Source organism: Drosophila ananassae, unplaced genomic scaffold, assembly GCF_017639315.1.
Source record: "Drosophila ananassae strain 14024-0371.13 unplaced genomic scaffold, ASM1763931v2 tig00000015, whole genome shotgun sequence".
Taxonomy (NCBI): domain Eukaryota; kingdom Metazoa; phylum Arthropoda; class Insecta; order Diptera; family Drosophilidae; genus Drosophila; species Drosophila ananassae.
Window position 1 is genome coordinate 394,123 of NW_025319112.1, and position 72,089 is coordinate 466,211.

Consider the following 72,089-nt stretch of genomic DNA (forward strand, 5'->3'; position numbering starts at 1 on the left):
ATTAATAAATGCAAACAATAGGCAGGTCAATATCAATAACAAAATACAAATGCAAATTAATAAAATTTCCGCTACCGTCAATCAACTTCTGGGGTCGGCTAAAAAGTCCCAAATTGATACAGGGCACCTATTCGAGATGCTTTTAACTCGAAATAGGATGATAACAATGGAGCTGCAGGGTTTAATACTGGCAGTAGCTCTTGCCAAAGTTAACGTCGTTAGCCCTAGCATCTTAGATCATGCAGACCTGGAAGGTGTGTGGATGGAAGAGCCCACCGAGACCGCGATTAGGGATGAGGTCCGTATCGTCCGTTAAGATATTACAATCCAATAACATCTTACACTTTATTATTAAGTTTCCAAAGATCAAGTCGGCCTGCAACAAGATCACCGTTTTCCCGGTGTCACATCACGACACCATACTCAGGCTGGAGGACAATATTATTGCTGAATGCGACGGCAACATCCACACTGTAGAAAACTGCTCTTTGACAGCAGGGGCTACATTTTGTCGGTTGGCGCGAAGAAGATCATGCGCTCAAGAGCTCCACGCTGGAGGCACGGCACATTGCGAGATCCAGCAAAGCGATTTACACCCCATCACCTATGTTGATGAGGGGATCGTAATCATAAACGATAGCCCGGCTCGAGTGTGTGTGGATAATGGCACCTGTGCCCAATTAAGGGGTACGTACCTTGTCACCTTTGAAGAAGGTGCCACCATTAACGAAACCCGATTGGTCAACCATAACACAGCCCAGAAGAGGGCTCCAGGAGTGGCCAGCTCACCTTCCCTGAACGTCACCATGGAACGCCACGTTCTCAGTCTTCCTTACCTTCACCGGCTGAGTGAACGTAATTTGGAACACATCAGGGAGTTCGGGGAGAAGATCAACCACCATCAAGTATATCAGATGGTGTTCATAGCGGGAGCAATATGCTGCGCTTTGATTTGCATCGGCTTGGCCTATCGGCGGGTCACTCAGGCCCGAAGAACCGCGGCCCAACTAAAAGAGATGATCGCCCAAATAGGGTCGGCCGAGGGCGGCCTCATTCTTGAAGGGGGAGTAGTTAACTGAAGTTAACCGCGCGACGGCAATGTCCGGTTGCTTAAGAACTCGCTCTGGCCAAACTGCTGACACAGCGTCTGGCCGGATGCTCGTGCATAGCCGGCGAACACTGCATATTTGCGTGGCCGCTATGAAATACTTTTTGTTAGCTTTAAGTTTCAGTTTGTCTCTCAGAATAAAGAACTCTTTCACTTAACTCCGGCACAAGCCGTAATATTCAATTCATTTGCTCTTGCTTGGTTACTCAGCCTCAAGGCAGTAATAACGGAGTTAGTAACTCCCAACGTAAACCCTCGTCAGAAGGAAGAACCCTCGGCAACCGCCAGGAATACCAAACCATTCTACACTGGAAATATCCTCATCACTGAAGACACCCTCTACAGCGGAGAATAAATAATCATCACTGAAGACACCCTCTACAGCGGAGAATAAATAACCATCACCTCCTTAATTTAATTAATTTGTACTTTAAGATGTTGGGCGCCAATTAATAAGATGTGGTTAGGTGATGAACCGCCGTCGACAATTTCCACTCCAATTAACAAGATATGGAAAGGTGATGATTGAGACAACAGGCCCTTTGATGACTTCTAGCCGGCTGGCCGTAGAATATCAATTAGGAAGATTATGTTGGAGGGATGACTGTCCCTCGTTATCTGCTGGCCTAGAGACTCAGTCAGATTTATAATGATAAGTGTTTTACGACGGATCGTCGGAGTTTCAATGTAGGAGCGATGGCTCTTTATTTCATAAATGCAAAAGCAGAACTGAACTTTAGAACTAACAAAAGTGAGACTCAAAGCGGCCACTCCAATGGGCAATGCTTGCCGGCTATGCACAAGCTTCCGGCCAGACGCTGGGTCAGCAATTTGGCCGGAGGATCGGTCGTTGCCGTCGCCCGGTTGACTTAGTTAACTTATGTGTCGGCGCATTGAAACTGCGTGGTTGCGAATGTATGTGTGTGTGTGTGCGAATACACATTTTCGGGTATTTCACCAGTGTGATAATATTGCATCAGCCTCTTGCGCTGTGAGTGTGTGGTTGCCAGGCAACCGTTGGCAGGCGACCGTTGCTTGGATGTTGTCGCTTTAAAAAGTATCGTTTTTGCGAAAAAGTATCGTTTTTGCGAGGCGTCAGCGTTGTGTCGCTGTCGCCGATCGAGGTTCGGTAGTAATTTGCCAAACGTAAGAGCGCAAGCTGCAAAGAATGTATTAGCCAGTGCAGCTTATGATAAAGAACGATTTGATAGAAATAATGCACAAAATTGGAGATTTCGTATTACTTAAGAGCGAAGAAAGACACCAAAATTTAGGGGGCCTTTTAAAATAGTACAAGTTTTAGAAGGTGAGAGGTACATTTTAAAGTCTTAAACTAATAAAAGAAATTATAAATATGCACATGAGGATTTAAGAAAATTACCAGAGGGGCAAGTGCCCGAAGAGCTAAATGTGTACGGTGATTATAATAATTTAGATGAAAGAAACGTCACCGCTACAGAAAAGTGTGAAAATGAAAATATTGAGAGTATTGAAGAAAAGATTGAAAATGAAAATACTGAGAGTATTGAAGAAAAGAGTGAAAATGAAAATATTGAGAGTATTGAAGAAAAGAGTGAAAATGAAAATACTGAGAGAATTGAAGAAGAAAATGAAATACACCAATAAGGGTGACAAAGTTGTACTGCTGGCCAATGAAAATGGCAGAGTACTGAGTCCATAAAATATAATGCAAGCACAAGTGCAAAACATATTGTTGGTTTTGATCATGGCGTGTGGGGTATTTGATTATGCGACTATAAGAGTGAATAATAAAGAAGAATGGATTATATAAAAGAAGAAGAAAAACAAAGAAATGAAAAGAAAGAAAAAAAAATTGAATTGAATTGATGAAAAAAAAAATATAGTTATGGAACGGAATACTGTTTTGTGAAACTGTGAATATGATAATTTGTTATGAGCTAAGATTAGAAAATTGGATTTTGTTATGAAACTATTTAATGTTAAGTCTAATAATTAAGATAAAGTAAGAAAATTCGAATGCTGCTATTTTCTACACGAGGTCGTGTTAGGGTCAGGATGGCCGTGTCAGCGCATTGAAACTTCGTGGTTGCGAATGTATTTTTTTTTTTTTTTTTTTTTTTTTTTATATTCGTGTTTTATTTATTTACTCTTATATTAAGTTAATCCTACCAGTACATTATTTACATTATTTTAAGTTTATTTTTGGGGCTAGGAGAACTTGGTGCTGCTGTGTTGGGCGGTACGGCCGTGAAGCAATGCTCCCCCCCCGTGATGCACCTTCTCCAGGGCTCTCAGCTCCTTCAAGACTTTAGCCACAAACTTGGCTGTGGCTTCCCATTTGTGCCCTGACTCCAGCATTAGTGGCACCATGCTCTCCGGTGAGAAAGTCTCCTCTAGGCTCTCCTCGAGGTCGATGCGCTCCTCGTCGAAGCGCCGACAGTCAAAGAGGACATGTGGCCCCTGCCACATGAGGGGCAGCCATCTTCGCATTCGTGACCGAATCGCTTCAGATAGCTCCTAAAACACCCGTGTCCACTAAGGGCCTGAGTCAGGTAGAAGTCCACCTCGACGTGCTTTCTTCCGGTCCATACGCCCACATCCGGAATGAGCCTGTGCGTCCAAGTCCCTTTGTTGAGTTTCCCCATAAGTTCTGCCAGTTGGCCAGGCTTCTGGCTCTCGCCGCTGTCTTCCTAGCCGACGCCGGCGCGGTTTCATCCTGGGCCGTCTCGGCCAGCTCTGCCCTCTCCCGGACTAGTTCCCCTAGTGGAATGAGTCCGGCGATCACCAGAGCCGCGTCAGACACCGTTCTGAAGGCGCATGACGTGCGTAACGCACAAAGCCGATAATCCGCCTCAATGCCCTGCGCATAAGACCGCACGGTCATTGCATCAGCTCACACCGGGGCGGCATAGAGGATCTGCGAGCTTACCACGCTGGTGATGAGCTTTCGCCTTTCCTGCCTCGGGCCTCTGATATTAAGCAGCATGCGTGAGAGTGCCCTTGTCGTCTCGCTTGCCCTCTTGTGCGCATACTCCAGGTGCTCCCGGAATGAGAGCCGCGTGTCCAGCATCACTCCGAGGTATTTAATGGCCCTCTTTGAGATGATGGCCACTCCTCCCACGCGGACCGTCGCCATCTCCGTCGCCATCTTTTTTCCGGCTTGAGATTAGCACTTCCTCCGTCTTGTGCGGTGCCAATTGTAGTCCGGCGGTGGACAGCCAAGCCTCCACTTTTCTATCGCGCGGTTCGTGGTTGCTTCCACCTCCCCTATTGTCTTCGCCACGACCACCACTGCAACATCATCGGCGAATCCAATCACAGAAGTTCCCTCGGCCATTGGGATGCGAAGAACACCGTCATACATCGCATTCCAGAGCAGTGGCCCGAGCACTGAGCCTTGGGGCACTCCAGCGGTGACCTCGCGCTCTTTGCATCCCTCGTTCGTGTCGAATAAGAGTGTTCTGTTGCTCAGGTAGCTGTCTACCATCCTTAGGAGGTATCGGGGTATATTCATCTTCCTCAGCGCCTCTAACGTCCGCGACCAGTTCGCTGTGTTAAAGGCGTTCTTGATATCAAGGGTTGCTACCAGGCAGTACTTTTTGGTGCCCCCTTCCCACCGGGTGCCTTGAATGGCGCGTGCTGCCAGGTCCTTTACCCGTCTGATGGCGTCCACCATATTGCTCCGCTGCCAGGCCGCCGACCCTACTTATGGCCGCCTGTAGTCTCGTTGCAATTATTTTTTCTAGCACCTTACCTCTCGGAGTCTAACATGCAGATCGGTCTGTACGATGCTGCTTGCCCGGGTGTCTTGCCAGGCTTTGGCAGGAGGAGTAGCCTCTGCATCTTCCAAATTGTCGGAAAGGTGCCCTCCAGTAGACACTGATTGAAAATGACGGCCATCTTCTTCGGTATCAACGCCAGGATGATCTTCAGCGCCGTATTTGGCACCGCATCCGGGCCGGGAGCTTTACTGGGGGCTAGTTTGTTGGCCGCCTTACGCACCTCCTCCGCCGTGACCAGCTCCGCCGACTCCACTTCGTCGTTAACCGACTCCGCTTCGTCGTTCTCCTTCAGGTTCGGCCGCGATCCCTCGTTCTGCTCGTTTGGGAAGAGGACATCGATAATGCCCCTCAGTTCCTCGGGGTCAGAAGGCGCCTGGTTGCCTGCCCTTACCTTCTTGGTGACAATCCTGACGGCCTGGACCCACGGGTCATGTTCAGCCTCGTCGCACAGCTTTAGGAAGACCTCGCTTTTGCTTTCCCGTATGGCTTTTTTTAGGGCTTTCCTCGCCGCTTTAAATTCCAATCGTCTCTGTTCCTGCGCGTCCGTACCGCGCTCGCATCGCATCGCTCTCCTGGCCTTTAGGCACTCCTTACGGAGTAAAGAGATTTCGTTGTTCCACCACGGCGTCGGTTTGTGGTGACGCGAGTAGGTCGTTCGAGGCTTCATACTTGCCCTGCAGACCTCGTCCAGTACCTCAGCAAGTGCTCAGCAAGCGCCGTTTCGCGACAACAGTCGCGCTCTGCGCTCGGTTTATTACGGTTTGGACGTCGAGGGTGTCCTGGCGGTACACCTTCCCACTGTAGGGTGGGTTCGGGTCAGCCCGGCCCGCTACCAGTGTGCACAATATGGCTTCATGGTCGCTAGCCGTGAAGGTGTTGGAAATTCTCCACTTGGAGCCGCGGCCCAAGCTTCCACTCGCAAAGGTCAGGTCGATTATAGATCCTGCGCCTGCTCTGTTGAAGGTATCCTAGTTGCCCTCGTTGAGTAGCGCCAGGTCCAGGGGAGCCAGAATCTCCAGCAGGGCTCTACCTCTGGCGTTTGTGGTGCTACACCCCCACTCTTGGGCCCATGCGTTGAAGTCCCCTGCTATGAGCACTGGGTGCTTGCCGCTGGCATCGATCACTAATTCTTCCAAGACCTTGCAGAAGGCATCGTGGGGCAGACTGGGTGCTAGGTAACAGCTATATACACAGGTGCCTTTCCATTGAGCACTTACGAATCCTTCGCCCCTCTTGACTCGACTTGGCGCTTCCATTGTCCCGTTGCAGAACCAGATTGCCGCCTTTCCAGAGGTATCCGTCGCCCACTCCTCTCCCAGTCCGACGCTGTACGGCTCGCTTAGGATGGCCAAGTCTGCCCTCGCTTCGACCACCGAATGCCGCAGGAGGTCTTGCGCCGCTCTACAGTGATTCAGATTGAGCTGAATCACTTCCATCCTGCTCTATCTTGTACCGCCACCTTGGAGTGCGGACACCGCCGGCTACTGGTTTGGTTTTTGGTGTCCCGCTCACCCCTCTCTGCGCACACAAAGCATAAGCTATCATTGAGGCATCTGGCTATTTTATGCCCTTTCTCTCCGCAGCGGATGCAACACCCGCTCCTATCAGTGGTGCTTCTGCACTTACCAGCAATATGGCCGACTTCCAGGCATCTGTAGCACCTCGGTTGGTTGTCCCTTTCGCGGATGCGGCACACTGTCCAACCAATCCTTAGTCTTCCTTTGCTCGCAACCTCCGCCGCTTTCTTGCTTGGGAGTCCAATGATGGCCGTTTGGGTGTCCCTTGAGCTCCCTCGCAGGCTCCTGATCAGGACTGAGTCTCCGGCCAAGCTGAACTGCTCGACCATTGCCTCGCGTATGTCCCCTTCCTTAACCAAGGGATCGAGGTCCCTTAGCTCCATGAACCGGAGTTTGCTGTCCTCGGACAATGCAGCTCCCTGGAGCACCTTCTCGAGATTCTCCCTCATGACGTCCGTGCTGGCCGTGCGATTCTTGTTAAGCTCCAGCAGAAGTTTCCCGCTTGCAGTTCGGCGCACCTTGCGCACACCTTGGCTAAATTCGATCAGTTGCCCGTCCTGTCGTCTGGTGACCATCGCCAGGACCTCACTATATTTAAGCCCCTTGGCTTCCACTACCAGCGCGTCGAGGTGAGTGGACGTCCTGGGCTTCTTCCGCTTCGCCGTTTCCCATCGCAGACCTGCTGCAGCGGCGTTAGCTGGAGTGCTCAGTCCCGCGCCCTCGGCGCTTCCGTTGCTGGGACGGTTGACTGTCCTTTGGAAGGGACCTAGCCTAGCGGATTTCCTCAGAGCCTGAGCTGGTGCTCGTTGCTCATCCTGCAGATGGGTCTTCGTGCTGTCCTGACTTAGCCGTCGCCATGGCTCAGTCTGTACAGATACTTCTTTTCTCCGTATTGGCAAGGTCTGCGCCTGTTTGTCGGCCATCGGGACGTCTTGCTGGCCACATCTCGAGCAGATAGCCTCAGATATCGCCCCGGTTGGCTCTCGTCGATTTGGCAAATGAGAGCACCACTGAGTCCTTCCTGCAGCTCCTTCATCCTGCAGAACATCCTCTTCATTTTCAGGTTTATGCTCCTCACCTGCTTCTCGTGAGTTTGGAGGATGATGTCCTCCAGAATCTCCTCCAGTTCAGTCAGCATACCGGCGCAGGACCGCTCACTTGACGCTCTGGTTTTCTTCGCCGGTGTCGCTCTTTGAGGTTCCGAGGGGCTTGAGCGATCCCTCGCCCACTTGGGGGTTTCTTTCTCTGCATTCGGCTCTTTTCTCGCGGCGGTCCGTGCCGCCTGCAAAATGGGTGAACGCAGTATCTTCGAGCTGCTCATGTATGCTGAAGATTGCTCCACGTTTTGGCTTGACGCAGGATCTGCCGGGGCGGCCAAGCTAACCACTGCCACGTCAGTTGGCTTTGGGATGTGTTTTGGGGCCTCCAGAATCTGTGCCCCGGCCGTGGGTTTCCCCACGGGTGGATTTCCACTTGAGTGGTTGCCACCTGGAGTAATGTCGTTAGTGTACATCATCCTTCGGGTTTGCTTTTTATACCTACTGTCAAGTTTGCATTTAATACCTACTGCCAGGTGGGTGGGTACTGCCGGATGCGAATGTATGTGTGTGTGTGTGCGAATACACATTTTCGGGTATTTCACCAGAGTGATAATATTGCATTGCTCTTGCGCTGTGGTTGCCAGGCAAACGTTGGCAGGCGACCGTTGCTTGGATGTTGTCGCTTTAAAAAGTATCGTTGTAGCGAGGCGACAGCGTTGTGTCGCTGTCGCCGATCGAGGTTAGGTAGTATGCACAGTAGGTAGAGAATTAGACGCAGGCAGTTGCGTACCAGAACTTGAAGTGTGTAAGTTAACACTTCTGAGGGGTAACAAACAGTCGGTAGAAATCTTGGGTGATTCTTGGATCACCCTAGTCTTTATAATGTCGACTCAGCATACCCGCCTTTGGGGGCCGTGCCTGGATCCCACTGGTTTCCGGTATCTTGTGATCGTCAGCATTTCCCACTGTCACGCGGTCGGCCTGCCGACTAAGCACCCTACTGCTAAGTTCCTCAGTTCTGTTTTATAATCATTGGAATAAAGAGCACTTAGCTCCATAAACTTAACTCCGGCCATCGCCGTTTTATTATTTGCATTCGCCCACTGAGCTTAAGGCCAGGGGTATAGGGGGGCAGTCACCCTCTCAACATAAACTTTATTTTACACTTCATCAACCACCATATCGGTGGCACCCCATCAGTGGCCACCTGGGACCAGCAGCCCTGCCGCCAATTCTTGCCAACCGCTACTACTCATCAAGCACCCTACTGGTGCCACCTCATCACCGGCGGATCTGGAGCAGCCTTACCATCGAGAAACGTTCAACTAGATAACTGGCGCCTAACGAGCAAAAAACTAGCGACCCAAAAATTTTCAAACATGTAAGTGGGCTAATTAATTAATACGGCTTCAAAAAACATATACCATATACAATAAAAGTACACCTTATAATTGGCAAAAACAAATATAACTTGCACACGTAAAAAAAAAAAAAAAAAAAAAAAAAACAATTATTATACATATATAATAATAAAGCTGCATTTGTGACCTGCAGCTCATATAAGATTTTTTATTTCTTTTTGGTGAAAATATATTTTAATAAATTAAATATATTAAAAATATATATATATATAATAAAACAATTATTATACGTATATAATAATAAAGCTGCATTTGTGACCTGCAGCTCATATAAGATTTTTTATTTCTTTTTGGTGAAAATATATTTTAATAAATTGAATAAATATAAAATATATTAAAGTCTTATGCCAGCCGGACAGAATATTCGGCCATATGTATTGAACCTCGTATAAATAAGGTGGCATAAGTTCAAGTTTTTAATGAACTTTCCAGGTCCGTATAGAGAAATTAAAAAAGAAGTCGTGAGTGATAGTGAAGAAGAAGAGATCCGGGGTTTTAGACCGGGGCAGGCTCAAATCGTAGAGAAAGAAAAAATAATGAACGCGAACGAATTGCAAAGTATTATCCAGGGCGCCTTAGCGCAACAGGAAGCTAGGCTCCGAGCTGAATTTGAAGCTCAAATCAATTCCGTTAACGTGCAGTTACAAAACATGCGCGTGGAGACCCCACAGGTGGAGGCCTACCAAAGAGTGTCAGTACAGCCAGGAGCGCCCCCATGCGACATACCGCTCCACATAATTAAGTCAGTTCCAGATTTTAACGGTGAACAAGACGGGTACGTAGCGTGGAGGCAGTCCGCCACGGACGCATACGAACTCTTTAAACCTTACCAGGGCAGCTGTGCCCATTATCAAGCCGTTACCATAATCAGGAATAAAATTAGGGGCCCAGCGCGAGCGTTGTTGGTATCACACAACACTGTGCTTAATTTCGATGCCATTCTGGCAAGATTAGACTGCTCCTACGCAGACAAAACTTCGTTGAGGCTGTTACGACAACAGCTTGAGGCAGTTCGCCAAAGTGACCAAAGCCTCATGCAATACTATGACGAGGTTGAGCGTAAGCTAACCCTCGTCACGAACAAAATTGTCATGTCCCACGACATTGAAAGAGCCACACTGCTCAACAATGAGGTAAGGGCGGACGCACTACATGTGTTTATCTCAGGCCTAAAAAAAAACCTGAGAGCAGTCGTTTTCCCGGCACAGCCAAAAGACCTTCCTTCGGCATTGGCATTAGCTAGGGAGGCTGAAGCCAGCATCGAAAGAAGCCAGTTTGCGGCAACGTATGCTAGGGCAATGGAACAGAAGTCACAGAATTGTGATTTTCGTAGGACTCATTTCCGCACTCCTGATAAACAAGGAAACGAAAAGAACCCTCATTATTTTAAAAGACCAGATAAAAACCAACAAAATGGTTCTGGGCGTAAGCCAGAGGACTGGGCCGACCGTGGAGATCCACGTCAGGCAGCAGAGCCCATGGACTGGAACCCATCGTCTTCTAAGTCCAAGCAACAGCATTTTAAACAAAACCAATATGTATCACAACCGCAAAATATGCAGGCAAAAAATTCAAAAAGACCCAACTCCTCTGATAGGATAACGGATCAAAGGCGTCAGCGGCTTAACAACATCGAGCAGACCGCTAGTGCCAACGATCAAGAGTATGAGAATGCTGCGGTAGCTGCGATGAGCGCAATCGAAGACGACAGCGACTCGATCGACTCCCATGACCTCCTCAATTTTTTAGAGAGCGGTCCCGGCTGCCGTTCATCGAACGACAGTTGGCTGGGAGGACTTTAAAAATTCTTATTGATACAGGGGCAGCGAAAAGTTATATAAAGCCCGTAAAGGAGCTTAAAAACATAACGCCAGTAGCCTCACCGTTTCGCGTGAATACAATTCACGGATCCAATAGCATAAATAAAAAGTGCCAAATAAACGTCTTGGGAACAACTTCCCCATTCTTCATATTAGATTCCCTAACAACATTTGACGGGATCATAGGCTTCGACTTACTAACGCAAGTGGGAGCCACCCTCAATATGCAAACTACAAAAATATTGTATGGTTCCGTGTCTGAGGACCTGCAGTTTCTTGATTGCAACGATGTAAACTTTACCAACATAAAGGACATAGTCGTTCCAGAATCAGTAAAAAAGGAGTTTATCGATATGATGAAAAAAAGATCTAAGGTCTTCTCCGACGCAAATCAAACGTTGCCGTACAACACAAATGTTGTGGCTACTATTCGCACTGAGGATAACAACCCAGTGTACTCTAAAGCGTACCCGCACCCAATGGGTGTCGCAGAATTCGTTAATAAAGAAATAAAAGACCTACTGAAGTCTAATATTATAACCCCGTCGAGATCACCGTATAATAATCCAACTTGGGTGGTCGATAAAAAAGGGTCAGATGAGACAGGTGGTAGGAAAAAGCGTTTGGTAATCGACTTCAGGAAACTGAACGAAAAAACCATTCCTGATAAATACCCCTTGCCAAGTATCGAGTTAATACTTGCAAACCTTGGCAAAGCCAAATATTTTACAACTCTAGACTTAAAATCTGGTTATCACCAAATTTTCCTCGCGGAACAAGATCGCGAAAAAACCTCATTTTCAGTCAACGGAGGCAAATATGAATTCTGCCGTTTGCCTTTTGGATTAAAAAATGCTGGTAGCATTTTTCAGAGGGCAATCGATGACGTATTGAGAGAGCAGATAGGGAAGTCGTGCTACGTCTATGTTGACGATGTCATAATCTTTTCGGAAAACGAAAAAGAGCATGTCAGTCACATTGACTGGGTCCTGAAAAAATTAGGCCAAGCCAATATGACCATCTCGAAAGAGAAAACCCATTTTTTTAAAGAAAGTGTCCAATACCTCGGCTTCGTGGTAACCCGAAATGGGGCTACAACTGACCCAGAAAAGGTAACAGCCATTAAGGAATACACAGAACCGACAAGCTTATTCTCACTAAGATCATTCTTAGGACTAGCCAGCTATTATAGGTGTTTTATAAAAGATTTCGCTACAATAGCCAGGCCACTAACCGACCTCCTTAAGGGAGAAAACGGTTCCGTAAGTAAACACATGTCTAGGAAAATACCCATTAAATTTAACGATCAGCAAAGAGACGCGTTCGATAGACTTCGAAACATTTTGGCATCAGAAGATGTCACCCTTAAATACCCAGATTTTAAGAAACCGTTCGATCTGACAACCGATGCGTCAGCTTACGGCATCGGGGCAGTACTGTCGCAGGACAAAAAACCCATAACAATGATATCCAGAACCCTTAAAGACTGCGAGACCCGTTACGCAACTAACGAAAGAGAGTTACTCGCTATAGTCTGGGCTCTAGGAAAATTAAGGCAGTATCTGTATGGCACTCGTGACATAAGAGTCTACACAGATCATAAGCCGCTAACGTTCGCTGTCTCCGACAAGAACCCAAATGACAAATTAAAACGTTGGAAATCATTTATAGATGACTACGGCGCAAAAGTCATATACACTCCAGGCAAAGAAAATTTTGTTGCCGACGCACTTTCGCGACAAAACATCAACGCCCTTCAAAACGAACCCGAATCTGATTGTGCAACAGTTCACAGTGAAGAATCTAGCACTTATACGATAGAAACAACGGAAAAACCTCTAAATTGTTTCAAAAATCAGATAGTCCTAGAAGAGGCAAAGTATTCCTTAAAGCGATACTTTATATTTTTCGGAAATAAATGCCGGCACATTATACATTTCACGGAAAAATCAACCCTGTTCGAAACATTAAGACCAATCATTAACCCAAAAGTTGTCAACGCTATTCATTGTAACTTGCCAACATTGGCAAGTATCCAACATGCATTAGTATCAAATTTTCCAGCTACGAAATTTTGGCACTGCAAGAACTTTGTGTCAGATATTTCTAATAAAAGTGAGCAGATTGAAATAATCACCGCAGAGCACAATCGTGCACACAGAGCTGCCCAGGAAAATATCAAACAAGTCCTCCGCGACTATTATTTTCCAAAAATGTCAAAGTTAGCTACTGAAATAGTGACAAATTGCAAAATTTGCACTACAGCAAAGTATGACAGACACCCCAAGAAACAAGAACTTGGGGTAACTCCAATTCCGTCAAACGTCGGCGAAATGCTACATATTGATATTTTTTCCACCGATAAAAAACTATTTTTAACGGCCATCGACAAGTTCTCCAAATTTGCGGTAGTACAACCAATAGTGTCTAGGGCAATAGTATACGTGAAAATCCCTATCCTCCAATTAATAAACTTGTTCCCAAATATAAAGACAATATACTGTGATAACGAAGCGTCTTTCAGCTCTGAAACGATCACATCGTTACTCAAAAATCAGTATGGCATAGATGTTGTAAATTCACCCCCCCTGCACAGTAGTTCAAACGGGCAAATCGAACGCCTCCACAGCACCCTAACAGAAATAGCAAGGTGCATCAAAATGGATAAGCAAATTAATGATACAGTGGAGCTAGTTATGCGGGCGACCGTTGAATATAATAAAACATTACATTCGGTCATTAACCAAAAACCCATTGATGTAATCCACTCTGCTTCCGAAAAAGTTAAGGAAGCAATAAAAATTAATATTGAAAAAGCGCAGAGAGATAATCTTGACAGGTGTAACCCATCAAGACAAAATAGAATATTTGAGGTAGGAGAAAGACTCTACTTAAAGAACAATAAAAGACTTGGCAATAAGTTAACTCCGTTATACACGGAAAAACACGTAGAAGCGGACCTGGGGACAGCGGTCCTCATTGGAGGGAGGGTGGTCCACAAGGACAACCTTAAGTAACCCTTTTCTCCAATTAACACACCCAACACAAACACAAACTTAGAAATTAGCCAATAGATTTAACTTGTCATTTTCTTACAGGATCGCGGGAATCATATTAACAATATTAGCAGTAGTTAACGCTAGAGTGACAGACTACACTCACGCCCGGTACATCCCCATAACCGACGGAACTGCTTTGGTGTGGGAACATAGGAATTACTTTAGGCATTCAAGCAATTTGACGGAGTTTTCAATTATGATAGACGAAACAGCTAAATTGTCCGCTTTCTTCCCACAATCGCACATGCGAAAATTGTTAGATGTTGATACTGATCATATTAGAAATATATTATCCGTACTAAAGGTACACCACCGCATTGCTAGAAGCCTAGACTTTTTAGGCACAGCGTTAAAAGTGGTAGCGGGCACACCTGATGCCGCTGACCTCGAAATGTTAAAAATGTCCGAGTCCCGGTTAATCGAATCAAACAATAGACAAGTAGTTATTAACACCGAAACGCAAAAGCAGATTAACAAGCTAACCGATGCTGTCAACGAAATCATTAAGGCCAAAAAGAATAACCTGGTTGACACACCCCATTTATACGAAGTTCTTTTGGCCAGAAATAGAATGCTAATTACAGAGATACAGAATCTGATGCTCACGGTCACACTTGCAAAATCAAATATCATAAACCCTGCCATTTTTAACCATGAAGATTTGAAGTCCGTTTTAGTTGATCATCCCACAGAGGTCCCCGTTATCAGCCTAATAGAGGCATCTAATATTAAAGTCCTTCAGTCCGACAATATTATTCACGTGCTCATTGCATACCCTAAGATTAAATTTAATTGTAAAAAGGTTACCGTCTTCCCCGTTTCTCACCAACACACCGTTCTCCAATTACGGGACAACGTGGTAGCTGAGTGCAACCAAGGAGTCTTAGCGATCACTGATTGCGTGTCGACGATGTACGGAGCATTCTGCAAATTGGCAACCCAGGACACTTGCGCCCGAGGTCTACACGCAGGGGTCACGGCGCATTGCGAAACGCAGGCCAGCCACCTAAGCCCCATAACGCTGGTAGACGATGGTATAATGATAGTCAATGAGTGTCCGGCAGTAGTCAGCACGGATGACGGCCCCAATATAGAAACAAATGGCACGCATCTAATAACATTTGAGCGACTAGCCTTTATAAACGGCACAAAATACCTGAACCGGCGCGAAAGCATAAGAAAGACTGCGGGCGTGGCGGCCTCCCCCCTGCTAAACATTATCGGGCATAATCACGCCCTTAGTATGCCAATGCTTCAGAGGATGAACAGCCAAAACCTGGAAACGATCCAAACCCTCAAAAACGAAATAAAGTCGGCTGGATCAACGGACATCTGGATCGCTGTCGGCGTGGGAGTAAGCTTTTTGATCAGCACTTTCATCCTGCTCCACCTCGTGTGGAGGAGGAGACGAGATGCATGGGAAATGCAACAGGTTGCCGAAACATTCAAGACGACCGAGGACGGTCTTACTCCTAAGGGGGGAGTAGTTAACACTTCTGAGGGGTAACAAACAGTCGGTAGAAATCTTGGGTGATTCTTGGATCACCCTAGTCTTTATAATGTCGACTCAGCATACCCGCCTTTGGGGGCCGTGCCTGGATCCCACTGGTTTCCGGTATCTTGTGATCGTCAGCATTTCCCACTGTCACGCGGTCGGCCTGCCGACTAAGCACCCTACTGCTAAGTTCCTCAGTTCTGTTTTATAATCATTGGAATAAAGAGCACTTAGCTCCATAAACTTAACTCCGGCCATCGCCGTTTTATTATTTGCATTCGCCCACTGAGCTTAAGGCCAGGGGTATAGGGGGGCAGTCACCCTCTCAACATAAACTTTATTTTACACTTCATCAACCACCATATCGGTGGCACCCCATCAGTGGCCACCTGGGACCAGCAGCCCTGCCGCCAATTCTTGCCAACCGCTACTACTCATCAAGCACCCTACTGGTGCCACCTCATCACCGGCGGATCTGGAGCAGCCTTACCATCGAGAAACGTTCAACTAGATAACTTGTACAAGGCTGAAACTCGTTGCGCCACAATGGAAGACAACAACAACGATCATGATTCGCGTTGCACACTTTTGACCAAAATTATAATACCCTCTGCAAGGGTATAATAAAGTGACAAGATGAAACATCTAACCAGGGGTCAAAATGAAGACGGAACACCCAAATATAGATTATGTATATATAGGTTATAAAAAATTAAACCAAAGCACTATTCCAGACACATATCCGATGCAAGAAACGTCTGTAATATTAAAAAATTTAGGAAAGGCAAAATATTTCTCAAGGCAAAGTATTTGAAATCTGGATTCCACCAAATTTTAAAGAAAGACTCAGACATTGAAAAGACAGCCCTTTCCATAAATAATGGGAAACTTGAAGTCTTGAGAATGCCCTTGGATTAAAAACCCACCCAGAAGGGAACAAGTAGGAAAAACTTGTCATGTTTATATGGACTATATTATTATTTTTTCAAACTCCATCGAACTACACTACGCTGACTTAATTAAAATAATAAATATTTTAAAAAATATGAAAGCTAATATGAAAATTTTCCATCAGACTGGGTATTGGGGCAGAAGTATATGAAGTAATAGATGAAAAACCAAGAACGTTTATTTCTAAACCATTAAATAAAACGGAAAAACTTTATGTCAAAAATAAAAAGGAATTGTTAGCCTTAGTATGGGTCTTAAAAAATATCAGAAATTATTTATATAGAGTAATTGGCATTGAAATACAAACCGACCATCAATCCTTATCATTCACTATTGTAGATAAAAATAAACGTACATACATAGATATAAAAAAATGGTATTGCGAGTTTTACTCCAAAAATAACATATAAACACGGAACAAAAAATGTTGTAGCCGATGCATTATCACGAATTCAAATGAACAATATCAAAATAGCGATATAGACGAATCCAAACAGTCTTTCTCAGATCGAGACACACAGCATTCTGCTAAAAGTAGTTTTGAAAATGTAATACAATAGACCAGAAAACCATTAAATCAATTTAAGCAACAATTGTTAACTGTTAATTGTGTAATTATTAATAACGGGGAGGTATACAATACATGAGTCACTGGTAATTTTTGGCAGACAAGACACATCATCGAATATGATACAGTTGAAAATTTAGTTACTATATTAAGAGAATATCTTCCACCTAACGTTATGGTTCAAATTCATTGTAGTTAAAAAACAATTTTACTAACAAATTTCTGTTCACACAAATATGTCTGCAAGACGTAGAAAACACCGAAGATAGAGCTATAATAATAGAAGAAACACGCAGTCGAGCTCATAGGGGACTAGACGAAAATTATAAACAAATCAGTGTATTATATTATTGGCCAAATTTATATTCAAAATTAAAAGAATACATAAAAAATTGTAAAATTTGCAATTACAAGAGAAACCTTATTAAAATTCCAATAGGAGAATCCCCGACACCAACTAAAGATGGAGATAACTTGCACATTGACATATACTATGCAATATATATATACTAAGTAATAGAACTAATTCAACAAGCCAAAGTACAGATACAAATGACAGATAATGAACCAATATTTACATCAGCCCAGTTTAAATCTTTTGCACAAAGGTACGGATTAATCTTACACTACGGAGACCAGAGGCACAGTACCTCAAACGGATAGGTTGAAAAGAAGATTTTAATCTAATCGATTATTCCGAAATTGTAATTAGAGCCGCTCATGAATATAATCAAAGTATTTATTCCATAACAAACCAAAAACCTTTTCTGGACAAGTTTTTTTCGAAAAGAAATATGGATAAAGAAACAAACTTAAACCAAGATATAAAAAGTTAGTTAAGGACGTCATGCCTAACAAAATAATAATCAATAATAGAAAATGAATTATACATAAATATAATATTAAGAATTACCAAAATTATTTTTTTTTAAGGGTATTATAATTTTGGTCAAAAGTGTGCAACGCAGTGAAGGAGACATCTCCGACCCTATAAAGTATATAAATTAATTAAATTAAGGGGTAGATATAGTTGTATGTCCGTTTCTGGAGAGGATGTCTTTAGTACAGGATGATATAATATCCCTGGCGGTTGCCTAGGGATATAGGGATCTTCCTTCTCGCTGGAAGTTATGTTGGGAGTTACTAAATCCGTTGTTACCGCCCTTGAGGCTGAGTAACCAATTTTACAAGTGAATTGAATTTTACGGCTTGTGCCGGAGTTTAGGTAAAGGAGTTCTTTATTGTGTGAGACTCAAGTCAAAACTGAAACTTAAAGATAACAAAAATGTATTTCATAGCGGCCACGCAAATATGCAGTGTTCGCCGGCTGTGCACGAGCATCCGGCCAGACACTGTGTCAGCCGTTTGGACAGAGCGAGCTCTAAAGTAATCGGACATTGCCGTTGCGCGGTTAACTTCAGTTAACTACTCCCCCTTCAAGAATGATGCCGCCCTCGGCCGACCCTATTTGGGCGATCATCTCCTTTAGTTGGGCCGCGGTTCTTCGGGCTTGAGTGACCCGCCGATAGGTCAAGCCGATGCAAATCAAAGCGCAGCATATTGCTCCCGCTATGAACACCATCAGATATATTTGATGATGGTTGATCTTCTCCCCGAACTCCTTGATGTGTTCCAAGTTACGTTCACTCGGTGAAGGTAAGGAAGACTGAGAACGTTGCGTTCCATAGTGACGTTTAGGGAAGGCGAGCTGGTCACTCCTGGAGCCCTCTTCTGGGCTGTGTCATAGTTGACTAATCAAGTTTCGTTGACGGTGGCTCCTTCTTCAAAGGTGACGAGGTATGTGCCCCTTATTTGGGCACAGGTGTCATTATCCACACACACTCGAGCCGGGCTATCATTTATAATCACGATCCCCTCATCAACGTAGGTGATGAGGTGTAAATCGCTTTGCTGGATCTCGAAATGTGCCGTGCCACCAGCGTGGAACTCTTGAGCGCATGAACTTCTTCGCGCCAGCCGACAAAACGTAGCCCCTGCTGTCAAAGAGCAGTTTTTTACCGTGTGGATATTGCCGTCGCATTCTGTAATAATATTGTCCTCCAGCCTGAGTATCGTGTCGTGATATGACACCGGGAAAACGGTGATCTTGTTGCAGGCCGATTTAATCTTCGGAAACTTAATAATAAAGTGTAAGATGTTATTGGATTGTAAAATATTAACGGACGATACGGACAAAACATCTCTAATCGAGGTCTCGGTGGGCTCTTCCATCCACACACCTTCCAGGTCTGCATGATTGAAGATGCTAGGGCTAACGATATTAACTTTGGCAAGCGCTACTGCCAGTATTAAACCCTGCAGCTCCGTTGTTATCATCCTATTTTCAGTTAAAAGCATCTCGAATAGGTGCCCTGTATCAATTTGGGACTTTTTAGCTGACCTCAGAAGTTGGTTGACGGTAGCGGAAATTTTATTAATTTGAATTTGCACCTTGTTGTTAATATTGACCTACCTATTGTTTGCATTTGTTAATTCGAATTCTCTAAATTTAATTTTCTCGAAGTCTTCCGCGTCCGGTGTTCCCGCCACTACGCGGTCCCTAGGAAATCTTGCTACCCTATGATGGATGCTCAATGAGCAGGTCGCGCAGATGGGCGACATCAACAATCAAGAGTTTCTGCATGTGAGACTGCCTGCGCCTATATTCCGAGAGATTCGCGAATGTTTCACAAACGCGAATTCCTCCCATACTAGAACTCGGCCATCAACGATGGGAATGTATTTAGCTTTAGAATAGTCCGTGACGCGTGCCGATGTTGTGATCAAAAGGAAAATCAGGGATATGGTTGTGAACCTGTAATTTGGAAGTGCTGTAAGTTTTTTGAAAATGGGTAGCCCACCACCAAAGCGTGATTAAAATAATAATGGAAGCAAAACTTATGCCAAGTGGCTACAAAAAATGGATAATAAAAAATTTAAAAATTATCAGGCGAGGGATAATATAGTTACGCTCGTCCTACCTAAGGTTGTCTTTGTGGACCACCCTCCCCTTAATGAAGACTTTAGGTCCCCATGTCCGCTTCAACAGTTTTTTCTTCACACAAAGGTGAGAGTTTGTTGCCCAGGAGTTTGTTGGACTTCACTAGGACTTTTTCGCCAACCTCGAACCCTATATTTTGTCGGGAAGCGTTTTCCCTGTTTCGGAGCTTGTCCTGGGCTTTTTTTATCTTATCCTGTATTTCGTATTGTGGCCAATTTGATTGAGTCTGAACCGCGTCAGCCGGCCTCTTGTCTATGACCGAATGGATAGATTTGTTGTATTTGGTTGTAGCCAGTAGGCTCTACGGTATCGCTAATGCCTTTGTCGATTTTAAGGCATCTAGCAAGCTCTACCAGAGTGCTGTGGAAGCGTTCCACCTGTCCGTTTGAGACACTGTGGAGGGGCGGAGCATTTGAAATGCTAACGCTGAAATAGTTTTCCAGCATGGCCACGATGGTGTGCGAGTTCAACGATGGTTCGTTGTCGCAATATATGACCTTTGCCTTAGGGAAAATGTTCATCAGCTGTAGTAGCGCTGGTTTGAGGTCCTCTATGGATCTAGACGGACAACGGAAAATTTCGAGAATTTTTCGATGCACGTAAGGAAATACTTTTTATCCGTGGAGAAGATGTCTATGTGTAGCATTTCTCCTACATGAGATGGGATTAGTGTTTCGCCAAGCTCCTGTTTTTTTGGATGTCTGTCGTACTTAGCCTTGGCGCAAGTCCTGCAGGAATCGACTATTTCGTTCGCCATTTTGGTCATTTTTGGGAAGTAGTACTCGGAGAGTACCTGCTTTACGTTTTCTTGGGCAGACCTGTGAGCTCTGTTGTGCTCGACAGTGAGAATCTCCCGCCTCTCGTCAATTGCAAAAATATCCGTTACTCGGTTTTTGCAGTGCCAAAATTTGGTGGCAGGGAATTGCCGAACCAATTTGTCCTGTACCATTGCTAGCGTGTGCAAATCGCAATGGATGGCGTTTACGCCTTTAGGAACTATCACGTCCGCGAGCTCCTCAATGACTCCTCGCAAGTGAAGTCAATGTTATGCCGTCTCTTGTTTCCAAAGAAAACAAAGCTGCGTTTTGACGAAAAGTGTTCCCGAGTTATCTGGTTTTGGAAGCAATTGAGAGGCTTGTCCGTTGATGGGATAGTGTGGGGTAGCGACAGCTCACTGTGGATTGTGGCCGCGCTTGAAAATGCCTCTTCCTCTTCTACAACGTTAAGTTGTTGCCTCGAGAGGGCATCTGCAACGAGGTTGTCTTTGCCAGGCATGTAATGGACCTTGGCACCATACTCGTCGATGCGTTCTTCCACCTTTTAATTTTCGTGTTCGGATTAGAATCCGACACCGCGTAGGTCAGCGGTTGGTGTTCAGTGTAGACATTTATGTCTTTGACCCCATATAGGTAGTGGCGAAGCTTTTCTAGTACCCAAACTATGGCTAACAGTTCCCTTTCATTGGTAGCGTAGTTAACCTCTCCGTCCTTTAAGGTTTTAGAGATCATAGTAATGGGTCGTCCCTTTTGGGAAAGCACTGCGCCAATGCCGTATGCTGAGGCATCTGTCGTTAAATCAAATGCAAATTTATAATCGGGGTATCTGAGAATGATATCCTCAGAGGCCAGGATGTTTCGAAGCTTTTCGAAGGCCAGCCGTTGTGGCTCGGTAAACTGTACCTGGATGTTTCTGGATCTGTGTCTGCTGACATTTCCAAGTTCCCCTTTTAAGATGCTCGAAATGGGCTTAGCTATTGATGCAAAATCTTTGATGAAGCACCTATAGTAGCTAGCCAATCCCATGAATAACCTTACTTCAAAAACGTTTTTAGGCTCCGGGAATTCCTTGATGGACCGGACCATTTCTGGGTCTGTTCTAGTCCCATCGCTGGTGACTATAAATCCCCGAAGAAGACCGATTTCTGCGCCGACACTCGCATGTTGGCGTCGTGCAGGCTCTTTAGCACCCAGTCTACGTGCCGAATGTGGGCGTTTTCGTCCTCTGAGAAGACGATAACATCATCGACATAGACATAGCAAAATTTGCCAATCTGCTCTCGCAGTATGTCGTTGATGGTTCTTTGGAAGATGCTGGCAGCATTCCTCAACCCGAATGGCAGTCGGCGAAACTCGTATTTTCTCCCGTTTACGGAAAAGAAAGTTTTTTCACGGTCACGTTCCGGCAGTGTAATTTGGTGGTAGCCAGACTTCAAATCGAGCGTTGTGAAGAACTTGGCCTTGCCTAAATTCCCTAGTATCATAGAGATAATTGGCATGGGATAGCGATCCGGTATTGTCCTCTCATTTAACTTTGGAAAGTCTAATACCAGCCGTAGACGGTTGCCAGACTCGTCGGTGCCCTTTTTGTCTACTACCCATATTGGGTTATTGTAGGGGGATGTCGACTTCTGGATTATGCCGTTTTTTAGGAGGTCTTGAATTTCGCCATTGACGAAATCGGCTGCCCCCATTGGGTACGGGTAGGGTCTGGCATAAATGGGCTCCTCATCAACTGTTATAATGGGGGCAACCACTGAAGTGCTGTAAGGTAACGCCTCATTTGGGTTCGCGAAGGCATTTTTCCTGTCGCTTAGCATTTTTGAAAATGCTTTTCTGACTGAAGGTGGTGCACTGGAGCAGTCCACTTCAGTAAAATTTACGTTGGGGCATGCTTGGAATTCTAGCTTTTCTGTTTCGGAACCCCATTTGAGGTGTCCGGAAGCTAGGCAAAGCGATGCCCCTGCCTGTTTTAACAGGTCAAGGCCGATGATGGCATCAAAGGTGGACAAATCTGGTAAGATGATGAACATGGCCTTCAAGTTAAATAGGGATACGAAGCATTTTTTTGTGATTGTGGTAACGCCATGGATAGAATGTACTGAAAATGGCGAATCTACTGGGCGGACGCCTTTCACCCCTTTATACGGACGGAAATTTTTTTCTAGTCCCGCTACTCTTCGCCTGATGACGGGTAGCAGGGACTTTCCCTTAAAAAATTAATGACGTCCGAATCATATTCCTTAATGGCGTCGTCGGCAATTTCTTGAGCCGCGTCTGAAGCTGCGGCGGTATATTTCACCCCGGATTCACCTGCGCCCTGCACGACGTGGTTAACCCTCTGCCTTTTGTGTGGACCCGATCGATCGGACTCTGCCGGCTTCCTGTTTTGGTATGCCGGGGCTAGAGACGGCTTAAGCATCCTGGAAAGTGATGGATCAATTTCCATGGGTTCAGGGGTGCCTCCGCTGTGTGGGACAGAGGGCACCTGTGCCTTGTACTGCTTGGTGTAGTACGGATTTTTGCCAGTTTTTGTCTGGGCATTCGCTGGCGTAGGAGCCTGACGGTGTTCTTGTGCTTTTGGATATTGTTTTTTATCCTTGTTCTCCTGGCTTCTGGCAAACGAAGCCGCGAAGGAGTACCTTTCGTGGTTAGATTCTATTTATTGTGCCAAAGCGAGGGCTGAAGGCATATATTCGGCTTTGCCGAAAAGAGGACATCCGTAAGGCTACGCTTAAGTCTCGAGATAAATACTCGAAGTGCGTCGTCCCGGAATTTGTCACACAAAACCTTTGCCGCCGAGGCTTCGTACAACATGGTGACTTTGTTGGTGAGGTCAGTTTTTTCTCGACCTCGTCATAGTACTGCAGTAGGGTCATATTTCCCTGCCTGAGAGTACCCATCTCCTGCTCGATAACGTGAGTCTGACGCTTATTACTGTACGTAAAGTCGAGTCGATTTATAATCGCGTCGAAATTCAGAACAGTGCCAAACGAGGATAGCATGGCATCGGCAGGGCCTCTTATTTTACTCCTAATAATTATGACGGCCTGATAATGGCGAGAGCTATTTACATAGTTCCTAAAAATATAATATGCGGCTACCGCCGCTTGCCGCCAGGAAACGTATGCTTCCTGCGCTCCCGTAAATTCGGGCAGGCACTTAACGGCATCTAGGGGCTCGTCACATTTGACGTTGTCCCTGATTTCTATGGGTTCATATGTTTTGATTTTGGGAGCTTTCGCTTGCGCGGGAGCGATTTGCACTGCGTTGACTTGTTCGGTCAGCCGCTGTATAGCCAGGCGAAGTTCGTTTTCCCTACGTTGGCTTTCGATATTGGCTTCTTGAACGACTTGTTGAACGGCCGCCTGTATTGTGGCTGTCATTTGTTCCATGCTGAAAGCCATTTTCGCGTGTATGAGTGCTCTAGCGTTTGCGCTTTTTAGGGTGGAAGATGTGGCCGATCTTTCGAACTCGGAATCAGAATCACTGGAGAATTGTCTTAAGCTTCTATATCATCGGAAGGGATTGCTCATGTGGAGCCGTAGTTATGTATAAAACCCGAGAAAAAAAAACAAATTCATGTTCATGTGAGGGGGCTCGCGAGGGCTGAGCCGTCGTTTTAGTTATGTGCGCGAGCTCGTCGAACTGCACTATTGCTTTGCCAATTAGAGGCAAGGTGAGGGGTATGCGGGGACTGAGCCTCCGCTATGACACAAAGATAAAAATAAAAATAACAAAGTGCCACACACTGCATGCGCGGCCGTATCGTATTCCCAAAAATGGAGTGGGGAAACAAAACGGAAAGGGAAAATAAATAACCAAGACTGTCCAGCTAATACCAAGAATTTTTGTGTAACAAAAGAGACATATAAACTTTTGCGTTGTTTTATAAAAATGTGTCGGAGAGGAGGTAATTAAGTCTCTTGTTAGACATTAGACTTTAAGGTGTGACCATTGGTCGTGCGGGAATATATCAGTCCTGGTGTGATGAGGACTTAGTTTGCGAACTAAGGCCGTGTGTGGCTTCGTTGTGTTGCTAGATCTGGTCCTGCTATTCCTTTTTCATCTCTGCTTGGTATCGAGCTAGACGTGTGGACTTCACTGCTAACATAATTTGACAAAAGATGAGCAACAAAGGCAACGAGGACTCGCTGCATCAGCCAGAACATGGTATGGAACACCACCAGGGGAACGAACAAAGAAATCCCGAGACCCCGCGAGGAGAAGGCTTAACTTCTCCGACATCAGAAGTGGGATACGGCCCTAACCAAACTACTTCTAGAGACGTATTCGCTCTGTTAGAACAACAAAATCGGAACTTTCTGGAACTGGTTAAGAGGCTACAGATGCCGGCGAGTGAGTTGCAACCGACTAGCGAGATTTGCCTGCCGAAATATAATCCGGACGTTGCTGGTGTGGATGCCACGCAGTGGTGCGCTACGGTCGACATCATCTTACGAGAAAAACCATTAAGTGACAGCGCTCTTATATTAGCGTTAAGTAAAGCTTTGGAAGGCACAGCGGCGCAATGGTTATCCCAAATATGTTACCCGGGAATAACTTGGCAACAGTTTCGGCAATTGTTTGAGCAGCGATACGAGACTTCAGAGACGCCGGCCGCCGTCATTTTAAACCTTCTTAATAGCCGTCCAAGCAATGGCGAAAGCCTGCCTGTTTTTGCAAGTCGCTGTGTGACGTCACTGTGCACAAAACTTCGCAATTTGAGTTCAGAACAAATTTCCATCGCGTTGGTTCTTGGGCACATGGCTAATTTCGACCGGCGTTTGCAGCGAATGATACACACAACGCATGTTAGCAATCGACGAGAACTGCAAGCGGAGTTGCAAGTATTCTCAGCCCTAAGAGAGCGCCCGAATGCAACGAACTGGGAACCAGAGACGAAGCGAGCTAAAACTGCGGAAATCAAATGTTACCAGTGTGGAAAATTAGGTCATAAAAAGCAAGACTGTATGTCCGGGTCCCAGGTTTCGACAACTGGAAAGGAGTGGCGGTCAGCGCAGCCCTGTCATGGAAGGACTAACGTAACGTGCTACAGATGTCAGGAGCCGGGACACATAGCCACTAATTGTCAAAAAAAAGTGCAGAACGCTGGATTGGGAGTCAGGACAGAAAAAAGAGTGGAGCTATGCGCTATAGTGGAGCCTCAATCGAGTATGCTGGTCAATGGTGAGAGATTTCCAATTACATTTGATTCGGGAGCTGAGTGCTCATTAATTAAGAAAAGCGTTTCTAATAAGTAAGCTGGTAAGAGAATTCATAACGTTAATTCTTTAAAGGGGTTAGGTAATGCCAATACCTATAGTACCTCACAAGTTGAATCAAACATCATGATCAGACGAATGTATGAAAAATAATATTGTAATCGGCGGAGAAATATTGTCTCAAGGGTTTACAGTAGAAGTTCCCTATGATAATTTTAAAATTGTTCAATCTAAAGTTGTAGACATTTGTGACACCACTCAACCCACTAATTTTGTTAATATTGAAACGAAAATGGTCGAAAATGAAAAAGAAATTTTAATATCATTGCTAAACCAACATTCCTATCTTTTATTAAAGGCACTCGGCAGTCTTGCTCATTCGTTTGTAATTGTTTATATGGATGACATATTAATTGTTTCAGAAACGAAGGAAGAAGCGTATGAACGTTTGAAACTTGTATTAGACGTTTTAGTGAAGGCAGGATTAACTTTTAACATTTCAAATTGCATTTTTTTTGAGAACTTCAGTGCGCTACCTGGGCTATGAGATACAAGCGGGAGAGATACGTCCAAATTCTAACAAAATAGAATCACTAGTGGCGTTGCCTCCACCAAAGTCAGTTACTTCTTTAAGTCAGTTTATTGGGCTAGCGTCTTATCAAAATGAAGTCAAGTTGTCACCTAGGATTTATCGTTGGTGGGAGTTCCTACAAACATTTGAATTCGAAATTGAATACAAGGAAGGTAAACGTATGGCACACGTTGACTTTTTATCTAGGAACCCGGTGTGTAAAAAAAAAAAAAAAAAAAAAAAACAAAAACAAAACAAAAATTCAATTACATCTAATTGGAACGGGCGCAAGTCGAGCCAACGGTCAAGTTGAAAGGGTCATGAGTACACTAAAGAATTTTTTGACGGCTGTTGAGACAAGCAGGATGCATTAGATCGTGGCAGGATGCATTAGGGGATGTACAGTTAGCTCTTAACTGTACAGTTAATCGTAGCACTAAGTGTAGTCCTTTAGAACTTTTAATTGGTAAAGTTGGGCGATCACTAGGGTTGATACCTATTAGTGATACCGAAGATTAAATTGACAAGATTAAATCAAGAGAGTTGGCCACTAAGAACATGGAGGACGCCGCTAGATATGAGAAGATAAAATTTGATAAAATAAGGCTAAAGTAACAAGGTTCTGTGTTGGGGACTTTGTGCTGCTTAAAAACAGCGAGAGACAGCAAACTAAATTAGATCCTAAGTTCAGAGGACCCTTTTTGGTGGTCGAGGTATTGGACGGAGACCGATACGTTTTAAAGTCTACACTGAACAATAGGCGTTACGAGTATCCACACGAAAGTTTGCGAAAGTTGCCGGTAGTGCAAATTCCAGAAGAGCTTGATGTAAAATTACAAAGAACAATATCAGTTGGAAAAGTCCGATGAAAAAGAAAGTATTCGTGAAGCCATGTGATTGGTGATGGACGAGAGTTGCTTTAGAAATATGTTTGATGAATTCGTGAAGCCATGTGATTGGTGATGGACGAGAGTTGCTTTAGAAATATGTTTGATGAATTCGTGAAACCAAGTGTTGGGCGATGGACGAGAGATTTGTTTGATGAATTCGTGAAGCCAAGTGTTGGGCGATGGACGAGAGATTTGTTTGATGAATTCGTGAAGCCAAGTGTTGGGCGATGGACGAGAGATTTGTTTGATGAATTCGTGAAGCCAACTGTTGGGCGATGGACGAGAAATGAGATTGATGAATTCGTGAAGCCAACTGTTGGGCGATGGACGAGTAATGAGATTAATGAATTTTTGAAGCTGTGTTCGTGGGCGATGGACAATTTAAATTGTTTGAAAATGTGTGAAGCCAATGTGTTTGGCGAAGAATTTAAAAATCGGCTTTTAAAAGTTTAGTTATGTATTTTGGATTACGAAGTAACTATTTTAACTGATTAATGTATAGCTTGAAAACGATTTATTGATCTTTTGTATGGAAATGGTTTATGAGAGATCATTAGAGATATGTTAAAAGTGGAAGTTTAGTTATGTTGATGAACATTATATGAAGTTAAGATTATGTGATTCAGTTCTTTGAAAGCATTTAATGAAATTATAAAGTGGAATGAAATTCAGATGTTGATTATAGACACGAGGACGTGTATATGTCAGGATGGCCGTGTCGGAGAGGAGGTAATTAAGTCTCTTGTTAGACATTAGACTTTAAGGTGTGACCATTGGTCGTGCGGGAATATATCAGTCCTGGTGTGATGAGGACTTAGTTTGCGAACTAAGGCCGTGTGTGGCTTCGTTGTGTTGCTAGATCTGGTCCTGCTATTCCTTTTTCATCTCTGCTTGGTATCGAGCTAGACGTGTGGACTTCACTGCTAACATAATTTGACAAAAGATGAGCAACAAAGGCAACGAGGACTCGCTGCATCAGCCAGAACATGGTATGGAACACCACCAGGGGAACGAACAAAGAAATCCCGAGACCCCGCGAGGAGAAGGCTTAACTTCTCCGACAAATGTTTATTTACTTATTCATACCGAAAAAAGAAATGCAAACAATATTGGGAAGTAAATATTCCAAAAATCAAGACTCTCTTTATCTTAAAGCGGACGGACGTGTTTTTTTGTGCGCACTACGTTTTTGTAAAATTTGCATTAAGCTTTCTATAAACAATCGGTGTTTATTTCTTTACTGATATAAAAACAAATTGCAATTTTTTAGATCCGTATCGCTACGCGTGTGCAGTGATATATTTGGAGGTAAAATAATTATTTATTTAATTTACTTTCCAAACATAGCCCTGCTCTGCTTCTTCATCTCCTACGGTGTTGTTGCTATTCTTTTGCTTCTACTCTCGCTCAATAGAGATTCTTATCTATATTTCTTTAAATCTTACTAACTTGCACTAACTGCTCTCTTTAATCTCCCCTTCTCGTTTCCTTGGTACAGTGGTTCAAGGTTCCTCATTAATAAAATCAAATAATATTTTTAAATTAATTATTAATTTTTTTAATAATTTTTAATAAATTAATTATTTAATTTTTAATAAATTAATTATTTAATGTTAAATAATTTTTAATAAATTAATTATTTAATTTTTAATAAATTAATTATTTAATGTTAAATAATTTTTAATAAATTAATTATTTAAATTTTTAGTAATTATGGATTTTAAATTGGTCTGTGCATTAAAGCTTGCAATAAGACAATCTCGTCTTCCCAGCCTACCATCCATTGCTGGCTCTGTGAAAACGTTTTACACGCTAAGTGTGCCGGGTTCACGGCCTCAGTTTCGGATGCAATCTCGCGTAGGTCTGGTCTCCACTTTTGCTGTGATGGTTGTCGTGCTGTTCAGGACGAAATGAGATCGTTCATGAGGCAGACTAAAAGCGGTTTCAAGGAGTTGATTAGTGGTTTTCGAAAAATCAATGACCAACTCTGTGCGCTCGATACACAGTTTAGTAGCCTTCAACTACTAAATGAGTCTCCAAAGCGTAAGAAATCCGCTTTTAGTGATGTGCTCGGGTCGAATAATCTTCAGCCTGCTCAGCCGACAACTATGCAGCCGCTTATATCTCTGGCCACTCCAAGGGCCGGACCTGAGAAAAATTCGGCTTCCGAATGTCTCGGAATCAATGAGCAATTGTCCGATATGTCCTCTGTGGCATCGCTTCAAGTGATCCCAGACCCAATAATTGAAACTCCTGTAACAGTCACCAAACAGGGTAATAAACCGTCCGGACCCCCGGTACGCACTGATGCCGCAGTATTAGTTACGGCGGCACCAAAACCCTTGCAGGTGATCCCACCATCGAAACACATTTTTGTTTCCCGGCTTGCCCCTGATACTTCGGAGATTGATATCTCGGCTTACATCAAAGCCAAAGCAAAAGCCGACATAAAGGTGGTGGATATTACAAAATTCAAATATTCTTACACCAGGCACACGTCATCTTTCAAAATACGTGTGCCCTTGCAGATGTTCAAGACGATCTGTTCCGCCAGCTTTTGGCCAGAGAACATTTTCGTCCAAGAACATCAACCAAGTACGGTGAAAAAAAAGATAACCCAACCTGTGGGTGTAAAACTCCCACATGTTAAGGCCACTGATCAACCTTCCACCTCATCTTCCTCAATCTTAAAAAACTTATGTCTTCATTAACACTTACCTATCAGAATACAAGAGGGTTACGTATTAAACTTCCCAAACTGTATTCTGATAGTTCTTTTTTTGCATCCCACATTATAGTATTTACAGAAAATTGGTTAAAGCCGGAGATCTTAAGCTCCGAAGTTTTTCCTAGTAGGTACACCACTTTTAGATGTGATAGAACTTTGCGAAGGGGAGGAGGAGTGCTAATTTCTGTAGACTCCAAATTCGCTTCTGAAGAGGTAAAATCACAAGAGTTTGGTTTTTTTTTTTTTTTTATTAAACTTTGCTTTTATTTATTGGATCTTCTCTTAATGTTGAGACTAACAATAAGTTTTCAAATCTTAACATTAACATTTAACTAACAGTAAACTAAGACTGCATTCTGGTTGCACGTTCCTCAAGACGGTCGCTGGGTGGGTAGGTCATTCCGACGAAGTCGTGATTGGTTACTCAACCTTGTTAGACCTCTCGCCAGGTGGTTAGGGTGCGACAATAGCTTGCTAAAGTACTTTTCCTTCTGTTCTGCGATCACATCTTTGACTGGAAGAATGTTTAAGTCGCGATGTATGTTTTCGTTGCGAACGTACCAAGGTGCCCCGGTGATTGTTCTCAAGATCTTCGACTGAGCTCGCTGGACTATGTCAATATTGCTATTGCTGGCATTCCCCCATAACTGGGAGCCGTACATCCATATAGGTTTAAGTACCGAGTTATACAGCAGGACTTTATATTCAAGGCAAAGGGGAGACCGAGCTTTAGGTGGGTTCTTTTAGCTTCTATGTGCCGACGCCATGTGAGTCTTCTATCGAGGTGTACTCCTAGATATGTTACCTCGTTTGCTTCCGGGAGTAGGGTGTTGTTTAGCGTAAGGGGCGGGCAGTTTTGCCTATTCAAGGTGAACGTAACGTGCTTGCATTTTTGTTCGTTTACTTTAATTCGCCAGTCTGATAGCCATTTTTCAACATCCACCAGATGAAGAGCTAGCTGCGCAGTTGCTTGCATCGGGCATTTTGAGCGGCTAAGAATAGCTGTATCATCAGCAAACTTAGATGTTGTTAATCGTGTGCTTGTCGGGATGTCTGCTGTGTAGAGAACATATAATGTTGGTCCGAGTACGCTTCCTTGAGGAACTCCAGCTCCAACAGTGAATTCGTCAGATATATCAGTGTTGCACCTCACAGCAAATTTTCTGTCGTAGAGGTAAGACTCTAAAAGCTTGTGGGTATTACAAGGGAGCATTGTCTTGATTTTGTACATTAGACCTTCTAGCCAGACTCTATCAAATGCTTGAGAGACATCTAGAAATATTGCGGTACAGTACTCGCGTTTTTCGAATGCATTCCGAATTTGTGCTGTTATCCGGTTGACCTGCTCAATTGTACCGTGCTTTTCACGAAACCCAAACTGATGTGACGGGATTCCTTCCTGGATCCTTAGGTATGTGTTTATTCGAGTCAGAATGCATTTCTCAAAGAGTTTAGATAAGCATGAAAGTAGGCTTATAGGTCTATACGACGTGGGAATTGTGTGGTCTTTTCCCGGCTTTGCTATCATTATTATAATTGACTTTTTCCATCTTGCTGGAAAGTGGCCAAGTTTTGCGATGGCATTGAAGAGCTGGGTGATAGTGCAGACGGCGCAATATGGAAGCTCAATGATCATTTTGGGAGTTATGAGGTCGCAGCCTGGTGATTTTTTCGGATTTAGTTGGTTTTTGATGATATTAGCGATTTCGTTTGGGCGAAACTCGATTGGTTCATGTTGAAGCTGAGGCTCATATGGTAAAGTCGGCAGAGTAAAGGCACTAGTGGCCGGATTTGGTTGGAAGATATTTTTGAGGTGATTGGCAAATGTGCTGGCTCTGTCTGCATCGCTGCGCGCCCAGCCGCCTGTGGGATTTCTAATAGGCATCACTGTTTCTTTCGGTGAGCTTAGAGTTGGGTGAGCTCTCCATAGTGAGTGTTTTGTACTAGAAGTTGACAATTGCTCTATATAGCGGCGGTGGACATAAGCTTCTTCTTGCTGTAGGGCTTTAGTAAGTTGACGTGAGGCATGTCTAAAGCTTTGCTTAGTAGATGGCGATCTGTGGAATTGCCACTCGCGACGTGAACGCCACTTTTCGAGGACGAGCTGTTCGATTTGTAGATTTGTCTTTTTATTGCTTTGTGTATTTATAGTTTGCGATGTTGAGGCTCGAGCTGCAGAGACGAGTACAGACTCAAGTGAATTAACAAAGCTGTCTACGTTGGCTTCATCGTGGAGATGAGGACTTAGCTCAATGTGTGAGCTGATATATTTTCTGTACTTAACCCAATTGGTTTTCTGTGAGGTCAATTTTAATGGTTGTTCCAATGTTCCTGGATGTCGCAGTAGAATGAACAGGACAGGCGAGTGATCAGATGAAAGATCCGATAGGCAATTGGCGCTTATCAGATTTTTAGGGATGTTTTTGGTAATCGCAAAGTCTATTAAATCTGGTAGTTTCCTTGGGTCTGCCGGCCAGTATGTTGGTGTGCCAGAAGAAACATAGTCGAGCTTGTTCTTGGCTTTGATAATTGCATTATAGAGCTGCTTCCCTTTTGGAGTCACGAGACGGGATCCCCAGTGTGTGTGCTTGGCATTGTACATAGTCTCCTGCTGCTATGAAGTGGTCTCCAAGTGTGTTGAAAAACTGCATAAACTCATCTTCAGCTATATTGAAGCGAGGGGGGCAGTATACGGCGGCTAGTGTAAGTTGGTTGCCAGTATTTAGTTGTATATTTATAGATGTGGCCTGTAGGTAGTTTTTAGCAAATTTGTTTTGATAATGGTGCTTTATGCGGCTTCTGATTAGAATTCCAGTCCCACCATGTGCTTTACCATCTGGATGATTTGTTCCGTAGAATGAATATCCTCGTAGTTGAAAATTGTATTTGTTTGTGAGGTGTGTTTCCGAAAGCAGCATTACATCGATGCGATTGTCGAGTAGGAATTGAGCTAACTCAAGTTTATGTTGCGAAACGCCGTTAGCGTTCCACGTAGATATCCGTAGGAAAGCCATTATTTGGATTGTTGTGAAACCAGCATTTGAATCAATAGATTTTGGTTTCGCATTAAATCTTGCATAGTTGTGCGCATAAACGACATAAATTCCGTCAGGCTTTGTTGTAGGCTGCATATCATAGCTTCAAAGTTGCTTTTTGGCTGCTCTGTTGGTTGATGTTGCTGAGCCGTGTTCGGTTCTTGATATGCTGATTGCAGAAATGAGCTTCTTGAGGCAGGTGTCGCCGGTCCTGATTTTAAGGCGCTTGCGTATGTCACATTTTTGTCAACGTTAATGGGTCCTAGTGAGGATCTGGCTGCAGTCGAGAAGAAGACTTCAGGGTTTGATCTGGACGCCGTGAACTGTCCATTTTGGGTGCGGGCAGCTATTCCTTTCTGGTGGATGCGACTTTTCAGCTCCTTATAGACTGAGCATCCTCTATAATTAGCAGTGTGATTGCCACCGCAGTTGCCGCACTTTTTCGAGTTGCTGTCATCTTTGCTCGCTGGGCAGTGTGCGGAGTCATGAAGCTCTCCGCAAACTACACACACCGGGCGCAGTTTACAGTATGACCTTGTATGGCCATATTCCTGGCAGTTCGCACATTGTACCGGGCCATTGCGTTTGTGCGGTTCCTCAACTGTAATTCTGCGGTGCAGCAGGTACTGAAGATTGTATATTGGGTGCACTTCGTATTTCTTCAGGAGCTTGGTTTCTGGTTCAAGCTCAACCTTAAAGAGTGGCTGCGGCTTTCTATCCCTGTTAAGGATATTAAAGACTGTCTTGGCGCTAAAACCCTTCTCCTGTAGCGCCTTTTTTATCTCTGCAGGCGTTACTTCGGGCTCTATGCCCTTAAGTACGACTTGCAGGCCCTTGCTGCTTTTTAGCTGGTACGTGTAAAAGTTCTTTTTATTCTCGGTAAGATATTTTGATAATACTCTATAGTTATCTTCAGACTTCATTTGAACTTTTGTTTCTTGAATGTTGCCCTTTACAAGGGGTATTATGTGGAAGTTATCCTTACCAATAAGCTCAATAATTTTGTTGACAAGAACATTGGAACTTTTTTCGCGTATATAGATAGGCGGAGGTTTTGGCTTCCTTTTCCCAACTTCAGTGGATTCGACCGCCTCAACCTCATCGGCGTCTGCCAAGATTTTAAATCGGTTTGAGTTAATGGGCGTTTCTTTTGCTACTAGGCTAGCATTGCCACGGGTTATTTTGCGTTTGGAATTCAGGGGGCTCAGCTTCCTTTTGATTTGGATGTAGCGATCCATGCCAGTCTGCACAGCCGGCTTAATATAGTCATTGTTTTTGTTTTTGTTTTGGTTTTCGGGCAGCGCGGACGTATTACTATTTGCGCTGCCAGCTGATGACGTCGTTAAACGCGCTGTCGATACAGTTGCGGTTGTTGTTGTTGTTACTGTTGACGTTGTCAAAGAAATTGAGGTGCTAGTTACTGCACTCTTTGGCTGCAGAGACATCGATGGTATCGAGGGGGAGCAGGAACGCGCTCTCTCGCTCTCTAGGTTTAAAAATTCGGTCAAGTTGGGGGTAATTGACCGAGCTTGATCGGAGCTTGCATGGTTTTCGGTTGCTTTAAAAGAGAAGTACGCGTTGTTTCTTTGTACTGAGAGCCGTCTCTCGCCTAGCTCACGTTGACGTTGTGTGCGAACGTCGTTTGAACTCATTGCAGTCGAGGTTGATTTAGTTTGAGTTTTAAGTGTTGTGTTTTATATTAATTAATTAATTAATTAATCAATATAAACATTAGCGATTTCATCGCAAAAAGCGTCTTTTCGCGTTATTGTAGATTTCTTAGAGCAGTCACTGCACTTTTATGATTTTATTGAATATTTTTTCCCGGAGCACAATAAAAAACACGTCTGCATGCGACGACTGCAACTTAGATTTTTTTAGATTTTTTCAAGAGTTTGGTAACATTGAATTTCTTTGCATCAAAATCACTTTGTCCGATCAATCTTTGTATGTTACCTGTTCGTACATACCACCTTCGTCCGAACCGCCAACATACTGGCAACATTTGTCCGCTATTCGTTTGGTTTTCGATCGTCTGTCTGATGGTGACCAGCTGATAGCTCTGGGTGACTTTAATATCCCAGAACTTATGTGGTCAAATGTTGATAATTCACCGTCTTTACAGCTTAACTCCCACCATGACTTCCCTGAGGGCATGTTCGACATGTCACTCGGGCAAATTAACCACGTTAGAAATTCTTTAGGTCGGCTGTTGGACTTATGTTTCGTTTCTGATCCTGATGGAATTACTCTTTCCAGAACTTTGCCCCTTTCTAACCCTGAGGATCCATATCATCCCACTCTTGAGGTTTCAATCGAAAATTATTACTTTTTTGACCTTAAGTCTAAAGTTAAATCTCAGAAAGTTCGTTTCTTTCGTAAGGCTGACTTTACGAAATTAAATAAGTTAATTTCGGAATTTGATTGGTCTGATTTACTGGCATGCGATAATATAAACTTAGCATTACAAAAATTTTATTTCACTTTAAACTCATTTTTTGACGCTTGTGTGCCGTGGAAATATCCGTCCGCTTCAACGAATCCGCCTTGGTATACAAGGCATCTTATCAACTTAAAGAATAGTATGAGTAGACTTTTGAATAAACGAAGATTATCTGGCTGTACAGTTAGTTATTCAAGATACTTAGTAGCCCGGTCCAATTTCACCGTGCATAACGCAGAATGTTATAGGAGCTATATTCGCCGCTGCAGGATTCAGTTTACTCAGGATCCGAAGCAGTTTTATAACTTTTTAAAAACTAAGCGTAAACATGTATCTTTTCCCCCTCTGCTTACGTTTGAGAACTCTTATGCGAACACCGATCAGGCAATGGCCGATCTCTTTGCACAGTTTTTTCAAACTACCTATTCACCTAGCAGCAGTTCAGCTCAGGCTTACACTTATAATATCCAATCAGCCAACCTTATATTTTGCGATCAAAGTGGTGGGTTATCGGATCTTCTTAAGGTCAAGCACGGGTATTCGCCAGGCCCTGATGGAGTACTAGGCTGTGTTCTGAAGAACTGCGCCGAGGCTCTGTGCAAACCGCTCGTTAAAATTTTTAATCTAACTAACTAATTCACTTGTACTTATGTACGCTGATGACGTTAAGCTATGCCTTCAGTATAAATTCACTAGCGCCCAGTCTAGACTTCAATCCGATTTGGATAAACTTCAAAATTGGTGTTTAGCAAATAACCTAAAGCTTAATGGATCGAAATGTAAACTTTTTACCGATCTAGTCCTCACCAGGCTATGTACTTTCTCTATGGGAACGCCTTAGAACGATTAACTCAGGTTAACGATCTAGGTGTCCTATTAGATTTGAAACTTAAATTTACCGACCATGTATCTACCATGGTTAATAAAGCTATGGGTGTGCTTGGTTTTATTAAAAGATGGTCAAAAGAATTTAATGACCCGTACATAACTAAGTTATATACATCACTGGTCCGTCCGATTCTTGAGTATGGATCGTGTGTCTGGAGTCCTCAATATGGAGTACACCAAGATCACATTGAATCTGTACAAAAAAACTTCCTTACTTTTGCGCTTAGGGGACTTAATTGGGATGCAAATCTTTACCTCCCCTCTTATCATAGTAGACTTTTACTAATCAACTTACCATCATTAACAAATCGTAGAACGATGCTGGGTGTCATGTTTTTATATAATCTTATTTATGGAAATATAGACAGCCAGCATTTACTAACACGCTTAAATTTTAACTTTCCTAGTAGAAGGACCAGAAACTTTCGTCCTCTGCTCCTCAGCCATTGTAGTTCGACATATGCCCAACACGATCCGTTCAGGGTATTATGTTCGGACTACAATGGTCTCTACCACATCTTGTCACTTTGCCCTACTAACAATCTTAAATCGCTTATATTAACCGCCTTATCTGTGCAACACTCTTCCTCGTAATATCTTTCTCCAAATCCTCGCTTATCTATCTCGGATCTATTCCCGCGATTCGAGCCGTACGTTACGCGGCAGCGTCCCTCGGTCGGAAAAAATTTGTATAAAATTTGTATTGTTTATAAAAAAATGTATATAAAAATACAATGCTAAACCGTCAGCCAATTAATGGAAATTAAATAATGTGCAAAAAAAATGTTAAAGGGGCTGCAGATTTTTAGCTGTCAGTGTAACACAATTTCACTACTTTTTTTATTTTTTATTTAACATAAAACCAATGCAGACGTGAAGGAATTAAGGGTGAAAGTGCTCACTTACATGATTTTAGGATGGGCGCCAATTAATTAAATTAAGGGGTAGGTATAGTTGTATGTCCGTTGCTGGAGAGGATGTCTTTAGTACAGGATGATATAATATCCCTGGCGGTTGCCTAGGGATATAGGGATCTTCCTTCTCGCTGGAAGTTATGTTGGGAGTTACTAAATCCGTTGTTACCGCCCTTGAGGCTGAGTAACCAATTTTACAAGTGAATTGAATTTTACGGCTTGTGCCGGAGTTTAGGTAAAGGAGTTCTTTTTTGTGTGAGACTCAAGTCAAAACTGAAACTTAAAGCTAACAAAAATGTATTTCATAGCGGCAAATATGCAGTGTTCGCCGGCTATGCACGAGCATCCGGCCAGACGCTATGTCACCAGTTTGGCCAGAGCGAGCTCTTAAGTAATCGGACATTGCCGTTGCGCGGTTAACTTCAGATAACTTATATATTCTTCATCAGGATCACCTCCTGAGTCGATATAAGCATGTCCGTCTGTCTGTCGGATTCTACGCAAACTAGGCTCTCAGTGTTAGAGCTATCGAGTTGAAAATTTGCACATATCCTTCTTTTTCTTGCAGGTAGTACATAAGTCGGAACGTCCGGGATCGGTCGACCATATCCTATACCTGCCATATAACTGATTGATCGGAAATGCCATAACTTTTTAAGTTAAAGGGTTGGGACTTTCCACACATATTATATTTGAATAATATCTTGTGTACAAAATTTCATTAAGGATCGGCCGACTATATCCTACAGCTGTCATAGAACGATCGGAATTGGCATAACTTTGGTGCCAAATCTTGCATAGTTGTGCGCATAAACGACATAAATTCCGTCAGGCTTTGTTGTAGGCTGCATATCATAGCTTCAAAGTTGCTTTTTGGCTGCTCTGTTGGTTGATGTTGCTGAGCCGTGTTCGGTTCTTGATATGCTGATTGCAGAAATGAGCTTCTTGAGGCAGGTGTCGCCGGTCCTGATTTTAAGGCGCTTGCGTATGTCACATTTTTGTCAACGTTAATGGGTCCTAGTGAGGATCTGGCTGCAGTCGAGAAGAAGACTTCAGGGTTTGATCTGGACGCCGTGAACTGTCCATTTTGGGTGCGGGCAGCTATTCCTTTCTGGTGGATGCGACTTTTCAGCTCCTTATAGACTGAGCATCCTCTATAATTAGCAGTGTGATTGCCACCGCAGTTGCCGCACTTTTTCGAGTTGCTGTCATCTTTGCTCGCTGGGCAGTGTGCGGAGTCATGAAGCTCTCCGCAAACTACACACACCGGGCGCAGTTTACAGTATGACCTTGTATGGCCATATTCCTGGCAGTTCGCACATTGTACCGGGCCATTGCGTTTGTGCGGTTCCTCAACTGTAATTCTGCGGTGCAGCAGGTACTGAAGATTGTATATTGGGTGCACTTCGTATTTCTTCAGGAGCTTGGTTTCTGGTTCAAGCTCAACCTTAAAGAGTGGCTGCGGCTTTCTATCCCTGTTAAGGATATTAAAGACTGTCTTGGCGCTAAAACCCTTCTCCTGTAGCGCCTTTTTTATCTCTGCAGGCGTTACTTCGGGCTCTATGCCCTTAAGTACGACTTGCAAGCCCTTGCTGCTTTTTAGCTGGTACGTGTAAAAGTTCTTTTTATTCTCGGTAAGATATTTTGATAATACTCTATAGTTATCTTCAGACTTCATTTGAACTTTTGTTTCTTGAATGTTGCCCTTTACAAGGGGTATTATGTGGAAGTTATCCTTACCAATAAGCTCAATAATTTTGTTGACAAGAACATTGGAACTTTTTTCGCGTATATAGATAGGCGGAGGTTTTGGCTTCCTTTTCCCAACTTCAGTGGATTCGACCGCCTCAACCTCATCGGCGTCTGCCAAGATTTTAAATCGGTTTGAGTTAATGGGCGTTTCTTTTGCTACTAGGCTAGCATTGCCACGGGTTATTTTGCGTTTGGAATTCAGGGGGCTCAGCTTCCTTTTGATTTGGATGTAGCGATCCATGCCAGTCTGCACAGCCGGCTTAATATAGTCATTGTTTTTGTTTTTGTTTTGGTTTTCGGGCAGCGCGGACGTATTACTATTTGCGCTGCCAGCTGATGACGTCGTTAAACGCGCTGTCGATACAGTTGCGGTTGTTGTTGTTGTTACTGTTGACGTTGTCAAAGAAATTGAGGTGCTAGTTACTGCACTCTTTGGCTGCAGAGACATCGATGGTATCGAGGGGGAGCAGGAACGCGCTCTCTCGCTCTCTAGGTTTAAAAATTCGGTCAAGTTGGGGGTAATTGACCGAGCTTGATCGGAGCTTGCATGGTTTTCGGTTGCTTTAAAAGAGAAGTACGCGTTGTTTCTTTGTACTGAGAGCCGTCTCTCGCCTAGCTCACGTTGACGTTGTGTGCGAACGTCGTTTGAACTCATTGCAGTCGAGGTTGATTTAGTTTGAGTTTTAAGTGTTGTGTTTTATATTAATTAATTAATTAATTAATCAATATAAACATTAGCGATTTCATCGCAAAAAGCGTCTTTTCGCGTTATTGTAGATTTCTTAGAGCAGTCACTGCACTTTTATGATTTTATTGAATATTTTTTCCCGGAGCACAATAAAAAACACGTCTGCATGCGACGACTGCAACTTAGATTTTTTTAGATTTTTTCAAGAGTTTGGTAACATTGAATTTCTTTGCATCAAAATCACTTTGTCCGATCAATCTTTGTATGTTACCTGTTCGTACATACCACCTTCGTCCGAACCGCCAACATACTGGCAACATTTGTCCGCTATTCGTTTGGTTTTCGATCGTCTGTCTGATGGTGACCAGCTGATAGCTCTGGGTGACTTTAATATCCCAGAACTTATGTGGTCAAATGTTGATAATTCACCGTCTTTACAGCTTAACTCCCACCATGACTTCCCTGAGGGCATGTTCGACATGTCACTCGGGCAAATTAACCACGTTAGAAATTCTTTAGGTCGGCTGTTGGACTTATGCTTCGTTTCTGATCCTGATGGAATTACTCTTTCCAGAACTTTGCCCCTTTCTAACCCTGAGGATCCATATCATCCCACTCTTGAGGTTTCAATCGAAAATTATTACTTTTTTGACCTTAAGTCTACAGTTAAATCTCAGAAAGTTCGTTTCTTTCGTAAGGCTGACTTTACGAAATTAAATAAGTTAATTTCGGAATTTGATTGGTCTGATTTACTGGCATGCGATAATATAAACTTAGCATTACAAAAATTTTATTTCACTTTAAACTCATTTTTTGACGCTTGTGTGCCGTGGAAATATCCGTCCGCTTCAACGAATCCGCCTTGGTATACAAGGCATCTTATCAACTTAAAGAATAGTATGAGTAGACTTTTGAATAAACGAAGATTATCTGGCTGTACAGTTAGTTATTCAAGATACTTAGTAGCCCGGTCCAATTTCACCGTGCATAACGCAGAATGTTATAGGAGCTATATTCGCCGCTGCAGGATTCAGTTTACTCAGGATCCGAAGCAGTTTTATAACTTTTTAAAAACTAAGCGTAAACATGTATCTTTTCCCCCTCTGCTTACGTTTGAGAACTCTTATGCGAACACCGATCAGGCAATGGCCGATCTCTTTGCACAGTTTTTTCAAACTACCTATTCACCTAGCAGCAGTTCAGCTCAGGCTTACACTTATAATATCCAATCAGCCAACCTTATATTTTGCGATCAAAGTGGTGGGTTATCGGATCTTCTTAAGGTCAAGCACGGGTATTCGCCAGGCCCTGATGGAGTACTAGGCTGTGTTCTGAAGAACTGCGCCGAGGCTCTGTGCAAACCGCTCGTTAAAATTTTTAATCTAACTAACTAATTCACTTGTACTTATGTACGCTGATGACGTTAAGCTATGCCTTCAGTATAAATTCACTAGCGCCCAGTCTAGACTTCAATCCGATTTGGATAAACTTCAAAATTGGTGTTTAGCAAATAACCTAAAGCTTAATGGATCGAAATGTAAACTTTTTACCGATCTAGTCCTCACCAGGCTATGTACTTTCTCTATGGGAACGCCTTAGAACGATTAACTCAGGTTAACGATCTAGGTGTCCTATTAGATTTGAAACTTAAATTTACCGACCATGTATCTACCATGGTTAATAAAGCTATGGGTGTGCTTGGTTTTATTAAAAGATGGTCAAAAGAATTTAATGACCCGTACATAACTAAGTTATATACATCACTGGTCCGTCCGATTCTTGAGTATGGATCGTGTGTCTGGAGTCCTCAATATGGAGTACACCAAGATCACATTGAATCTGTACAAAAAAACTTCCTTACTTTTGCGCTTAGGGGACTTAATTGGGATGCAAATCTTTACCTCCCCTCTTATCATAGTAGACTTTTACTAATCAACTTACCATCATTAACAAATCGTAGAACGATGCTGGGTGTCATGTTTTTATATAATCTTATTTATGGAAATATAGACAGCCAGCATTTACTAACACGCTTAAATTTTAACTTTCCTAGTAGAAGGACCAGAAACTTTCGTCCTCTGCTCCTCAGCCATTGTAGTTCGACATATGCCCAACACGATCCGTTCAGGGTATTATGTTCGGACTACAATGGTCTCTACCACATCTTGTCACTTTGCCCTACTAACAATCTTAAATCGCTTATATTAACCGCCTTATCTGTGCAACACTCTTCCTCGTAATATCTTTCTCCAAATCCTCGCTTATCTATCTCGGATCTATTCCCGCGATTCGAGCCGTACGTTACGCGGCAGCGTCCCTCGGTCGGAAAAAATTTGTATAAAATTTGTATTGTTTATAAAAAAATGTATATAAAAACACAATGCTAAACCGTCAGCCAATTAATGGAAATTAAATAATGTACAAAAAAAATGTTAAAGGGGCTGCAGATTTTTAGCTGTCAGTGTAACACAATTTCACTACTTTTTTTATTTTTTATTTAACATAAAACCAATGCAGACGTGAAGGAATTAAGGGTGAAAGTGCTCACTTACATGATTTTAGGATGGGCGCCAATTAATTAAATTAAGGGGTAGGTATAGTTGTATGTCCGTTGCTGGAGAGGATGTCTTTAGTACAGGATGATATAATATCCCTGGCGGTTGCCTAGGGATATAGGGATCTTCCTTCTCGCTGGAAGTTATGTTGGGAGTTACTAAATCCGTTGTTACCGCCCTTGAGGCTGAGTAACCAATTTTACAAGTGAATTGAATTTTACGGCTTGTGCCGGAGTTTAGGTAAAGGAGTTCTTTATTGTGTGAGACTCAAGTCAAAACTGAAACTTAAAGCTAACAAAAATGTATTTCATAGCGGCAAATATGCAGTGTTCGCCGGCTATGCACGAGCATCCGGCCAGACGCTATGTCACCAGTTTGGCCAGAGCGAGCTCTTAAGTAATCGGACATTGCCGTTGCGCGGTTAACTTCAGATAACTTATATATTCTTCATCAGGATCACCTCCTGAGTCGATATAAGCATGTCCGTCTGTCTGTCGGATTCTACGCAAACTAGGCTCTCAGTGTTAGAGCTATCGAGTTGAAAATTTGCACATATCCTTCTTTTTCTTGCAGGTAGTACATAAGTCGGAACGTCCGGGATCGGTCGACCATATCCTATACCTGCCATATAACTGATTGATCGGAAATGCCATAACTTTTTAAGTTAGAGGGTTGGGACTTTCCACACATATTATATTTGACCAAAATATCTTGTGTACAAAATTTCATTAAGGATCGGCCGACTATATCCTACAGCTGTCATAGAACGATCGGAATTGGCATAACTTTGGTGTTTTTTAAGTTAGAAAGATGGGACTTGGTACAGATTCCATTTTGGGCAATATAATCTTATTTGCCAAATTTCATAGGGATCGGTCAACTATATCCAATAGCCGCCATATAACTGAACGATCAAAAATGGCCCAACTGCAAGGGTATATCAACGTCCTTTTTTGTTTATTATTCAAGACATGATTTTTTCCTGTTCAAAAACATCAAGAATGTTCTTACTTATGAATCGTACAACGATTTATTCCACGTTACTAATTTAAGTTTTTATAAAGATATAATAAATGTAGAATCAGATAAAATAAAAAAGGACAATTTTGATGATTTCATTAAAGTACAAAATAAAATTAATTATCTAATTGAAAATAATAATAAAAAAAACATTATAAATTCTAAATTGTTTAAAGAATTCACTTTCCGAAGATTTAAAAATGTTTCTATTGATCAATAAAAATACCAACGAAGAAGAGAAAGAAACTTTCGAACATTTTATATGCCACTACCCAGCATAGCAGTCTCTCAGACTTCAACACCTGGGTGACAGGTTTCTTAATAACATCTCAATGATGTCAGAAATAGATCGTAACAAGATAGAAAGATTCACTAAGCCCTCCGGGTAGGGAAACTGATAGACCATATGTCCTTCCTCTGCGAATAAAGGAAAGTTTGATCCGGGCCATGGTATCACAAGGGACCGAGTACGGTCTTAGAGTGGTGGTTGCCTCCACAAGAGGTGTCCTCCAGGCGTCTGACCTAAGATTATCGAAGGATTAAAGAGGATTGGGTGCAATTGTGTATAATGCTTAATGCTTAATTTTTACAATTGTGTTCTTGAAGGGGGAACTACTGGATGTTTTGCATCATTGGAAAGATTAGAATGTGCTAGTCTTCCTCCCACTCGAATCTACCTATCACATCCAAAGATGGGGGCCAACGTTACAAGGGAACTCTTTTTGTCCACTGTTTTGTAATGTTTGAGCTGTTTGCACCCCGCGTTGAATTCGCTTTTCGCACCATTATTCGCGAATTGTACGCAGGATAATGGTGCGAGCATGGTTCCTTAGACATAGTGTCTTTGTTGGCACCCCGTTAGGCTTATAACAGAACCGAAGCATGTATGCAACAATCTGTTGGAAGGACTTACTGTGCCTGCAGTTGTATCCTTCAAATATATCCTTAGCGGCCGCCAAGCTGAAAAACTTTGTTTTTTGTTCTAAATTTATCGAAAAACTGGCTGGAATCTTTGTCCAGTTCTTCTTTGATACATGGAGGAACAGGAGCCCATAAAACCACATATTGTTGCGCGAGAGCTTGCTAGCTGTTTTTTCTATGGATACAACGTCAATTTGGGGGATAAAACGTGATCCCTCTGAGACTGTTCCATTACTTCTGATTCTTGGCTGTCCGATTTGCCACAAACGTGATTTCTGCACTTAGGACTGCTGCGCACAACTCCAGTCTGGTCAAGGGTTGCTTCGCTGCGGCTGACAGACTGGACTTGAAACACAGCTGTGTGTGTGTGACTGGAACCTTTCCACAATTTTTAATTTATTTAGAGATTGCAGGTCAAAACGATAGCTTTTCCATACTTCCATACTGAAGTTCTAAGGGTTGTACTCCATTGTCTTCAACACGAAGTTTTATATCGTGGTTTTTTAATGACAACATTAATGCTAGTCGTTCAGTGTTCATATTGATTTGTGATCCTGATTCTGGCAGGGCTCGAAAATTAGCTGCTTGACCGTTATCTGCCTGGACCGCTACCATTGCTGTCGCAAAAGGGTTGTAATTCTTGCTTGCCGCTTACAAGACAACATTTGACAATTGTTTTTTCACCCAATTTAACCTTTCAGATACTGTTTTTGAACGCAAAACCTCACATATAATATAAATATCGCGTCATTTTGAGCTGTGCAGTAGTGCACGATGCTTGTGTTCCCGATGTACTGGGTGCGTACGCCAGATTTTTAGACTTCTTTTTATATGATACCGTTATCTATTCTGAGCTCAAGACTCTGATTCTTTGTTGCAGGAATTCCAGCATCGTTTGTAGGGGTATCTCTCTCTACTGAGTTTCCAATTTTCTGCTCAAATAGACCCCTTCAGCAGAAGACAGTGGACGGCGGAGTGCCCCTGCAGACGGCTCTGATGATGTTCCACGAATGGCTGCGCAAGGAGCTGCGGGCCCGCAACCTGACGCTGCCCAAGATGAACAAGTCCAATGTGCTGGGGAATTGCGCCTTCGTCACCTGGACGGACTGGGACTTTGGCATATGCCTGGCCAAGAAGTGTACTCGCAAGCGGATGTGCAAGGCCGCCTACTTCAATCAGTGGATCGATGTGAGAGCCATCTACCGATCCTGGTACAAGTACCGTCCTTGCAACTTCAGCGACGCCCTCTCCCATGTGGGGCTGGCGTTCGAGCGCAGGGCCCACTCGGGCATCGACGATGCCAAGAACCTGGGCGCTCTTATGTGCACGATGGTGAGCGATGGAGCGCTCTTCTCGATCACCAAAGACCTGACGCCATATCAGCAGCTCAACGCCAACTGCATATTGTGAGCTCGTCCAGCAGCCAATCCCTCCAAGAACACAACGCAGAATATCCACTTAGTTACTGGATTTTATTTAATTATTAATATTTCAAACGACAGATAGATATGATTGGTACCATAATGTGTGTAGACCTGAGAGCTAAAGATATTGATTGAAATTTAAAATGCCTTTTTTTTCCATTACAACTCTGTTTAGTAGTACTTTCTTGTAAACGGCAATTGATTAGACTTGAAAATTCGAAGCATCGCGGCTATTATACATACATATATAAAATATATACTAAATAGCTATACATACGGCCGTAGAGCGTGCATATTTTTCTACCATTCATACTTACTTGATAATGCTTAGTTGTAATCTACTATACGGAATTAAAAAATTCAAAATTCTTATCATCTCCGCAAAAAATTCAAACAAGCCAATCTCTAAATTCTCCTGTTTCGCGGTCAATCGCGCACTAATTGTGACCATTAATACCCCTTATTTAATTTATATCTCCGAGTCCGATATCAAGGCCGAACTGAAAGAACGACCATGACGAGTCTAAATTTACTCGGACATCCGAAGGTGTCGAGTGATCTCGGTATCATTCGACTTTTACAATTTACCATGCAATCTGGTCATTTGTTGGCACAAAGTCAAGGTTACGGAATAACCAGATGGTACGCAAAAATTGCCAGAAACTTGACACAAAAACAACAACACGGCATCCTAACAGCAAACAATCAGCAGAAAGTTAGCGGCGGTCTCCAAAATACAAGACTGTTCCGGCATCACTCACTCCTCCCCCATAAAAGTTCAATTTTGTGTAAGGACTTTTCTATGGCTGGGGAGATGACTCAGTCCTGCCAGGGTCCTCCACAGCTAAATTTATAAGATTTGCGGGACTGGTGTGAGCTTTTGGGGGGTTTCTGGTCGAACACTTACACACCCATCTTAATAAATAATTAAACAAATAATGATTGTAACGCCAGGCAAATATATCACAATTCCCTCGAAGTACAGATCAAACACATCCATTTCCATAATTCAATAACAAAATTAATTTCGTTCGATTCAATCAATTTCGATTTCATATGACGTCGTTGAATCTGATAAAATCAACACTGAACTGCTTTATTTATGAATATTTCTCAAGCAATCTATAAGGTATAGCTACATGATTTATGCATAAGATTAAGTAAAATGTTTTCCATTGTGAATGGAACATTGGAACATTTTTTAAATAGTGGTCAACAATGATTTCGACGAAAATTTAAGTGTCAAAAAATTATTTGATATACAACATTTTTAAAATTAATTGAGGATACATTGTAATTCATTTTAATTAATAATATATATCATTACCTTGGTAAATCCGATATTTGAAAAATAAAGTCATTTTGAACTGATGGATGTAAAATTTTGTAAATTTTTGTATCATGTATAATTTCTTTGGTAAGATAATTACATAACATAAAATTACTTATTAATTTTCTGGAAATAAAAAGTTTGGTCAATCGGTTAATAAATGGTTGTAGACTCTTACCTGTTGTAGTTCATATACAAATTTAACTCTTCTAATTCTATTTTTGTTTCGGCCGCTACCGCAGATTTTTTAAATACATTAAAAGGAGTCATAAGCCCATCAAGTATTTCATAAATATTAGGACTATTTTGTTTGTTACAAAAAACCAAGTACACAATATTTAGTTTTAAAAAGAAAATTAAAAAATAATCCATACAATACATTTTTTTTAAAGAATAAACCAAAGCTCCTAAAAGTACCAATTCAATCGCCTTTAGTTGTTAGTAGTAGTAAAAGCACTGTTCGCTTAAGTAAGTAAATAGATATCGTTACACGCTGTGATTTTGCTGTTCATGGTCTATTAAGTGGAACCAATTCAGGAGCGACTTTTTCATACAGGGGAATCTTATAAATGATGTATTTGTAAACAACAAATACGAAGCTTGGAAATGAGAAAAATTATTAATATCATTTAAACAGAAATTCGAAATGCCCAATAAGATATTTATTACATTATTAGCTCTTTACATGGCAAGAACACTGCAAGCTAATAATTGTATTAGCTTTTAAGAAAAAAAAATAAAAAATACATACACTTCTTTTTAAATCAATTAGTTTAGTCATCTCATTATTTCTTTTATCATTTTAACCCATTCGACCCCGAAGTTGCCTGTGAGCAATTTCAAAAGTTTAACGGCTATCGGTAGTCGGTGCTTTTGTTTTTGTCTGCTTATTCTTCGAGATAACGGTGCTTTGATGTGTATACTTATAATGTAAGCAAAAAAATTCTAGTTTGCGCATCATTTGACGAAATTATTTGGAATGTGCTGGACGTGCCTCGCGTAAAAAGTGTTTGTTGTATTGTGAGGTATATTGAAAAAAAAGTGATTTACTTTTAAATTACGCATTATAAGTTGAAGAATGTGAGTGAAATTTGTTAATAAATGAATTCTTTAATGCATGTTGTAGTTCAATCTAATTGATTTCTATTAAAAAACAGCTGAAGAATTTTCAAAGTAATAAAGTTGCTTGTGAGCAACCTTGGGCCATTGCACCACCAAAATATGAGACCAAAAGAAAAAGGTTTATCAAATGATGATATTGAGAGAATTGTCAACTTCGATTGGGATGTCTCCAGTGACGAAGAAAGTGGTGATGAAATGGAAGACATCTCTGGAGACAGGGATAGGGATAGGGATAGGGAGAGGCGAGGTGGGAGGGGGCCAGGGGATACCGGAGTCGTCAACAATCTCGGCAAGGACGTGCGCGGCAAGAAGCACGACGTCAAGATCAACATCATATCCGACGGGGGCACTGGCCACGCCCACCCGCACCGCAAGCTGGGCGGCGGTGCCAGCGGCAGCGCCAGCAGCAACCGTAGCCGCCAGGTGCAGGGTCCGGGTGGTCAGGGGTCAAGTCCGGGGCATCGCAGCTTCCTGAAACTGACCGCCGAGTGCCTCTCGAACGTCACGGCCTCCACCTACTGCAACGGGAATGGGAGCGGAAACGGAACCAGCATCGCCATCCCGGACGACAGCAGCACCAGCAACTACGGGGACGGGGAGGAGAGCTCCGTGGTGAGCAGCATGATGGTGCCGCCGCAGCGGTGGCCTCCGGGCGGCGTCGCCCTCCTGCGCCACAAGGTTCAGCGAGTGCAGCAGCAGCACATTCTCCTCCAGCACTTTGGAACGGGACCTGGAGATCATGGACCAGCTGGAGCGGGAACGGAGCATGGACATCCAGGAGATGTTGCAGCGGGATCGGGATAGGGAGAGGGAGCGGGAACGGGAACGGGAGAAGGGGGGTCGTGGGCGGCAGCTGCCGGACATCGAGAAGCTATATGCCCAGCGGTCGCCCAAGGGGGGCGGCAAAGGGGGCGTGGCCAGGGGCGGCAGCGGTGAGGGCGGCCTGGTCCTGGTCCTGCCCGGCAGCGATCCCATCAGCAGCCTCTCTCAGTCCCAGTCCCAGTCCCTGGCCATGGAGTACAGCCTCTGCTCCACTCTGGAGACTAGCGGAGAGTCAGTGGCGCCGCCGTCGGACGAGATCCTTCCGAAGGCGTCCCAGATCCGGCAGAACATCGTGGAGGTGGACGACGAGGAGGTTGTACCGCCGGACTTCTACGACAGCTATAACAGGAACCCCAATGTCAAAATGTATTAAATGTAAAGTACACCTATGGTGTAACAACAATAAAAACTTTTTTATGTCTTACCATACTTAAAAATTGAAAATAAACAAAAATAACCATCAACTAAAAATGTATTCTTTAATATACACTATGGCCCAACGTTGCCCACAAGCAACATCCGGTAGCGCCCAAACTAGTGGGGGTGGGGAGTTCAAACTTTACTCAAATACTGCTTAGCCCAATACAAACAGAATACAACAAAAAAAAAATTTTTTTTTCGACAGGGAAAAAGTTGGGGTCGAAAGGGTTAAAGTATATTTAACATTGATAGCTTTCATATATAGCTTAATTAGTTGTAACCAGTTACCAAGCACAGCCATAAAATGCGAATTTGATGGATCCATTACGGTTCGTCTGGCCTTGCAATAAGTACTCACATACATATTAAATTGGCGGGAATTGGACATGATGGACAGATAAGCAATCTTATTATGACGAATATTGGCCTAACTTGGTCTGGCAGTGCTTACCAAGAATTTGAGTCTCAAATGCGAACTTTTATGAAGGAAAAAAATGGTTTTGTTGATGGCCGCAAATGATTTTTGGCATATAATAGCCAAATCCTTACAAATCCTCACACTTAAAACAGAACTCCTAGGTCTTAAGTTGTTAACATTTCTTCAAATATTTTCTTGATGCTTGTAGCATCCAAAAAGTTGTTGGTTGGTTAATTCCTCTGTCTGTTTTGGCGTTTATAAAACAGATTGAATGGAATCCTAGATTCTTTTTTGAGAAAATACAGAGCTCACAAAAAGCCCAGGATCCAAGGATTTTTTCATCAGTCAATCTTGCTAAATATTTTTAAAAAATTTATTAACTTTAACAAACGTTGTATCATGAAATGTAAGCTGAACTTGTTTTCTTTCTTTCGCCAATACCAAATTTATACAAATTTTTTTCGATACCTTAATTCTTGGTATTGCTAATTTCTTTGCGTCATTTTTTCAATGAACTTATCTTTCCGATATGGCAACATATGAATACGAACTCTACAGATGTATTCATAGGCAGTGCTTAGATGTTCTATTTTATCCTCTTACTATCAAATTAAATTTAAAACAAATGTCTTCCCAACCGGTTGAATGAATCCTATATTATTTTGCTTTATAAGAAAGGTTCCAAGACAGTTATTGAAAAATACCGCGGAGCTGCTAAACTGTTTGCGATACCCAAGCTGCTTTAGAAACTTTTTATAATATATTTTTGGGAAAAGCGTTATAACTTCAACAATTTGTATTATTTTTTAATGAAATCTGTCTCGTTTTATTCAGTATTAATGAGACAATATTTTTATGTGTCATAAATGACAGAATTTTTGTCAGAAGAAAGCAATATTGTTACTCCGGAGCGCTCGCTAGGTTGAATTGACTTTTTTTGGGAAAAGCGTTATAACTTCACCAATTTTCATTATTTTTTGATGAAATTTGTCTCGTTTTATTAAGAATTAATGAGACAACATTGATATGTGGCATGGATGACAGAATTTTTGTAAGTTGTACCGAAAAACTGGCGTCAAAATCCGAAAAACACGAATAAAAGTCGAAAACTTCAGTTTCAGCTGTAAAAATTTTGTCGTTTTTGTTTAACAAAATCGAAGATATATTTTTTTTTCAAAAGCTACAACATTTAACTATTGCAAAACACCGAAAATTTTGAAATCGGTTGAAAAAAACGCGTTCAGGAATTTTTAAGCGCAAAGAAGTCCCGAAAAACGGTTTTTTAACCATAAATCAAGATTTTGAGGGTGTTACAAATATTTCAAACATGGTTTTGTGATATACACGACCCAATAAACAATTCCTACTATGTCACTTCAAAAGTTCAAAATCACTGTTACACTGTGTAATTGAGGTATGATGAAAATAACAGAAAAAATCACTTTATCTAAAACAAATTCAGTCTCGAACAACAACCGAACAGAGTTTGTTACTCAGTACCATAACCTCGGTATACAAAGTTTCTGTGTGTTGCTCCGACTTCTTTCCATTCTTCGTGCCGCAGCAAATTGCTCCTTTAATCATTTAATCATTGCTGTTCCCATATTTATGCTGTTCCACTACAGCTGACATTTCCTCAGCGCACGGATGAACAAATTGGTTCCCGTAATTTTTTAGACAGGACGTACTTCGTAGTTAATTCCGAAAACCGATATAGCAGCGCCACTATGCCATGTCGCCGGCAATAGATAAACGTATGTATGATGAGCTTGACCAATTTGGATTCGGATATAAGAATCTATGTAAGAATCTAACAGCTCTTGGATCCCTAATATGAACTCTCTAACCCATGGATCTCTAGTCTCGAGTAGTTTTAATAAAGAAACCAAGAAAAATGTGACTGGGTGTCGATAGCAGAAAGGTGAATTCCGTCGATGTAAAGGATGCTTATCCAATATCGTTAATCGAAGCTATTTTAAGTAGACTACCAAAAACAAAATTTATTGAACCTTTAAAAGTTATTTGGGAGTCTTATCGTTGGAAAAAATAAATGCTGCTGGAAAGAAGTGACATATGCGGATACCAAATTTTTTGATGATCAATGCTAGATACATTAGGTTCAACGCTCTCTCGAAGCCAATGTCATTAAAACTGCTCATATAAACATAAAAGGAAGATCTTCTTCATTAATTTGAAGTTCCAGAATATATTCTAAATTCGGTCCAAAGAGTTTGTGAGATGGCTCCTAGGATGCCTAGCTTAGGGCTACCGAACTGGTTGCGGATAGTGAATGGCCTTTTCAGTTAAGGTTAGCTATGAATAAAGCGAAGGATCCCACAGCAGGTTTTTTTTTCGCAAATAAACAGCTCCGGACAGCTATATCCCAAAAAACCCAAAAAACTGGCAATGACGAGTGAGTCTGGCCAAAAAACGAAGGCAGGATCCGGGCAAGCCACCCACTACCGCCACAAAGGCGCCATCTCCTTAGGTAGTCCTTCCACAATATGGCAAGACGCCGAAACCCCCAGCTCCGAAGCAGGAGCCAAAAACACATCCCAAAAGGGAGTGATCCCAGGATCTGCCGGCAAAGCGGTTGTGGACACAACCAAAGCGGTCCTTCACAGAGATTACGAAAAGCCGCATCCTACTCGGGGTTAACGACAGGGGTAACCTCGACGGCAAAGTCCCATGGGATAAGTGGAGATGGGTAGAAGCAGCCTTAGCAGCAAAATGCTTTGAGCTCCTGGCCTAGGAACCGGGCCACCCCCCCCCCACCCCCCCCCCCCCTGTCTGCAAAGGCGCGGGGTGGTTCTAAGGCATTGTAAATGTGATAGCCTGCTATGATAAAAGGTCCACAGAGCTATTCAAGAAGGCTGTAGACGAGCTAGAAGAGGTCTACGAGGGCGCCAAGTTTGTTGCGCTAAGCTGGCGAGACGTCCCATGTAGACCCAAAGCAAGGATGCGGATCCCGGCCATCCTAAAGGAATCAAGCAAAGCAAATCGCAGGGAATCTATTGACCTCACGCTTGTATAGAAACAGATACCTAGTCCCGTAACGCTGCTGCACTCAATTTCCAGGCTGCACCACAAATGCCCCTCCCACAAACTTCAAGCTGAATAATGACCAGAAAACTTTTTACTGGGCAATACACAGTTTTAAGCCCTATAAATCGGCGGCCCAGGCAAGATACCTGCTCAAATCCAACTAGCAGGAGTCATTACCACAAACTTGTTCCTAAATATCTTTAACAGATCCCTTGCTCTTGGCAGAACTCCGCAGCAGTGACTCAATCGCGAATCGTTTTCATACCCAAAGCGGGAAAGCCATCTCATACAACCCCAAAAGATTCCAGACCAATCAGCCCATCAACTTTCCTGCTTAAAACGCTAGAAAGTGTCACAGGCCTCGACCTAAGATCAACACAGAACTCCACCAAAATCACTAACACACAGCATTCATACACAAAGGGTACATCCACCAAGAGTGTCCTCCACGCTCATTTCCAAAATAGAGAAAGCCTTTTCTTAGAAGGAATATGCCCTGTTAACCTTTCTGGGCATAGAAGGAGCCTTTCATAAAGTTTTCGCGAACACCGTAACCAGCGCCCTGAGGCCTCTTGGGGTAGATGACCACCTGGTGGGACTCATTGATCAGCTGCTAATCTGAAGGACAGTGATGTCCTCAATAGGCACGTCTTCATTAACAAGCCTCTTTCTTTAATGTAAAATAGCTGTCAACTCGATTCTATGCCAGATAGAAGAGTTCACCCATCGAACGGACGTTTTTTTTCTGCGCACTACATTTTTAATAAATTTCTTATTGGTTAACTATCCGGTGCTTTCTTATATTTAATTATAATTATATGTCGGGAAATGTTGGTCGTTTTTCTCAGTCATTTTCTATTTTGCACACGCAGCGAGTCGCAATGATATTCTTCCTTATGACCTTTCACTTCCGTTGGCAGTTCTCGATTGCCTTCCCATTCCACTTCCTTCCTTCCATCATTGCGCCACGCTCAGCAGGGCTTTACTCTCTTTCCCTACCGCGCTCTTATTCTAATAAGCTTCTCTCTCTTCATTTTCAATGCTCATTTATTTCCTTTTGGACCATACACTTAACTTATAATTAAGCAGTAAATATTATTTGAATTAAATCTATCTTATCTCCGACACGGCATTCCTGACTATAACACGTCCTCGTTGCTTTGCATAGTACAAGATTTATCAGAACACATCATTGTCCATATTTTATATTACTTAGCTTATCCCTATGATTACAAAGCTTACTTATACTTCAAAACAAAATTAATTGCTCTTCTTGTGCCTTCAAGCGTTAGTTTGACGGGATAACACTTCTAAAATTCTCTAGAGTACAAGCTCTCTTCCGTACAAACCCAACCTCTTGGATATCCATCAGAGATTAGCTTAGCAGGATAACTTTCTTTTCTTTCACATATCTTAGAGTACACGCTCTCTTCCGCTCAAGCTCAATCATCTGGTTACCAATTCACTTATCATCAAATCATAATTTTAGCAGGCTTCTCTCATACAAATCAGAGTACTATGCTCTCTTCTGCATAAAATTTCTCCCTCGCACCCCTCTTGGGTCACAGATCTCTTGCTTGCACGCACTACTTTTTGCCGTCGTCAAGCTCTTCTTCAAATTCCAAGGTCTCTCGATCTTTAGGCACACTACGCACACTATCATGCGGGTATTTATACACCCTTCTAGTTGTCAATGATTTTAACAAACCATCTAGCAATTGTACAATTTCGAATGGTCCCTTGAATTTTGGATCCAACTTTTCAGCAATACATGATCGCCAATTTTATGCCTTACTACCTGAGCATGCTTTTTATTTACTCTTGCCTTATCATACTGAGCATTCTTACTTATGCCTTCCTTAGCGTCCTTCCTAGCCTTATTCAGATCTACACGCTCTTCCTCATTTACAGTGAGCATTCCCAAGGGTCTCGCTTCTTTGCCAATCATCAGCTCTAATGGACTATGGTTAGTTACCCGGTTCATGGTACAGTTTATTGCCAATTGTACTTCGCCCAATGCTTCTTGCCATGTTCGCTTACTTGTCTCTACAGCCGTTAGCATGCCCTTTGGCACACTCATAACGCGCTCCACCTGGCCATTTGCCCTACTGGCACCCGTTGCTACTACATGAAGGTCAATTTTGTTATTGGAACAGAATTTTCGAAATTCGCTACTCGTGAAGCATCTACCTTGGTCCGCTATAATTCTGTTAGGAACACCAAATACTGAAATCGCAGACTTTACTGACTGTATGCAGTTCACCGTGTCCAAGTTCCACGTGTGGTATAGGTAAACAAATTTGGTGAAGGCATCAATTTGAACTATTACGTATTCCTTCTGATCCTTTTTTCCGCTTAATTTCCCACTAATATCAATGTGCACCGTATGCCATGGTATCTCTACTTTGGGAATGGGATGTAACTCCGATTGTATTTTACCTGACACCGATTTTGACAATTTACATGTCACACAATTTTCTACAAATCTTCGCACGTATTTTGACATTCCATCAAACCAATATTGCTCGTAAATCTTATCTAGGGTTTTTTGCCACCCCAAGTGCATTACAGCTTCGTGTACATGATTAACCACCGACCACCTGAATGCCCTGGGTACGACTGGCAAGCATCGTGTCTTCCCATTTCTTTGAATTTTACGATGCAGCAAACTATTCCTGATTTCATAAGAATTAGCTGTTTCTTTCTGCATTTCATCACTATTTAACTCGGTCATGATTTGCGATATGTCTTGATCACGCTTCTGTTCGGATATAAGCCAGTTGTGGGTTATAGTTGCCAAGTCATCTCGTACCTCCACTACCTTACTCAAACTTTCCTGCTCTACTATGGTGACGGGATTCCTAGACAAGCAGTCAACGTGAGCCATTTGGCTCCCTTTTTTATATTCCACCTGGAATTCGTATGACTGCAGAATTGACCACCAACGATGAACTCGCGGCGTCAATGCCGTTTTCTTTTGACTTGCACTAACAGAATTACAGTCCGTATATACTGTGAACTTTCTGCCGCTTAAATAATGTCGGAAATTTCTAATCGCATTGTACACCGCCAATGTCTCGAGTTCATACGAATGATATTTTGACTCGGATATTGTGGTGCATTTACTGTAATACTCAACTACACGGCGCTGACCATCTACCATGTGCAATAGCATAGCGCCATACCCATTGGCGCTAGCCTCCGTATGCAGCTCTATTGGTAAATTTGGATCGAATATGATCAAAACGGGATCACTAGTTAGCACCTTAATAATTTTTTTTCGAATTTCCTCATGCTTTTCGCTCCACTCAAATTCGTTTATTTTTGATGTTAGCAGATAAAGAGGCTTCATTACTTCTGAGAAATGTGGGACAAATTTCCTAAAGTAAGAAGCTAAACCTATGAACTGTGTAGTTTGTGTGACTGATTCTGGTTTGGGAAGTTGGGTTAGTGCTTGTATTTTTCGAGGATTGGGTTTTAGCTCGCCATCTCTTATAAGAAAACCTAAGTACTCTATCTCCGTTTGCAGAAATTTGCATTTTTTAATGTTAAAGGAAAAGCCTTACTTTGATAACACGCTTAGAACTGTTTCCAATCTGTCAAATGCTTCCTCTATAGTACTAGAAACAATTAATACGTCATCGATATAGATGACTGCATATTTATTAACCAAATCCCCTAAAGCTCGAACTATGGCACGTTGAAAGACTGACGAAGCGTTTTTGAGGCCAAAGGGCATAGCTAAAAATTCATATTGACCCTCTGGTGTCACGAATGCAGTTCGCTCAACCGAATCGGGGTGAATTGGCACCTGATAGAAGCCACTGGCCATGTCTAGGCTAGAGAAATATTTACCGCCTTGCAGGCGATCTATTTGGTCTGATATTAATGGCAAGGGGTATCTATCTGACACAGTATTTGCGTTGAGTTCTCGATAATCTATGCACAGTCTGTCACTGCCGTCCTTCTTTTTTACAAGTAACATTGGACTAGCGAAAGGGGAGCTACTTGGTCTAATTACGTTGGATTCTAGCATTTGCTGAATCTTTTCTCTTACTATTTCTTTCTCACTCTCGCTAAGACGATATGGTCGTCTCTGTACTGTTTTGTTTACGTCCACTAAACGGATTTCTAAAGAACCTGTCGTAACACGTCTATTTGGAATGCCATCAATGAGAAATTTGGAATATTTGGCCAGTATGTCGTTTAATTTTAACTTATCACTATTACTTAGCTCCAAATTAACATTACTTTTATGATCTATCTCGTTTACATTTTTATCATTATTTAAAGACAATACGGTTTAAGTTTTGTAGATATCGAATCTATCTCTTTCTAAAGTTACTCCAAAACCAAGCTCAAAAATGTCTTGTCCAATTATCATATCATATTTGAGGCACTTATTATCTACTACATGAAATGACAATTCAAAATTAAATTCAGAAATTTGTATGGTGGACAGAATCTGCATATTGCTCTTGACAACATTGTCGCCTATGCTTCTCAAAACAACCATGTTATGGATTCTCTTTCCAGCCAGCTTGGCGCCAACTGTTTCTTTAACCAAAGCGCATTCTGATCCAGAATCAAAGAAAAATGGAAACTTCTCACCAAATTGAATTGCAGTCCCATTCGGCTGATGTAATGCGCACATGTCTACTCTACTTTCGTTGCTGCTTCGGCTCGCTGTTGCTGTTCCTCTCGTACACACTGAAGCGATATGTCCAACGCCGCCGCACTTGAAGCAAGTAATTGTTGATCTCTCTCGTACCATCGTTGTTCTGTTGTTGCTTTCGCCATGTCTAGTCTCGTTTCGTTCTTCTGTTCTCCTCTTGCGACACTCCATTGCCTTATGTCCAAGTTTTCCGCAATTATGGCATCTAATCGGCGTCTGCATTTTGAATCTCTTCCTCTCGGGTCCCTCTGATGCAGAAAATTCTAAATTTCTGCTGAACGTGCGCGCCTAGAGTTGTTGTTGCAGTTCAGCACCTGTTTTTATGTTTGTGGTGAACGCTACACGCTGCAGTCTGGGGTTGATTTGGAATGCATGAGCCAAGACTAGGGATATAGCGATCTCCTCATGGGTCATTGATTTCCACTTGGTCAATAACGATGTAATTAGTCGGCTTGAATACACCGAGAGGCATTCATTTTCGTTAGGACGTCCCTTGAGCATGTTGAGCAACACTGCTGCCGGCGTCTCGTTGCCTTCGTAGCGTTCCATGAACAAATCTCTGATTTGCGACCAGCTCATTCCGGGAAAACAAATTTGCGAAAGCCACTGCGATGCACTACCGAGTAGCGATTTGCTGAGCGTCATTTTTTTTTGCGCGGTTCCCACTGCATACGTACAGCCCACCTCCCGTCCAACCGACCGAGGGACGCCGCCGCGTAACGTACGGCTCGAATCGCGGGAATAGATCCGAGATAGATAAACGAGGATTAGGAGAAAGATATTACGAGGAAAAGTGTTGCACAGATAAGGCGGTTAATATAAGCGATTTAAGATTGTTAGTAGGGCAAAGTGACAAGATGTGGTAGAGACCATTGTTGTCCGAACATAATACCCTGAACGGATCGTGTTGGGCATATGTCGAACTACAATGGCTGAGGAGCAGAGGACGAAAGTTTCTGGTCCTTCTACTAGGAAAGTTAAAATTTAAGCGTGTTAGTAAATGCTGGCTGTCTATATTTCCATAAATAAGATTATATAAAAACATGACACCCAGCATCGTTCTACGATTTGTTAATGATGGGAAGTTGATTAGTAAAAGTCTACTATGATAAGAGGGGAGGTAAAGATTTGCATCCCAATTAAGTCCCCTAAGCGCAAAAGTAAGGAAGTTTTTTTGAACAGATTCAATGTGATCTTGGTGTACTCCATATTGAGGACTCCAGACACACGATCCATACTCAAGAATCGGACGGACCAATGATGTATATAACGTTTTAGTTATGTACGGGTCATTAAATTCTTTTGACCATCTTTTAATAAAACCAAGCACACCCATAGCTTTATTAACCATGGTAGATACATGGTCGGAAAATTTAAGTTTCAAATCTAATAGGACACCTAGATCGTTAACCTGAGTTAATCGTTCTAAGGCGTTCCCATAGAGAAAGTACATAGCCTGGTGAGGACTAGATCGGTAAAAAGACATAAGTTTACATTTCGATCCATTAAGCTTTAGGTTATTTGCTAAACACCAATTTTGAAGTTTATCCAAATCGGATTGAAGTCTAGACTGGGCGCTAGTGAATTTATACTGAAGGCATAGCTTAACGTCATCAGCGTACATAAGTACAAGTGAATTAGTTAAGGCAAGGGGCAAGTCGTTAATAAACAGAGTAAAAAGTAGGGGTCCAAGATGGCTTCCTTGGGGCACCCCCGATGTGGCGCGGACTACACGCGAGGTAACATCTTTAAAGAAAACACGTTGGGTTCTCCCTGATAAGTAGCTCGAAATCCACATAAGAAGGTCAGTTGGGAAACCCAAAAGTCTGAGTTTACTTATAAGAAGCGAATGGTTAACAGAGTCAAATGCTTTACTGAAGTCAGTGTATATGACGTCTGTTTGTAAGCCATTCCGGAAGCCATCCGTGATAAAAGATGTTAGCTCCAATAAGTTGGTAGTGGTGGAGCGGCGCTTCATGAAGCCATGCTGGCACGGAGTTATTATTGAACTACATAGGTGTTGCAAATGTGGAATGATAAGTTTTTCAAAAAGCTTTGGAATTGCTGACAATTTAGAGATGCCTCTATAATTAGCAGCGTCGGATTTTTTCCCTTTTTTTATGCAGCGGAATAATGAAGGATTCGGCGCAGTACTTCAGAACACATCCTGGTACTCCATCAGGGCCTGGCGAATACACGGGCTTAACATTAAGAAGATCCGATAACACACCACTTTGATCGAAAGATGGGCAAAATATAAGGTTGGCTGATTGGATATTATAAGTGTAAGGCTGAGCTAAACTGCTGCTAGGTGAATAGGTAGTTTGAAAAAACTGTGCAAAGAGATCGGCCATTGCCTGATCGGTGAAACTGCTTCGGATCCTGAGTAAACTGAATCCTGCAGCGGCGAATATAACTCCTATAACATTCTGCGTTATGCACGGTGAAATTGGACCGAGCTACTAAGTATCTTGAATAACTAACTGTACAGCCAGATAATCTATGTTTGTTTAAAAGTCTACTCATATTATTCTTTAAATTTATAAGGTGCCTTGTATACCAAGGCGGATTCGTTGAAGCGGACGGATATTTCCACGGCACGCAAGCGTCGAAAAATATGTTCAAAGTGATATAAAATTTTTGTAATGCGATGTTTATATCCTCGCATGCCAGTAAATCAGACCAATCAAATTCCAAAATTAACTTATTTAATTTCGTAAAGTCAGCCTTACGAAAGAAACGAACTTTCTGAGATTTAACTGTAGACTTAAGGTCAAAAAAGTAGTTATTTTCGATTGAAACCTCAAGAGTGGGATGATATGGATCCTCAGGGTTAGAAAGGGGCAAAGTTCTGGAAAGAGTAATTCCATCAGGATCAGAAACGAAACATAAGTCCAACAGCCGACCTAAAGAATTTCTAACGTGGTTATTTTGCCCGAGTGACATGTCGAACATGCCCTCAGGGAAGTCATGGTGGGAGTTAAGCTGTAAAGACGGTGAATTATCAACATTTGACCACATAAGTTCTGGGATATTAAAGTCACCCAGAGCTATCAGCTGGTCACCATCAGACAGACGATCGAAAACCAAACGAATAGCGGACAAATGTTGCGGTTCGGACGAAGGTGGTATGTACGAACAGGTAACATACAAAGATTGATCGGACAAAGTGATTTTGATGCAAAGAAATTCAATGTTACCAAACTCTTGTGATTTTACCTCTTCAGAAGCGAATTTGGAGTCTACAGAAATTAGCACTCCTCCTCCCCTTCGCAAAGTTCTATCACATCTAAAAGTGGTGTACCTAATAGGAAAAACTTCGGAGCTTAAGATCTCCGGCTTTAACCAAGTTTCTGTAAATACTATAATGTGGGATGCAAAAAAAGAACTATCAGAATACAGTTTGGGAAGTTTACTACGTAACCCTCTTGTATTCTGATAGGTAAGTGTTAATGAAGATATTAGTTTTTTGAGATTGAGGAAGATGAGGTGGAAGGTTGATCAGTGGCCTTAACATGTGGGAGTTTTACACCCACAGGTTTGGTTATCTTTTTTTTCACCGTACTTGGTTGATGTTCTTGGACGAAAATGTTCTCTGGCCAAAAGCTGGCGGAACAGATCGTCTTGAACATCTGCAAGGGCACACGATTTTTGAAAGATGACGTGAGCCTGGTGTAAGAATATTTGAATTTTGTATTTTTTGAATTTTGTCATCACCAAGGATGCACCTTCTTGTGGATGTTCACTTAAAATCATATCCGCCGTTTTGCACTATTCTGCCGCGTCGGCTTCTGCAGCTTCGGGGTTGAATATCGGTAACATCGCGGATGCGGCGCGCGTGTCAATTATACTGCCGCTCATACCTCGGGCTACCCCAAAAGCTGGGCCTAGGAAAAATTCGGTTTCCGAATATCTCAGTATAAATGACCATTATGTTCTCTGTGGCATCGCTCCAAGTGATATCACTTAACCCATTAATTCAAGCTCTATTAAAAGACACCGAGCAGGGTAATAAACCCTCCGGATCCCCGGTTCGAACTGATGCTGCAGTATTAGTTACTGAGTTACAAGAAATATTACAGGAGACCCCGAAACACACTTGTTTCCCGCCATGCCCCTGACACTTCTGAGATTGATATTTCGGCTTACATCAAAGCAGAAACAAAAGTTGACATAAAGGTCTCCGATATTACTAAATTTAAATAACCCTACACCAGAAAAATGTTATCTTTCAAAATACGCGTGCCCTTCAAGTTCAATACGAATGGTTTTGTCAGTTTTTGGTCGAGAAAAGTTTCGTCCAAGAACATCTGCCAAGTACGGTGAAGAAAAAAATGATCAAGCCATGTTAGGGCCACTGACTAACTTCCACCTTGTCTTCCTAACTCCTAACTTTAAAAAAAAATTAGACTCCAAATTCGCTTCCGAAGAGGTAAAATCACAAGAGTTTGGTGACAAAGAATTCCTATGCCTTAAAATCATTTTGTCCATTTTGTTATACCACCTACATACCACCTTCATCCGAACCTTCATCCCTACATTTGTCTGCTATTCGGTTCAATTCTTATCTTTTGTCTGATTGTGACCAGCTGGTAGCTCTGGGTGAATTTAATATCCCAGAACTTGTGTGGTCTAATGTCGATAATTCACTGTCTTTATTGCTTAACACTCACCTTGACTTTCCCGTGGGCATGTTTGACATGTAACTTGGTCCCATTCTTGAAGTTTTAATCGAAACCAATACTTCAATTGACCTTAAGTCTTCACTTAAATCTCAAAAAGATCTGTGAGGGTGATTTGCACGAGTAAGTTTTAAGACAAAAAATCGCAGTTCCGTCCCATTGTCCAGATTGTAGTGGTCTCCAAAAATGCATGCCTGCCATACCTTTCTTTCCCATGCCATTAATTGAACCCGTTAAAGCTCCCTGGAAGATTCATATTCAAGTTGGTTTGGGCCAGGAATCAAGGATAAGCCCAGCTTCACTTTCAAACCATACTTGGACTCTCGCGGATGGTTAATTAAGACCAAAGATTTTTATTTGAAACTTACCGCCCGTGCGGTCCTTTATATTACATAAGGAACACGAGGTTTCCCTGAGGCTTGGGATCAACCCCCCCCCTTTCCACCTGCCTAAACGTTAAAACTCTCGAGGATTGGAGTTCTGCTCTCTACCATGCAGCGGCCATAGATCCGTTATTCCCCTAGATAAGAATCTGTAACGAAAATCAATAACTTGTAACACACACAGTTTTGTTCGCAAAACTAGGTCTGCACTGTAGAAAATCTAAAATTGTATGGAATTTTGAATAATTATTGTTAATTTCTATTAATTATAAGTTTTCCAAACTTTTGCCTTTCTGAATTAATTCTGTACAACATCAGTTAATATTAACATATATATATACCTTATTATGTAGTAAGACTTTGATTTAGAATATATAAATAGCTGCATCGGAAGTCGACACGCCTGCTGACCTCGAGGGACGAGCTGTAAGTACGGCATAGCCGCAACACTTTGAAGAATATGTTTTAGAATGAAATATAAACAAGATATATTTATATGAATATTACGGATGGAGTGAATTACATTTAAACAAGAAAGGAAAGCTAAATTCGGGCGGAGCCGAAGTTGATATACCCTTGCAGTTCAGTCGCAGTCCGCTAGGTGGCGCCACGCATCTTATATTATTAGATATATAGAAGATCGTATATAATCGGCCGATCCTTATAAAATTTGGCAAATCAGATTATTTTGTCCAAAATAGAATCTGTACCAAGTCCCATCTTTCTAACTTAAAAAACACCAAAGTTATGCCAATTCCGATCGTTGTATGACAGCTATAGGATATAGTCGGCCGATCCTTATGAAATTTTTTACATATGTTGGTCAAATATAACATGTGTGGAAAGTCCCAACCCTCTATCTTAAAAAACAACGAAGTTATGGCATTTCCGATCAATCAGTTATATGGCAGCTATAGGATATAGTCGACCGATCCCGGCCGTTCCGAATTATGTACTGCCTGCAAGGAAAAGAAGGATGTGTGCAAAGTTTCAACTCGATAGCTCTAAAACTGAGAGACTAGTTTGCGTAGAAACCGACAGACAGACGGACAGACGGACAGACGGACATGCTCATATCGACTCAGGAGGTGATCCTGATGAAGAATATATATACTTTATAGGGTCGGAGATGTCTCCTTCACTGCGTTGCGCTCTTTTGACCTAAATGATAATACCAAACCAGGAAATTCAAACTGTTATATATCTTGCACACAGCTTTGCAACTACCCAAAATGCATTCTTCCGGTTATTGAGTACAATCAGAACCGATCATTTGATTAACGTAAAAAATCAAAAATGTGAATAACTTTCGTATTAAAAAGTGGTTTAACAAGAAAGGAAAGCTAACTTCGGGCGGAGCCAAAGTTGATATACCCTTGCAGTTCAGTCGCAGTCCGCTAGGTGGCGCCACGCATCTTATATTATTAGATATATAGAAGATCGTATATAGTCGGCCGATCCTTATAAAATTTGGCAAATCAGATTATTTTGTCCAAAATAGAATCTGTACCAAGTCCCATCTTTCTAACTTAAAAAACACCAAAGTTATGATAATTCCGATCGTTGTATGACAGCTATAGGATATAGTGGGCCGATCCTTATGAAATTTTTTACATATGTTGGTCAAATATAACATGTGTGGAAAGTCCCAACCCTCTATCTTAAAAAACAACGAAGTTATGGCATTTCCGATCAATCAGTTATATGGCAGCTATAGGATATAGTCGACCGATCCCGGCCGTTCCGACTTATGTACTACCTGCAAGGAAAAGAAGGATGTGTGCAAAGTTTCAACTCGATAGCTCTAAAACTGAGAGACTAGTTTGCGTAGAAACCGACAGACAGACGGACAGACGGACAGACGGACATGCTCATATCGACTCAGGAGGTGATCCTGATCAAGAATATATATACTTTATAGGGTCGGAGATGTCTCCTTCACTGCGTTGCACACTTTTGACCAAAATTATAATACCCTCTGCAAGGGTATAATAAAGTAAATTATATTTCTTAATTTGTAACTTCAAATTATCGTAAATTGCTAAATAGATTTCTGTAAGGTTAGGATCTCTTTGAAATGAAATTAGTGAGTTAGGATTAGAATTTTATTATATTAGGAATAATGAACCAAACGCTGAATATATTGAAGTAATGAAGATATAATGAATCGCGTCTTAATATTTCAGTGGGGTTTCCAGAGACAAGCTACCGCAACATGGGTTTCCCAATGATAATGGTGCAACAAGGCAGGGCGGGTAAAGAGGAGATCTATTACTCCTGAGTTCTCTAAGCTGGTATCCTCATTCTCTATTCCCCCCACAACTTTGGCCTCTTCTCTATTTAGCACTGTCGAAGACTTCTTTTATTTGGTAACCCCTGATTTGGGGAAGCACAAAAACCCTCCCTCTGGCCCTGAGCTAGGCCAGCAACAGACAGTGCGTGCTCCCGATCAGAGCCAGGACGTTACAGATAAAATGGCGCCCAATCGTGGAGCCGATGTTGGAGCCAACCGTGGAGCCAACGTGGGCAAATGTGGAACACGTGGTTACAAGGTATATAGTACAAGATGACCATACGTGAAGCACGATATGTAGATATATTCCCACACAATTTCACCCGTTCCCAAAAGTCCGTTATGGCCAAAAGTTCGCAATTTAAATCAAGAGATCTTTTTGATGTCAAAGTTTGGTGGCCAATCAAGTGACCAAGACTCACGTTTATTGAATATATCTATTTCTTGTATATCATTAGGCTTAGCAATATCAGTTTTGGATTTTTCGTTCTAAATTTATATCAGTTCGATACCAACTAAATGTAATTCCCAAAATTATTTTCGGAAAACAATTAGAATTGGAGATTAGTTTTGCTGAGCATTCTTGCCAAGACATTTTTTAATTGACAGTTTCCACAATAGTTCAATAGACCCAAATGAAAGGAATGTGAGATACCTTAGCTGAAAAGTGAAGTTAGCTTTACTCGGAGTAAGACCCCAACAACAATGAAAAGCAAATAAGTAAATTACTAACAAAACATACAGATTAATATAATGGCAGTCAGACGTAGTTTAGAAAACTTGGTAGCAAGAATGTCCAATGAGAGAGATACTACAATAAGCTGCACTATATGCCATGATACCAATATTAAAGGAGAATATGTGGAGACCTCATGTAAACACAGACTCCATCGCCAATTTATATTAATATAATGAAACTTTTCCGATCTGTCGAAGTGCTTGTCAGCGAGCTCAGATTGAAAGTCAGAATCCGACTAATGCAGAAGTAAACGTTCCCCACCCTAGGACAACTAGAGCTAGTGGAAACAATAACACAACTACCGGAAAAATTCCTAGAAACAGACCTAATACCCGATCTCTCCAAAGGACGAATGCAAATGTAAACCCTCGAACGAGTCTAGGAGCTACATCACGTCAGGATGTAACACATCCTCAGGCTAATGAAAGAAGAAAGAATCCAACAATCGTATAAATATGGCAGCAACCTTGTCCGAAGAAGTTCGTACAACTTTTAATAAACGGGATTCCTCGAGAAAACCCAGAAGAACCGCAACTCGAAAGGGATTTTCCTGCACTCTTAAACCATCCTCGTATTAGTTTAGACAGTGGAGCACGATCCAATCACTGTAACAGACATAATAATAATTCGCCGGTAGTTTAATAACCTGTTTCAGATTCGTCTGACAAGCGCTCCCGTAGCTCTCTCTTTACTAACACTCTCCTCTACCTACTCTTTTATTAACCTTAGTTGGTACAGTGGTTGAAGGCTTATTTGTTTAATAATAAACTAATAGTATATTTGTTCCATTTCTTTCTGAAAACAATATACTATTGGATCTTCAAAAGGTAAAACCAGTTTATTCGCCAGGCCCCGACGGAGTACCAGCCTGTGTGCTAAAATACTGTGCTAGGGCTCTGTGCAAACCTCTTCAAAAACAATTTAACTTATCTTTGGAATCTTCGATTTTCCCCTCTAAATGGAAGGAATCTTTCATAATTCCTCTGCACAAAAAGGGGAAAAAATCCGATGCTGCCAACTACAGAGGCATCTCAAAATTGTCAGCGATTCCAAAGTTATTCGAAAAATTAATAACTCCTCATTTGCAACACCTATGCTCATCAATAATTTCTCCATGTCAGCATGGTTTCATTAAGCGTCGCTCTACCACCACTAATTTATTGGAGTTGACATCCTTTGTTTTAGATGGCTTCCAAAAGGGACTTCAAACTGATGTTATTTACACAGACTTTAGTAAAGCATTTGATTCAGTTAATCACTCACTCTTGTTGAGTAAACTAAATCTTTTGGGATTCTCAACCGACCTCATTACGTGGATCTCCAGAGAACACAGAGAGTCTTATTTAAAAATCAATACTCCCGCTTAGTCCGTGCCACATCTGGTGTCCCTCAAGGAAGCCATCTTGGCCCATTACTATTCACTCTTTTTATTAATGACTTGCCCCCATCCATAACGAACGCTAATGTACGCAGACGATGTTAAGCTTTGTCTGCAATATAAGTTCCCGTCTGCCCAAAACAGACTCCAGTCGGATCTTGACAATTTTCAAAAATGGTGTTTAGCTAATGACTTAGTACTTAACGGATCAAAATGCAAACTTATGTCTTTTTATCGTACTAGTCCTCACCAGGCTTCGTACAATCTCTCTGGGATTGCCTTAGAAAAATTAACTCAGGTTAATGATCTTGGTGTCCTCTTAGACATAAAACTTAAATTTTCCGACCATATTTCTTCAAAGGTTAATAAGGCTAAAGGTGTTGTCGGTTTTATTAAAAGATGGGCTAAGGAATTTATGTAAGGGTCCATAACTAAAAGCTTATTTATATCCTTGGTCCGCCCGATACTGGAGTACGGTTCATGTGTCTGGTGTCCCCAATACGGTGTTCATCAAGACCGCATAGAATCCGTACAAAAAAACTTCTTATTATTTGCTCTTAGGGGACTTAACTGGGACGCAAATCTTCACCTACCTTCGTATAATAGTAGACTCCTACTAATAAACTTACCCTCCTTAAAAAATCGTAGAACAATGCTGGGTGTCGTTTTCCTACACAACCTTATTAATGGTGATGTAGATAGCCAGCACTTACTAACACGCTAACTTATATACTATACTCATTATACTAACTCGAATTTATTCCCGCGATTCGAGCCGTACTTTATGCGGCAGGCGCCCCCTACTTTTTGCTGGACCAGCTTTGAATTTTTATTGGCGTTGTCATAGATCTAATGAGAAAACCACATGGTTCGATTTATGCACTAGATTAAGAGAGAGGTACAAAGATCAACGTACAGAAAGAGACATTAAAAATACCTTACGTAGACGGAAACAGGGCCGAAACGAGAGTTTCGATGAATTCTTAGATGCCATGGTTGCAATTACTGATGCCTTACAAGAACCAATGTATGATGAAGAAATCGTAGCAGAAGTTAAAAACAAACTAAGACCAGAGTATCATGAGCTTTTGCATGTGGATACCCCATCGTTGTCAGCGTTGAGAAGAGAGTGTCAAAAACATGAGGCCTTCTTTGGCAACAATAAGTACAAGCAAGGGAATTTACAAAATAATTTTAGACGTACAATTAATGCCGTCTCTATAGAGGACCAACAAGATGAAGTTTCGGTTTTAGAGACAGATAGCCAAAAGGTGTTTGCAATAAAGACAACGTCCATGAAGTGCATGAAGAACGTAGAAATTAGACCTAAAATTATAAAGCCGTATCACATTAGACTTAAAGAATATGAGTTAAGAAGATCTGAATTGGTTTCAATGAAATACCAAAATTCGAATTTTGGAACAGTTTGAAAAAGTTCTCAACGTATAAAGTCTCGAGCCTTACTCCAAAAGGTCAAGATAATCGTCCATTTGTTAAACTTCACTTTTTCAATTAACCTTACTATACATTATTAGATAGTGGTGCAAACAAAAGCATCATAGGCGGAGAATTAGCAAAAACAATCGTAGATGCAAAGCAATATATAAAACGAAGAGGAAGAGTATGTACAGCAGATGAGAAACGTCAAGAAATTTCTGGTTCAACAGTAATACCATTGGTATACAACAACTTTCAAAACAATTTTGAGTTTTTAACATAATTGTTCCTTCTATTTCACTATACATAATATGTGGAGTTGACTTTTGGGATCAATTCGGAATTTCTATTAACTATGAACCCAATCTTCCCGAAGTGCCTGCGATAGAAACGAGTAGCGAGAAACTATCTTTATCAGCCACAGAAAACCGCAAGTTACAGACTGTCATTAAGCTATTTCCTACCTCTGAATGTGACTGATTGGGCTTAACAAAGCTGGTAGAACACGTAATCGACACCAAGGATACGCGTCCCATCAAGAAGAGATACCATCCTATATCGCCAGCCAAAGAGAAACTTTTGTGAAGTGAAATTGACAGAATTTTAGAATTAGACATTATCGAAGAAGCACCTCCATCGGAATAGTCTCTCCGATTGTCCTATTAATAAAACCAGGAAAGATAAGGTTTTGTCTGGATTCAAGAAAATAAAGTCCGTGCAATATCAGACTATCCTGTCCCTTCAACGCAGAAACAATTAAGCCGATTGTTTGGTCATTGAGATTTTTCAATGACCTTTATCCAAAATAATAACAAAGTAGTTATTTGTTTCACCACGTTATAAAAATGTCTATTTATTTGCATATGAAATGGAGACAGAAAGCTCCGATTTATAATTCGTATGCACTGAGATAAAGAGCACAAATGGGCCCGCCTTTTAGCATAGGGCGGGCGAAAGCTCGTTAACTTAATGACAACAATTAAATAAAGCCGAGCGGCCGAGAAGAGTCGGCTTGCGACTAACAAAAGATATGAGAAAAATGATTATATGCTAAGCTATAATTATTACATTTATATAAGTTAAAAAGATTTTACTAATATTCTTTAAACAAAAAATTAATCTTTTTCACATTTTGTTTATTTGAGTATCGGATTAGAACTGACAATTGTGATTCTTATAATTAATAATTACACCTATGCGTTGCTCCATCGCTGCCGCGATCTCGGTCGCGGTTGCTGCTGCTGCTGGCGTCCCTCGATGTCATTGGTAGCTGATGTTGTTGCTGTAGCTTAAGTCCATATCTTCATTGCTGATTGGTCAATGCAAGTGCATTGTGTTGTTGGTGGATGCACTTGCCATTAAGCTCAGTGAGCTTTGCCAAATATTTGGGTGTTTTCTTTCTTTTGGCTTTCCCACGATCGCAAGCATAATCAATGCTTACTCAGCGCACGTGTCTTTCGATCCGTGTGACCCTTATTGGTGCCACGGCATCATATTGCATCCGGTGCACGGTGCACTCAATGCGTTTATGTAAGCTCTTTTGCAGTTGTTATTGAGACATAGCGTTTTATTAATATTATCTAGTGTTTGACATTTTGGGTGTTAACTCTTCCCCCCTTAAACGCGGGCGTCCTCGTTCGCAACGTAGAAGAGAACAGGGTTAGGTGGGGTTGGATACGCCGGTGGTTTTGTCGTTTTCGGGGCGGCTTCTTTTGGTCTGCACCTTCTAACTAGCATTATGATCAGACTTACGATCATTATGAGCAGGATAGTGGCTGACGTATAATTCACGGAAGCCTCGATTGTCTTCTCTTCTTTAATTTTTTCCAGAATCTTAGTGTTATTTATGTTTAATTCTTTGATTAATTGAAGGGAGAGGACTTCGTTAATTTTAGGGTTTACCGCTGATAGTTGGAATAGCGGAGGTTCGGGGTCTACCACAGTGACCTCTTCCGTTCTGTAGATGTTTTCGCCGATCTGTACCGTGGAGTTCCTGTGTTGGATGATGAAGGATCCTTGAAGATTAAGGTTCTTTCCGTCCAAAGACACCATTCCGTTAAAGTCGTTCAGCATCAGTGTTCCTGGTAGTAATTCCTCAAAATTAGGCACATGTTGGCTGTTGATTGCCTTGCATTCCGGTGGTCTTAGGTTTAATAGAGCGCTTACGCAAGTGTCGTTGCTTAAGTCTAACAGTTTATCCTTAACACAAATGGTTCTATCATTATGCGATTCACAAGGTTTTGATATCGCGAATAGTTCCTTCTTACATTCTAACAAGTTTTCATATTTTATGTCATATATTATAAGGGCTTTTTTTACTGCTTTGACTAATAGGGTTCTACAGATTTCATTACTTATTATTGGGATACTTATGATATACAGAAGAGCTTTATTATTCGATGCAAGTTTGACTTTTGAAAATTCTAGTAATTCTTCCATATTAATAAACAGGTTATTTCCTTTATTAAAAATTTGTTCTAAAATATTGGTTTCTATTGTTGAGAATATAAAAGAGTTTATAATATTTGTTTTGGCCCAAGTTATTGCATGTAGTATATTAGATATTTCTTCTTTTACTATTTGAATTCTATATCTGAGGATATTTGCCTCTTCATTAATTATTTCGTTTGAATTTTTAGTTATTTTTAAAATGGTATTCGTTACGTTACTTATTTGATTAATTTTCTCACTTAATTTTTTATTTATTATGACCTGCTTATTATTATTTTCTAATTGTCCGTTTATTTTGTTCTTTAGTATTTCATGATCATGGTGGTCCGGTGTTCCTGCCAACCATTTCCATGCCGTTCCTAGGATTTCTATTGCTCTTTTTTGTCTATTGCTTGTTTTTAGTTTGAGAAGGTTTTGTTTTATCTGATTTAATTCGTAAGACATGTAGGGGTATAGATGGTGTGATGGTGTGAGGCTGTTTAGTCCTTTGTTAAGTTCGTCAAATGTATTGTCGTATTCTTTTAGGTCGAATGTATGGATGATTTTGAATTTTCCCTCTTGTTTGGCCGCAAGTCCAGTCTCAAGTGAGATCACTTGTGAATTTGAATAATCAAGGACCGTGGACAGGCTGAGGCAAGTTGGTATGAATAGTCTGAAAGTTAGTTTCTGATGTTATTCTTGTGTATTATTTTACCGGATTGAGTTTTTATTATAGTGTTATTATTTTCTTTGACTGTTTCTTTTTTATAGCGTGGGGTAAGTTTGGTACCTAGTCTTTTGTCGATTTTTACATGAATTGTATCTCCTGTCTCATATTGTTTTGGCTGTATCTTATCCTGATTATGGTATTCTAAGTCGGCTACCTGTTTTTTTTTTATTTTTTCCCTGATTTCGGTCCGCTGTTTCTCTATGTCTTCTGTGGTGTTCGGAGTGGACCTCCTGAAAAACACCTCAACTGGTTTTTCCTCTATTACTGAATGGATACCCATTATATTCTTCGACTGATTTGAAAATTAGGTCTTCGAATGTCATACTCCCGTTGTCTTTTTTAATGCATCTCATGATTTCTGAAAGTGTTGAATGAAATCGTTCTACCTGACCATTACTGGTTGAAGCGTATGGGGCTGTTGTATGGACTGATATTTTAAGTTGATCTTCTAAGAGGAATCGAATCGCTGCAGAGTTTAAAGCGCGTTCGTTGTCCATTACTACCCACTTGGGCATGCCGAATGCTATCAGCATTTCTCTCAAAGGCGCTTTAATGTCCTCGGAGGCCCTTGATTTTAATATTTTGATTTGGGCGTATTTTGAGAACTTGTC

At 41.9% G+C, this 72,089-nt stretch overlaps 1 protein-coding gene and 1 long non-coding RNA gene across 2 annotated transcripts; one reads left to right on the top strand and one right to left on the bottom strand.

The window, feature by feature from the left end:
- Nucleotides 1-25,493: 25,493 nt before the first annotated feature.
- On the top strand, nt 25,494-45,718 carry LOC6503255 (ERI1 exoribonuclease 2). Its single transcript, XM_044718153.1, has 2 exons — nt 25,494-25,710; nt 45,031-45,718. The coding sequence occupies exons 1-2, from the start codon at nt 25,494-25,496 to the stop codon at nt 45,558-45,560; spliced, it is 747 nt and encodes a 248-aa protein (XP_044574088.1). The 3' UTR covers nt 45,561-45,718.
- Nucleotides 45,719-46,599: 881 nt separating this feature from the next.
- Nucleotides 46,600-47,509, bottom strand: LOC116655406. Its single transcript, XR_004310504.2, has 2 exons — nt 47,083-47,509; nt 46,600-47,030 (listed from the first exon to the last, which is right to left on the bottom strand). It is a non-coding gene; the product is annotated as an uncharacterized LOC116655406 (long non-coding RNA).
- Between the last annotated feature and the right edge of the window lie 24,580 nt (nt 47,510-72,089).

Bases quoted from the DNA above. Each gene is read 5' to 3' on its own strand.
- LOC6503255 (XM_044718153.1), top strand. From the start codon at position 25,494: ATGTCCGGGTCCCAGGTTTCGACAACTGGAAAGGAGTGGCGGTCAGCG. The intron at 25,711-45,030 runs GTGAGAGATTTC...TCTTTGTTGCAG, and splicing joins ATCGAGTATGCTGGTCAATG to GAATTCCAGCATCGTTTGTA.